The sequence below is a fragment of the Chroicocephalus ridibundus genome, chromosome 23 (assembly GCF_963924245.1).
Source record: "Chroicocephalus ridibundus chromosome 23, bChrRid1.1, whole genome shotgun sequence".
NCBI classification, from domain to species: domain Eukaryota; kingdom Metazoa; phylum Chordata; class Aves; order Charadriiformes; family Laridae; genus Chroicocephalus; species Chroicocephalus ridibundus.
In genome coordinates this window covers 659805-731040 of record NC_086306.1, presented here as the reverse complement: position 1 = coordinate 731040, position 71236 = coordinate 659805, and positions in this window count along the sequence as shown.

The window sequence follows — 71236 nt, the reverse complement described above, 5'->3', positions numbered from 1 at the left end:
ACTGAAAGAACCTCGCCAATTTCTTTTAGTTCTGCTACGTGGTTAGCCGCTGATGTTGTCAGAGATAATGACACCTTAGAAGAAGGTCCTGGCTAAAAGGGAATGTGGTAGGCATCAAGGCATCGCAAGCCTGCAATCGCCTCACATAGGCTTTTAGTAACTACTTGCATGGGGTCTGTCAAATGTCAGTGATGCTCTTTAAAGTGTGGACGCTCATTCAGCCACCAGTGGTCTCCAGAGCGAGGTTACAAAGATGCTTGTTCTTCCTCTAGGCGCTGGCTAGCACAAGCCATGCTGCCCGTGTAACAATGAAAGCAGCGGGAGCAAAGCGTGCATACAGGTGGGCTTCTCTCTAATTGTCCAAGGAGCTGCTGTTGCAGGTACTAAGGAACAGATGTATCTCATTCTCTTTCCAGTGCTCTCATGAGGAGGGGCGGGGGAAGAAGGAATTCCGTCCTTCCCTGGCACTGACAAAAAAAGGCCCAGACTATGAGAGAACAGAAACAGAGTCATTTTTATCCCAGACCTTTACCTAAAGCAATATCTTTCAAAAGAGGAAAAAAAAATCTTAAAAGTCATTTTACCTGAACAGCCAGCGCAGGGGAAACATTCTCTTTTTCTCATTTTCAGGATAAAATGATGTCTGTACACAGTCAAGCACGCCTTGCAAACCTCAGAGGTCACAGAACACGGGAACTGAGAGTTCTGTTTAGTTTAGGATGTTCAGTGTCTAACGGTACACAAAAGACATCTTGAACACGCTCCTGAAAACTTGAAGTAAAAACCCTTCCCTTAACTTCTCAACTGTTTTTAACCAGAAGAAGAGGAAAAAGGGAAGACTGTGTGGCTGCAGTCTTTCTCGCTTTAAGATGTGCCAAGCAGGAACGAGGATGCTGGACGTGCTACTCACAAACCAAGCCCACCTGCCTCGTAGCGCCTCAGTTAGTGACAGCCTCGGCTGCAGTCATCTCAGTATTGTGGAGTCTGGGATCCTGCCGGGCGCCCTGAAGGTTAGCACTGAGGCAAAGATTTCAGATTTTTGAAGAGCAAGGCTCAGTTTGCTGAGAGCCCAGATGGCAGGGATTCCACGGGAAGCTTCCCCGGAGGAGCAAGTGAGTGCTGGGAGTTTTTCAAGAATGCTCTCCTGGAAGCACAAAACCAGTTTATTCCCAAGAAAGGGAATTCCCTTCGTTGGGCAGCTGGCCTTGGGAACAACAATCCAGGCTGACGTAAACACAAACCCAGGGAGAGCTGGTATAGAAGCTATTACAGGCGCCTGAGCCCTACACATCAATGGGCCCTGACGATATCCACCCAAGGGTGTTAAGAGAGCTGGCTCCTTTTCAAACTGGCAACCTGTCTGTCCTGGTCCCGGTGGGGGAAGGGTTAATTTCCCCAGGACCTGGCAGGGACACAGGTATTCCATCCCCTGTGGGCCATGCCCTGGGAGCTGCCACTTTGCAGGGCTGGGGCTTCCCAGGTCCGGTCAGTGAGCGGTGCTATCGTAGTCATGTTTTGTATATTCCTCTCTCAGTATTCTTGTTGTTGTTTTCTTCTTTTCTTTGCTGTAATGTTAAACTGCCTTTATCTCAACGCGTGAGTTTTGCCTTTTTCTTCCAAGTCTTTCCCTCATTCCATGGCTGGGGGCTGCGTGATGATGGTCCCGTCCACCGTCTGGATGGCCGTCTCCGAGACCCCCAGCTCCACAAAGCACCGGTAATCCGGTCTCCAGTCCCTCAAAGCACCGAATAAATCTGTAAGTCTGAGCCACTGATGATCTTGATGGCGTCAACGCTGGGCTGCTTGCGGGTGCCGTAACGGAAAATGGTGCCGCAGGTCTTGTTCTTGCGGATGAGGCCTCTGGTGCCATTGTAAGTGCCGCAGCGGGGACATTTCCGGATGCCCCACAGCGTGGCCTTCCCCAGGTCTGACAGGAAGGAGGGGGCTTTGGTCCTCACCGATGCCGGTTCCATCCTCTGGGAAACCTGTAAGGGCAGAGAGAGGGGGGTGAGTTAACCGCCTGGGGAGGGACAGCGGGGACGCGGTGCTCGGCTGGTGACACCCATGGGTCCCTCTGCAGGTGGCCGACTGGCTGAAAGGACATGGGACGTAAAACTGGGTGGCCTGCCACCATTGCGGGGGGACACGCGGTGAGGGGACACACAGAGCAGCTCCTCGGAGGGACACCGGAGTGGAAACCACCATCTGAGGCAGCAACAATGGGAGAGAAAAGCTTGCGTGGATGGGACAGAAACTGAGCGATTTCCCCCTAGATCCACCTGGGTCGGGTTTTGGCAGCAGGTTGGCAGCCGAGGAGCACGAGCGACTCCCGGCGAGCAGCCCTGGTGCTGCTGGACCCACAATCCTGTCTGGATCATGGAATGAGAGAATCTTTTAGGTTGGAAAAGACCTTTCAGATCATCAAGTCCAACCATTAACTCAGCCCTGCCCAAAACACCACTAACCCACGTCCCTCAGCACCATGACTGCCCGCCTTTTAAATCCCTCCAGGGGTGGCGATTCCACCACTGCTCTGGGCAGCCTCTTCTGATGTTTGACAACCCTTGTGGTGCAGAAATTTTTCCTAATTCCCATCCTAAACCCGCCCTGGCGCAACTCGAGGCCATTTCCTCTTGTCCCATCGCCTGTTCCTTGGGAGAAGAGACCGACCCCCCCTGGCTACACTTGCTTTCAGGGAGTTGTGGAGAGTGAGAAGGTCTCCCCTCAGCCTCCTCTTCTCCAGGCTGAACACCCCCAGCTCCCTCAGCCACTCCTCACCAGACTTGTGCTCCAGACCCCTCACCAGCTCCGTTGCCCTTCTCTGGACACGCTCCGGTGCCTCAGCGTCCTTCTTGGAGTGAGGGGCCCCAAAATGAACACAATATTCGAGGTGGGGCGTCACTAGTGCTCAGTACAGGGGGACGGTCACTGCCCCAGTCCTGGCCACACCGTTCCTGACACAATCCATAAACATTTCTCCCCTGCCAACCGCATTTCCCCCTTCCCCTGCCCCACCCTGTCCTGGTGTGAGACACCAGGCGGGCTGGGAGGGCTGCCCGGCTCCCCTCGACCCCACGGCAGAGCCCTCCGCTCACCCCTGCCTCCTCACCACCACCAAAACCCCCCTTTTTGGGGCAAAACCAGGCACCGCGTGAAAAGCCACACGCAGCCGAGCCTTCGAGCCAGCATCCCACAGACGCAGAACGCGGGCAGAGGCAAAGGGCATTTATTGTCACCGCTGGAGCTGAGCGGTGGGCGTAAGGAGAGGCCGGGGACGCTGAAATGCAGCTCCCGGTGCCCCCGTGCTCACTGAATCCAGTCCCAGACCTCAGTGGGTATTTACACTGGATAAACTGGCGGTACTGGGAGCTCCCGGCCCAACTGCAAAGGACAGGGCACAGCTGAGGGGACGGTGGGTCTATGCCAGGTGGGACAATGCCCCGACACCCCCCTGGGTGAGCAGAAGGGCCCTCACCGAGGGGAGCGCAGGGGCAGGGACACCCCCATCCCAGCAGGGCCCGGGGACCAGCACAAGAACGAAGGGCCAGGTTGGGCCCTGCGTGAGGCAGGACCAGGATGGGGGCACGCTGCTGGGCCGGGCACTGGGAGCAGGGCCTCCTCTTGGCCACTGTCACCTCAGAACTGCGTCTGGGGCCTCCCCACGGCTACTGTCGCCTCAGGAGGGGGCCTCCACTCGGCTACTGTCGGCTCAGAGCAAGGGCTGGGGCCTCCGCTTGGCCACTCTCACCTCGGGTCGGGGCCTCTCCTCGATCTCCGTCGCCTCAGGAGGGTGCCTGGGGCTTCCCCATGGCTGCTGTCGCCTGAGGACAGAGCCTTCCCTCGGCTGCTCTTGCCTCAGAACAGGGGCTGGGGCCTCTCCATAACCACTGTCACCTCAGGAGAGGCCCCGGGGCCCCCCCATGGCCTCAGTCGCCTCAGAACAGGGCCTGGGACCTCACCTGGGCCCCGGTCCCCACACGACCACGCCCGGGTTCACCTCCGTAGCAGGCCCGAGCCCTCCCCCCGCTCCCCACCGTGCAGCCTCACCCACAGCCCCTCGCCCACCCCCGACCCCCGCGCTGACGTCACTAACGCGGCCTCACCGTGTCGTCGGCCCCTCACCCCCGCCACAACCACCATGTTCCTTCTTCCCCTTCCCGTTCCCAGTGCCGTTTTCCCGCCATCCCCCCCGCCCCTCTGATGTCACTGCCTGTCCCGCTCGCGTGCAGGGCCCTCCCTCCTCCCCCCTCGTTTTTCACCTGCACCGCGGTGAAACCAGGCTCAGAACCATCAAACCTCTGAGAATTTCCCCCACAGCGAAGGTGCCAGGAGGGAAGAGTGGGGCTTTCCAGAGACCGCGGGAAGAAGCCCCTCTTTTCCCTCCTGGCACTTTCAATGTGGGAGCAAGCGGCAGGTTTAAACGAGGCGTAAGCGCCACCAATGGTCACTCACCGAGACAAAGCACTGTGGTGCTGGCACGGGAGGCCGAGGTGGGGGTGATGACCTCTTGACGAGCCCCATGGGTGCCTCAGTGGCTCAGAATTTTGCAGGCTGGTCCCACCAGGGAGGCTGGGCTCCTCTGGCCAGTCGGCGGGTCCCGTGCCCAGCTCCTGCCTGCTGACACCATGGGCATCCTCGTCCCTGCCTGGCCCGGTATGAACTTCAGGCCAGAATTGCGGAAGTCCTGGCATTCATGCCGTTATGATCCGGACAACAGCACGACTGGTCTGTAGTTCTGGCTACACCTTTATTCTGCTGAAATCAGAATGGTCGACGCCTTCAGCTGTCAGTCGGGAGTCTTCTGATATCCCACATCCCTACTGCTGTCGGTAGCGGGGGAGACACGGGTCAGGTCGGGAAGACCAGGCGGATGTCCAGTCTTTCAGAGGCTGGCAGGGTGCTCGCTGGCGGGTGGGACAGTTTCCCAGGCACAGGTGATGGCTGCTGGGGTTGGGGCCGACTCTCAGGGGTGCTGGGATGGGTGGTGCGGCTGTCCGGGCATGAGGCGGAGCTGCTGGTGTTGGGCTGGGCTCCTGAAGCTGTGGAGAGGCGGCTGTGGAGAGAGGAGGCTGCTGAGGCTCTGAGGCGACTGTGGTGTCGGGTGGGAGCCTCTCTCGGTCAAGCCTGGGCAGCAGCAGGGACCCGCAGGGAGCCCGGAGCTCGCGCGACAGCGGATGAGGAGGCAAGGCCAGAGCCTGCAGCAGCAGCGGCAGGTTTAAATGAGGTGTAACTGCCACCAACGATCAGTCACCAAGAGAAAGAGCTGCGGTGCTGGAGCATCAGCAGCTGAGCCGGATGATCACGGTGAAAAGGCGCTTTTCCCAAGATTTTCTGAGGCTGGGACAAGCCTGGGCAGGAGCAGGGACCGCAAACAGCCCGGAGCTCACACGAGAGTGGCTGAGAAGGCAAGGCCAGAGGCTGCAGCAGCAGGGGAAGGTTTAAACGATACATAATGGCCACCAGCAGTCACTCACTGAGACAAAGAGCTGCGGTGCTGGCACGGGAGGCCGAGGTGGGGGTGATGACCTGTAACGAGCTCCATGGGTGCCTCAGTGGCTCAGAATTTTGTGGGCCAGTCCCACCAGGGAGGCTGGGTCTTGCTGGCCCGCCGGCAGGTCCCGCGCCCACCTCCTGCCTGCTGACACCGTGGGCATCCTTATCCCTGCCTGCCCCGATAGGAACTTCAGACCAGAATTGCAGAACTCCTGGCATTGCTGCCGTTATGACACAGACAAGAGCGCGACTGCTCTGTATGTATGGCTACACCTTTATTTTGAAATCAGAATGGTCGACCCCTTCAGCTGTCAGTCGGGAGCCTTTTGATATCCCAAATCCCTACCGCTGTCGGTAACGGGGGAGGCTCGGGTGGGGTCGGGAAGACCAGGCGGACGTCCAGTCTGTCAGGGGCCCGTTTCTGGGTGCTCGGTGGCAGGTGGGCCGCTTTCCCAGGCACAGGTGATGGCTGCTGGGGTTGGGGCCGACTCTCAGGGGTGCTGGGACGGGTGGTGCGGCTGTCCGGGCACGAGGGAGAGCTGCTGGGTTTGGGCTGGGCTCCTGAAGCTGCGGAGAGGAGGCTGTGGAGAGAGGAGGCTGCTGAGGCTCTGACACGGCTGTGGTGCCGGGCGGGTGTGAGGGTGCGGGACAGCGCCGGACGCCCCGGAGGGTGCGGGCATCTGGCTGCACGCGGGGAGCTCCGTGCAGGAAAACGGGGCTCCGCGCACCCCTGGGCTGGGGCTCCGCTCGCCTGCCCGTGGCTCGTCTCCTCTCCGCCCTGGCCATCCTGACCTGGCTGCTCTGCACGTGCCGGGAAGGAGATCCAGGGGACCAAAGCTGGGCACAGCAACGCAGGGCCGGGAGAGCCTCCTGCTCTCCTTTCTCAGCGTGCCTTGCAAGGACCAGCACTCGCCTCCCTTGCCCACCCCTCGCCAGACAAGGGGACAGCCTGGGCTCCCTCTTCACTGAGCTGCTCTCCATCCTCTCTTCCGAATACCTGTCTGCAGAGATACACACCCCTGCCCAGACAAAACCCCTGCCCTTGCTGAGAACACGCACGCTGGCAGCGCTGGGGTGCGGATGGGACAGCTCTTTCTCCGAAGACGGGACGATAGCTGGGAAGGTTCCTCACCACGGCCGGAGTTGCTGGGACACCTTGGCTGAGGTGAACATCTGGGATTTACGGCATCACCTGACGGACATTGGCCCGTACCTAACTCGGCACTCCAGAACACCCTACCTCTAAATGCTTCATGGCTAATAGCAGCCATCTAATACAGGAGCTTGGCACCTCCTCCCCCGCAACAACTTACTTTTTCGTCTCCCTCCACAAACAGATCGCAAAACACAGTCCCATTCCAAACAGCACGGAGCCTAAGATCACCACGGTGCCTTCTATCCAATACTTCTGGAAGTCTTTAGGATCCGCAGCATTTGTGTTTCTCTTGCCATCCACACCTGGAGGAACAATTCCGTACGTTAGTGTGTCCTGCGCGCCACTGGCAGTCTCACAGGAGGTCTGACGTGGCCAGCAAACGTTCTTTCACACTTTGTTAGCATCCCTGAAGGAGGGAACACCCTGGAGCTGCGTTGTCTCCTTGGTTTCGGTAGAAGCAGAGGCAACTCCCACAGCCGTCGCAAATCAGTGCACTCTGGAGCCTCTCTTTCTCCTCTCGCCCCCAGCTCTCCCGCCCCAGCCAAGCACCCACACCCCGAAGGGACGGAGTCAGGCCCTCTCGGGAGACACCCCAACCTCCCTCTCCCTCTTTGCCTTTTTTTCAGCGTGGGCACCGCTTGCATGCCCCGAGTTTTCAGGACTTGTCTCCCCGCTGTTGTGCCTAGGGGGACTCACGGCGAGCTCTGGGGTGCAGCTATTGCGGGAGGTACATTCCATTAAGAGCCGCATTTCCCATCATCTGCTGAGGCTGGCTCAGATGGCCTCCTTCCCAAAATGGCAAAGTTCTGAACCTCGGGTGAACTGGGTGTGGTGGGCGGTGAGCATCCCCCCGCATCCAGAGAGGGTTAGGCGCACACTGCTGGCCATAACCTCCACAGCCCAGAGGTGACAGTCATCCTCAGAGAGCCCTTCCTGGCTTCTTTTCCATAGTTTGGCTGCTGACACGATGTGCGGCAGCGGGCACCAGGGGAAGAGCCTGCAGACACCCAGGGATTTTGATTCAGGACGCTGGATGACCGAGGGACGGCAATTACCTGGCACGCCTGCTGATTGAATTGCCCTCATTGATTCATCAGAGACTGGCACTGCCTGACTGCCTCCTTCCTGAAGCGCCTTCTTGTCCACAGGCCCCCAGTCCCTCACTTTCAAAAGAAAGCAGGTCAGTTGAATGAGATAGAAGTAACCGCTCCTCATGGGCAACATGGTGTCTTCAGGAGGCGATACTTCCCAAAATACATGAGTATCGCTTAGACACAAAGCCTGGAAATTTGGGCGGGCACCTAGTCACTAGTCCAAACAACGTGTCCTTCATGGAGAAAAATCTAAACGCGAGACCCTCTTTGGTTTCCCAGTGCACACAAGAGCCCACAGTCCCCCAAAAGAAGTGGAAAAACACCCAAGTTACCTAAAACACAACCACCAAGAGACAGCTAAACCACCCGAGGCTGAGTTCACAGCCCTTCATTTGAGCTGCCTTCAAGTTAGGTGTCCGGCCTCAAGCTGGGTGTCCAGCTTTCACCTGTCCCTGAGCCCGAGGTGTCCCCGAGAGTCCTCAGACATCAAGGAGGACAACGGGGCTGGACCAGGCTGTGAAGCTGGGGCTGCTCCGGCCCTGGCCAACTCTGCCGGTCCCAGCAGCCCCAAGCTGCCTGCGCATCCTCTCTGCCACCCAGGGCCACTCTCCTCTCTGTTGACTTGCAGAGAGGGCGCTGGCCCTCTCACGGCTTCTCTGGGATCAGCTCCTCGGCAAGTTCCTCACACACTCAAGACGCGAGCACCGCCAGTTCCTGCCAGCTGGACACCGCCGTCTGCCCAGAGCAGCTCTGAGGAGTAACGCTCTAACTGGGGCAGCAGCTGTCCCTGGCACTCAGCTTGGACCACACCTGGCAGCAGAGACTCTGGACCGTCTCTGTCTGCAGCTCGCCAGCGCCTGCAAGGCGTGAAATTGAGTGTCACCGCAGGGAGGCTCTGCTCCATCCCTTCCTGCTGTCTAGGCTACGGCTTGTCCACACAGGCAGCTAAAACCTCAGCTTCCCGAGCCTTGTGCTTAAGAGTGAGATATGCCCACCATGTGCCGCTTTGTCCAATTCCTTCAGGAGTTCCTTTAGGACTTCTGATGACCGCTGGGAAGATTTTCTCTTTTCAGCTTTGGACTTTCCTCTCTGAGGACCTCCATCCACGTCTGTAAACAAACACACCAGAGCAGCTCCCGTGAGATATTTCAATAGAGTTCTTCCCACCTGAACGGCAGCGAATGCAGTTCAAACACGGGATTGACCCATGGCACGCGTCTCTCCCTTCCACGCAGCAGCATCGTGCACAGCCACTGGGCACCTGGACCAGGCCCCTCTGAAACAAAGCACGCACCGAGCTGTCGGGAGACGGGACTCCCTGGAGCTCACACCAGCTCTAAACTCAAGCCCAACAAGCCCGCTGGCTTTGCAGCAGGCGCTGGAAGCAGCGCAGGATCGGAGAGGCTGGGAAGGAACGCTGTGCAAGGCCGAGTGCCCCAGCGCACATCACTGAGCCTGACCCATTCCCCCTCAGCTCTTCTGCATGTCTGAGTATCAGGCAACAAGATATTAAGTCAGACTTCGTATCAACAGACTATGAAAACCTAAATGCTCACTCATTCAAGCGACACACCTGTGGGATCGCCCTGAGGCTCCCGGACAAGATCTGGCAGAGAAGTCGGGTGGCCGTCGGCTGCAGGCACAGCTGTAATCAAGCACGTTTGCATGAGATGTGGTGATCTACTGCTTTCTCAGTGACCTGCAGTGACTGGAGGGGTCAGGTACTGTCGTGGGACCCAGACGTGGCTGGAGATTTCCGAAGCTGCAGAGGGGCCTGGGTGACCCGTTCGCTGGCACCTGGCAGCTCTCAGGATACTGTTTCCAGGCCAAGTGCACGTCCATCCTCAAGGACCGGATGGAGAAACATATGGCCCCTCGGGGATTCCTTCCCAGGAAGGAATTCCAGGATTCCTTCCTTTCTCACCCTGTGGCACCGCTCCTGGCCCCACTGTTCGCCTGGAAAATGCCCCCACAGCAACCACGGGCCCCTCCACCTCCCCGTAAGGCATCTGCCTCCTGACACCCGCAGACCTGGCCCACGGCTCACCCAGCCCCGCTGCCCTCCCAGCCCTGCCCCACCACGACCCCAGCCCCGCTGCCACCCCGACGTGCCCTGGGTGCTGTACCACGCTGCCAGGGCTGGGGGACGGCTTGCCTGCCTACCTAATCCCGGCATTCTGCACGGTGCAGCCCGGGTGTCATGGGCTTGCAGCAGCACCAGGAGGAGGACAAGGAGGTGGGCGGGGGTTATGACCCCCTGCACCTGCACCATGCCGCTGCTACTGCTGCTGCCGCCGGCACTGCCGCTGCTGCTGGCACTGCCACTGATGGCAATACTGCCGCTGACGACGTTGGCACTGCTACCGCTACCGCTGCTGGCAACGCCACTGCTACGACCGCTGCTGGCACTGCTGCCGCTGCTGGCACTGCCGCTGCTGGCACTGCCGGAGCGCTGCCCGTGGCACAGCACTGCACGTGAGGGCGTGGCACAGCTCTGTGACCTCACAGCCCGGCTGCCCCACCGCAGCCACGGCCCTGGGGCACCGCCCCCAGCGGGACCGGCTGTGACACCTGCAGAGTCCCAGCGCGGCAAAACTGGCCAACCCAGGCTCGTCCCCACGCCGTTACCTGGAAAACACTGCTTTTTGGCTTGGAAGCGATTCTGGACAAAACACTCCCACAGCAGACAGACTTGGCTGCTTTGTCAAATGGGCCACAAGACAGAAAACAAAACTTCTCTAAAGAAAAGCCCGGCTTTACTCAGCATGTAAGCCTTTCGCCCGCGGGCTCTGGGGCAGTTCCCTCTCGTGCACAGCAAAATACGTGCGAAAGCTGCATCCCCGTCAAGTAGAGGCCCTGCCAATGAATTACTGAGCCTGTGAACTACTGCACTTCAGTCACAGCTGCTCAGCAGAGTTGTGAGAAGACTGCCTTTGTGCTCTGGCCTTTGCGCCACCTGACGTGCTCGGAGAAGATCCTCGCCAGTCAGACGCCACGTCGGCCTTAATGGGATCCACTGTGCTCAGCCAGAACGAGTTAGACCTTTTCCAAAGGTCTTCCTCCCATTGGTTGACACTCTGCAAAGCTTCACCGATTACTCTTTACACCGCCATACTGTTGACCTTGCTTTTAATTCTTCCTCATCTATTGAGCACCCCGCTCCTTCGAAAATGCCCTTTTCCAAGAGAACCATGAAATCAGTATTTCAGCATTTTGAAAAAGAAAGGAACACCTGTTGTGTCGACAGTACAGAAATATTGCGTGGATCGATTTCAAAATACCTTTCCCTGTCTTTGAGGTGAGGAGGATGCTTAGGGAGAGTTAGATATCCTTTTTGCTTTCTGGATTAAGAAATCGAGTCAAACAAGGCCTGTCTTCTGCAGTGTTGCTTCAGGAACCTACCGGTGAAAGAGACTGAAAGCTTGGAGTCGCCGGTGAGACTCTGATGAGAGAGAGTTGCCTAAATACAGGACTTAAAACTGAGTGCTTGAAATACCAGTGCCTCTTTTTTTGCTTTTGCTCATGAGTCAAACGGAGCATCTCTGACCTCACAGGTACACCAGTTCTCCGCATTCCCATGGGCTCTATCGAAACGTGTCTGGAAGAGCAGTGTGGGGTCAGTTCTGCTCTCCCGGCCGCGTGGATGCCAGACATGTCCATGCGCGGGGTGTGCTCAGATGCGCAGCTCCCGCCGTGCCCCAGCGGCCAGACCCTGCTCGACTTCTCTCCTCCGACACCTCCAACATCACCAGCTCCACAGCCAGCGCGTCCGCTCCTAAGGCTGGGCTCGGCAGGCCTGTGGACTTGTCCACAAAGTCTACCAGGGAAAACCTGGAAACCTTACCTAACTTTGGAGTGTTACACCGAGTCAGAAGACGCACTGGGAAGGGATGAGGATGCAAAGGCTAAAACCTTCACACTCCTTATTAGTAACGTGAAATAAAGAAAAGGGCACAACTGAAAGAACCTCGCCAATTTCTTTTACTTCTGCTACGTGGTTAGCCGCTGATGTTGTCAGAGATAATGACACCTTGGAAGAGTCAAAAGAAGGTCCTGGCTAAAAGGGAATGTGGTAGGCATCAAGGCATCGCAAGCCTGCAATCGCCTCACATAGGCTTTTAGTAACTACTTGCACGGGGTCTGTCAAATGTCAGTGATGCTCTTTAAAGTGTGGACGCTCATTCAGCCACCAGCGGTCTCCAGAGCGAGGTTACAAAGATGCTTGTTCTTCCTCTAGGTGCTGGCTAGCACAAGCCATGCTGCCCGTGTAACAATGAAAGCAGCGGGAGCAAAGCGTGCATACAGGTGGGCTTCTCTCTAATTGTCCAAGGAGCTGCTGTTGCAGGTACTAAGGAACAGATGTATCTCATTCTCTTTCCAGTGCTCTCATGAGGAGGGGCGGGGGAAGAAGGAATTCCATCCTTCCCTGACACTGACAAAAAAAGGCCCAGACTATGAGAGAACAGAAATAGAGTCATTTTTATCCCAGACCTTTACCTAAAGCAATATCTTTCAAAAGAGGAAACAAAAAATCTTAAAAGTCATTTTACCTGAACAGCCAGCGCAGGGGAAACATTCTCTTTTTCTCATTTTCAGGATAAAATGATGTCTGTACACAGTCAAGCACGCCTTGCAAACCTCAGAGGTCACCGAACACGGGAACTGACAGTTCCGTTTAGTTTACAGTATGCAAAAGACATCTTGAACATGCTCCTGAAAACTTGAAGTAAAAACCCTTCCCTTAACTTCTCAACTGTTTTTAACCAGAAGAAGAGGAAAAAGGGAAGACTGTGTGGCTGCAGTCTTTCTCGCTTTAAGATGCGCCAAGCAGGAACGAGGATGCTGGACGTGCTACTCACAAACCAAGCCCACCTGCCTCGTAGCGCCTCAGTTAGTGACAGCCTCGGCTGCAGTCATCTCAATATTGTGGAGTCTGGGATCCTGCCGGGCGCCCTGAAGGTTAGCACTGAGGCAAAGATTTCAGATTTTTGAAGAGCAAGGCTCAGTTTGCTGAGAGCTCAGGTGGCAGGGATTCCACGGGAAGCTTCCCCGGAGGAGCAAGTGAGTGCTGGGAGTTTTTCAAGAATGCTCTCCTGGAAGCACAAAACCAGTTTATTCCCAAGAAAGGGAATTCCCTTCGTTGGGCGGCTGGCCTTGGGAACAACAATCCAGGCTGACGTAAATACAAACCCAGGAAGAGTTGGTATAGAAGCTATTACAGGCGCCTGAGCCCTACACATCAATGGGCCCTGACGATATCCACCCGAGGGTGTTAAGAGAGCTGGCTCCTTTTCAAACTGGCAACCTGCTGTCCTGGTGCCGGTCGGGGAAGGGTTAATTTCCCCAGGACCTGGCAGGGACACAGGTATTCCATCCCCTGTGGGCCATGCCCTGGGAGCTGCCCCTTCGCAGGGCTGGGGCTTCCCAGGTCCGGTCAGTGAGCGGTGCTATCGTAACCATGTTTTGTATATTCCTCTCTCAGTATTCTTCTTGTTGTTTTCTTCTTTTCTTTGCTGTAATGTTAAACTGCCTTTACCTCAACGCGTGAGTTTTGCCTTTTTCTTCCATGTCTTTCCCTCATTCCATGGCTGGGGGCTGCGTGATGATGGTCCCGTCCACCGTCTGGATGGCCGTCTCCGAGACCCCCAGCTCCACAAAGCACCGGTAATCCGGTCTCCGGTCCCTCAAAGCACCGAATAAATCTGTAAGTCTGAGCCACTGATGATCTTGATGGCGTCAACGCTGGGCTGCTTGCGGGTGCCGTAACGGAAAATGGTGCCGCAGGTCTTGTTCTTGCGGATGAGGCCTCTGGTGCCATTGTAAGTGCCGCAGCGGGGACATTTCCGGATGCCCCACAGCGTGGCCTTCCCCAGGTCTGACAGGAAGGAGGGGGCTTTGGTCCTCACCGATGCCGGTTCCATCCTCTGGGAAACCTGTAAGGGCAGAGAGAGGGGGGTGAGTTAACCGCCTGGGGAGGGACAGCGGGGACGCGGTGCTCGGCTGGTGACACCCATGGGTCCCTCTGCAGGTGGCCGACTGGCTGAAAGGACATGGGACGTAAAGCTGGGTGGCCTGCCACCATTGCGGGGGGACACGCGGTGAGGGGACACACAGAGCAGCTCCTCGGAGGGACACCGGAGTGGAAACCACCATCTGAGGCAGCAACAATGGGAGAGAAAAGCTTGCGTGGATGGGACAGAAACTGAGCGATTTCCCCCTAGATCCACCTGGGTCGGGTTTTGGCAGCAGGTTGGCAGCCGAGGAGCACGAGCGACTCCCGGCGAGCAGCCCTGGTGCTGCTGGACCCACAATCCTGTCTGGATCATGGAATGAGAGAATCTTTTAGGTTGGAAAAGACCTTTCAGATCATCAAGTCCAACCATTAACTCAGCCCTGCCCAAAACACCACTAACCCACGTCCCTCAGCACCATGACTGCCCGCCTTTTAAATCCCTCCAGGGGTGGCGATTCCACCACTGCTCTGGGCAGCCTCTTCTGATGTTTGACAACCCTTGTGGTGCAGAAATTTTTCCTAATTCCCATCCTAAACCCGCCCTGGCGCAACTCGAGGCCATTTCCTCTTGTCCCATCGCCTGTTCCTTGGGAGAAGAGACCGACCCCCCCTGGCTACACTTGCTTTCAGGGAGTTGTGGAGAGTGAGAAGGTCTCCCCTCAGCCTCCTCTTCTCCAGGCTGAACACCCCCAGCTCCCTCAGCCACTCCTCACCAGACTTGTGCTCCAGACCCCTCACCAGCTCCGTTGCCCTTCTCTGGACACGCTCCGGTGCCTCAGCGTCCTTCTTGGAGTGAGGGGCCCCAAAATGAACACAATATTCGAGGTGGGGGCGTCACTAGTGCTCAGTACAGGGGGACGGTCACTGCCCCAGTCCTGGCCACACCGTTCCTGACACAATCCATAAACATTTCTCCCCTGCCAACCGCATTTCCCCCTTCCCCTGCCCCACCCTGTCCTGGTGTGAGACACCAGGCGGGCTGGGAGGGCTGCCCGGCTCCCCTCGACCCCACGGCAGAGCCCTCCGCTCACCCCTGCCTCCTCACCACCACCAAAACCCCCCTTTTTGGGGCAAAACCAGGCACCGCGTGAAAAGCCACACGCAGCCAAGCCTTCGAGCCAGCATCCCACAGACGCAGAACGCGGGCAGAGGCAAAGGGCATTTATTGTCACCGCTGGAGCTGAGCGGTGGGCGTAAGGAGAGGCCGGGGACGCTGAAATGCAGCTCCCGGTGCCCCCGTGCTCACTGAATCCAGTCCCAGACCTCAGTGGGTATTTACACTGGATAAACTGGCGGTACTGGGAGCTCCCGGCCCAACTGCAAAGGACAGGGCACAGCTGAGGGGACGGTGGGTCTATGCCAGGTGGGACAATGCCCCGACACCCCCCTGGGTGAGCAGAAGGGCCCTCACCGAGGGGAGCGCAGGGGCAGGGACACGCCCATCCCAGCAGGGCCCGGGGACCAGCACAAGAACGAAGGGCCAGGTTGGGCCCTGCGTGAGGCAGGACCAGGATGGGGGCACGCTGCTGGGCCGGGCACTGGGAGCAGGGCCTCCTCTTGGCCACTGTCACCTCAGAACTGCGTCTGGGGCCTCCCCACGGCTACTGTCGCCTCAGGAGGGGGCCTCCACTCGGCTACTGTCGGCTCAGAGCAAGGGCTGGGGCCTCCGCTTGGCCACTCTCACCTCGGGTCGGGGCCTCTCCTCGATCTCCGTCGCCTCAGGAGGGTGCCTGGGGCTTCCCCATGGCTGCTGTCGCCTGAGGACAGAGCCTTCCCTCAGCTGCTCTTGCCTCAGAACAGGGGCTGGGGCCTCTCCATAACCACTGTCACCTCAGGAGAGGCCCCGGGGCCCCCCCATGGCCTCAGTCGCCTCAGAACAGGGCCTGGGACCTCACCTGGGCCCCGGTCCCCACACGACCACGCCCGGGTTCACCTCCGTAGCAGGCCCGAGCCCTCCCCCCGCTCCCCACCGTGCAGCCTCACCCACAGCCCCTCGCCCACCCCCGACCCCCGCGCTGACGTCACTAACGCGGCCTCACCGTGTCGTCGGCCCCTCACCCCCGCCACAACCACCATGTCCCTTCTTCCCCTTCCCGTTCCCAGTGCCGTTTTCCCGCCATCCCCCCCGCCCCTCTGATGTCACTGCCTGTCCCGCTCGCGTGCAGGGCCCTCCCTCCTCCCCCCTCGTTTTTCACCTGCACCGCGGTGAAACCAGGCTCAGAACCATCAAACCTCTGAGAATTTCCCCCACAGCGAAGGTGCCAGGAGGGAAGAGTGGGGCTTTCCAGAGACCGCGGGAAGAAGCCCCTCTTTTCCCTCCTGGCACTTTCAATGTGGGAGCAAGCGGCAGGTTTAAACGAGGCGTAAGCGCCACCAATGGTCACTCACCGAGACAAAGCACTGTGGTGCTGGCACGGGAGGCCGAGGTGGGGGTGATGACCTCTTGACGAGCCCCATGGGTGCCTCAGTGGCTCAGAATTTTGCGGGCTGGTCCCACCAGGGAGGCTGGGCTCCTCTGGCCAGTCGGCGGGTCCCGTGCCCAGCTCCTGCCTGCTGACACCATGGGCATCCTCGTCCCTGCCTGGCCCGGTATGAACTTCAGGCCAGAATTGCGGAAGTCCTGGCATTCATGCCGTTATGATCCGGACAACAGCACGACTGGTCTGTAGTTCTGGCTACACCTTTATTCTGCTGAAATCAGAATGGTCGACGCCTTCAGCTGTCAGTCGGGAGTCTTCTGATATCCCACATCCCTACTGCTGTCGGTAGCGGGGGAGACACGGGTCAGGTCGGGAAGACCAGGCGGATGTCCAGTCTTTCAGAGGCTGGCAGGGTGCTCGCTGGCGGGTGGGACAGTTTCCCAGGCACAGGTGATGGCTGCTGGGGTTTGGGCCGACTCTCAGGGGTGCTGGGATGGGTGGTGCGGCTGTCCGGGCATGAGGCGGAGCTGCTGGTGTTGGGCTGGGCTCCTGAAGCTGTGGAGAGGCGGCTGTGGAGAGAGGAGGCTGCTGAGGCTCTGAGGCGACTGTGGTGTCGGGTGGGAGCCTCTCTCGGTCAAGCCTGGGCAGCAGCAGGGACCCGCAGGGAGCCCGGAGCTCGCGCGACAGCGGATGAGGAGGCAAGGCCAGAGCCTGCAGCAGCAGCGGCAGGTTTAAATGAGGTGTAACTGCCACCAACGATCAGTCACCAAGAGAAAGAGCTGCGGTGCTGGAGCATCAGCAGCTGAGCCGGATGATCACGGTGAAAAGGCGCTTTTCCCAAGATTTTCTGAGGCTGGGACAAGCCTGGGCAGGAGCAGGGACCGCAAACAGCCCGGAGCTCACACGAGAGTGGCTGAGAAGGCAAGGCCAGAGGCTGCAGCAGCAGGGGAAGGTTTAAACGATACATAATGGCCACCAGCAGTCACTCACTGAGACAAAGAGCTGCGGTGCTGGCACGGGAGGCCGAGGTGGGGGTGATGACCTGTAACGAGCTCCATGGGTGCCTCAGTGGCTCAGAATTTTGTGGGCCAGTCCCACCAGGGAGGCTGGGTCTTGCTGGCCCGCCGGCAGGTCCCGCGCCCACCTCCTGCCTGCTGACACCGTGGGCATCCTTATCCCTGCCTGCCCCGATAGGAACTTCAGACCAGAATTGCAGAACTCCTGGCATTGCTGCCGTTATGACACAGACAAGAGCGCGACTGCTCTGTATGTATGGCTACACCTTTATTTTGAAATCAGAATGGTCGACCCCTTCAGCTGTCAGTCGGGAGCCTTTTGATATCCCAAATCCCTACCGCTGTCGGTAACGGGGGAGGCTCGGGTGGGGTCGGGAAGACCAGGCGGACGTCCAGTCTGTCAGGGGCCCGTTTCTGGGTGCTCGGTGGCAGGTGGGCCGCTTTCCCAGGCACAGGTGATGGCTGCTGGGGTTGGGGCCGACTCTCAGGGGTGCTGGGACGGGTGGTGCGGCTGTCCGGGCACGAGGGAGAGCTGCTGGGTTTGGGCTGGGCTCCTGAAGCTGCGGAGAGGAGGCTGTGGAGAGAGGAGGCTGCTGAGGCTCTGACACGGCTGTGGTGCCGGGCGGGTGTGAGGGTGCGGGACAGCGCCGGACGCCCCGGAGGGTGCGGGCATCTGGCTGCACGCGGGGAGCTCCGTGCAGGAAAACGGGGCTCCGCGCACCCCTGGGCTGGGGCTCCGCTCGCCTGCCCGTGGCTCGTCTCCTCTCCGCCCTGGCCATCCTGACCTGGCTGCTCTGCACGTGCCGGGAAGGAGATCCAGGGGACCAAAGCTGGGCACAGCAACGCAGGGCCGGGAGAGCCTCCTGCTCTCCTTTCTCAGCGTGCCTTGCAAGGACCAGCACTCGCCTCCCTTGCCCACCCCTCGCCAGACAAGGGGACAGCCTGGGCTCCCTCTTCACTGAGCTGCTCTCCATCCTCTCTTCCGAATACCTGTCTGCAGAGATACACACCCCTGCCCAGACAAAACCCCTGCCCTTGCTGAGAACACGCACGCTGGCAGCGCTGGGGTGCGGATGGGACAGCTCTTTCTCCGAAGACGGGACGATAGCTGGGAAGGTTCCTCACCACGGCCGGAGTTGCTGGGACACCTTGGCTGAGGTGAACATCTGGGATTTACGGCATCACCTGACGGACATTGGCCCGTACCTAACTCGGCACTCCAGAACACCCTACCTCTAAATGCTTCATGGCTAATAGCAGCCTTCTAATACAGGAGCTTGGCACCTCCTCCCCCGCAACAACTTACTTTTTCGTCTCCCTCCACAAACAGATCGCAAAACACAGTCCCATCCCAAACAGCACGGAGCCTAAGATCACCACGGTGCCTTCTATCCAATACTTCTGGAAGTCTTTAGGATCCGCAGCATTTGTGTTTCTCTTGCCATCCACACCTGGAGGAACAATTCCGTACGTTAGTGTGTCCTGCGCGCCACTGGCAGTCTCACAGGAGGTCTGACGTGGCCAGCAAACGTTCTTTCACACTTTGTTAGCATCCCTGAAGGAGGGAACACCCTGGAGCTGCGTTGTCTCCTTGGTTTCGGTAGAAGCAGAGGCAACTCCCACAGCCGTCGCAAATCAGTGCACTCTGGAGCCTCTCTTTCTCCTCTCGCCCCCAGCTCTCCCGCCCCAGCCAAGCACCCACACCCCGAAGGGACGGAGTCAGGCCCTCTCGGGAGACACCCCAACCTCCCTCTCCCTCTTTGCCTTTTTTTCAGCGTGGGCACCGCTTGCATGCCCTGAGTTTTCAGGACTTGTCTCCCCGCTGTTGTGCCTAGGGGGACTCACGGCGAGCTCTGGGGTGCAGCTATTGCGGGAGGTACATTCCATTAAGAGCCGCATTTCCCATCATCTGCTGAGGCTGGCTCAGATGGCCTCCTTCCCAAAATGGCAAAGTTCTGAACCTCGGGTGAACTGGGTGTGGTGGGCGGTGAGCATCCCCCCGCATCCAGAGAGGGTTAGGCGCACACTGCTGGCCATAACCTCCACAGCCCAGAGGTGACAGTCATCCTCAGAGAGCCCTTCCTGGCTTCTTTTCCATAGTTTGGCTGCTGACACGATGTGCGGCAGCGGGCACCAGGGGAAGAGCCTGCAGACACCCAGGGATTTTGATTCAGGACGCTGGATGACCGAGGGACGGCAATTACCTGGCACGCCTGCTGATTGAATTGCCCTCATTGATTCATCAGAGACTGGCACTGCCTGACTGCCTCCTTCCTGAAGCGCCTTCTTGTCCACAGGCCCCCAGTCCCTCACTTTCAAAAGAAAGCAGGTCAGTTGAATGAGATAGAAGTAACCGCTCCTCATGGGCAACATGGTGTCTTCAGGAGGCGATACTTCCCAAAATACATGAGTATCGCTTAGACACAAAGCCTGGAAATTTGGGCGGGCACCTAGTCACTAGTCCAAACAACGTGTCCTTCATGGAGAAAAATCTAAACGCGAGACCCTCTTTGGTTTCCCAGTGCACACAAGAGCCCACAGTCCCCCAAAAGAAGTGGAAAAACACCCAAGTTACCTAAAACACAACCACCAAGAGACAGCTAAACCACCCGAGGCTGAGTTCACAGCCCTTCATTTGAGCTGCCTTCAAGTTAGGTGTCCGGCCTCAAGCTGGGTGTCCAGCTTTCACCTGTCCCTGAGCCCGAGGTGTCCCCGAGAGTCCTCAGACATCAAGGAGGACAACGGGGCTGGACCAGGCTGTGAAGCTGGGGCTGCTCCGGCCCTGGCCAACTCTGCCGGTCCCAGCAGCCCCAAGCTGCCTGCGCATCCTCTCTGCCACCCAGGGCCACTCTCCTCTCTGTTGACTTGCAGAGAGGGCGCTGGCCCTCTCACGGCTTCTCTGGGATCAGCTCCTCGGCAAGTTCCTCACACACTCAAGACGCGAGCACCGCCAGTTCCTGCCAGCTGGACACCACCGTCTGCCCAGAGCAGCTCTGAGGAGTAACGCTCTAACTGGGGCAGCAGCTGTCCCTGGCACTCAGCTTGGACCACACCTGGCAGCAGAGACTCTGGACCGTCTCTGTCTGCAGCTCGCCAGCGCCTGCAAGGCGTGAAATTGAGTGTCACCGCAGGGAGGCTCTGCTCCATCCCTTCCTGCTGTCTAGGCTACGGCTTGTCCACACAGGCAGCTAAAACCTCAGCTTCCCGAGCCTTGTGCTTAAGAGTGAGATATGCCCACCATGTGCCGCTTTGTCCAATTCCTTCAGGAGTTCCTTTAGGACTTCTGATGACCGCTGGGAAGATTTTCTCTTTTCAGCTTTGGACTTTCCTCTCTGAGGACCTCCATCCACGTCTGTAAACAAACACACCAGAGCAGCTCCCGTGAGATATTTCAATAGAGTTCTTCCCACCTGAACGGCAGCGAATGCAGTTCAAACACGGGATTGACCCATGGCACGCGTCTCTCCCTTCCACGCAGGAGCATTGTGCACAGCCACTGGGCACCTGGACCAGGCCCCTCTGAAACAAAGCACGCACCGAGCTGTCGGGAGACGGGACTCCCTGGAGCTCACACCAGCTCTAAACTCAAGCCCAACAAGCCCGCTGGCTTTGCAGCAGGCGCTGGAAGCAGCGCAGGATCGGAGAGGCTGGGAAGGAACGCTGTGCAAGGCCGAGTGCCCCAGCGCACATCACTGAGCCTGACCCATTCCCCCTCAGCTCTTCTGCATGTCTGAGTATCAGGCAACAAGATATTAAGTCAGACTTCGTATCAACAGACTATGAAAACCTAAATGCTCACTCATTCAAGCGACACACCTGTGGGATCGCCCTGAGGCTCCCGGACAAGATCTGGCAGAGAAGTCGGGTGGCCGTCGGCTGCAGGCACAGCTGTAATCAAGCACGTTTGCATGAGATGTGGTGATCTACTGCTTTCTCAGTGACCTGCAGTGACTGGAGGGGTCAGGTACTGTCGTGGGACCCAGACGTGGCTGGAGATTTCCGAAGCTGCAGAGGGGCCTGGGTGACCCGTTCGCTGGCACCTGGCAGCTCTCAGGATACTGTTTCCAGGCCAAGTGCACGTCCATCCTCAAGGACCGGATGGAGAAACATATGGCCCCTCGGGGATTCCTTCCCAGGAAGGAATTCCAGGATTCCTTCCTTTCTCACCCTGTGGCACCGCTCCTGGCCCCACTGTTCGCCTGGAAAATGCCCCCACAGCAACCACGGGCCCCTCCACCTCCCCGTAAGGCATCTGCCTCCTGACACCCGCAGACCTGGCCCACGGCTCACCCAGCCCCGCTGCCCTCCCAGCCCTGCCCCACCACGACCCCAGCCCCGCTGCCACCCTGACGTGCCCTGGGTGCTGTACCACGCTGCCAGGGCTGGGGGACGGCTTGCCCGCCTACCTAATCCCGGCATTCTGCACGGTGCAGCCCGGGTGTCATGGGCTTGCAGCAGCACCAGGAGGAGGACAAGGAGGTGGGCGGGGGTTATGACCCCCTGCACCTGCACCATGCCGCTGCTACTGCTGCTGCCGCCGGCACTGCCACTGCTGCTGGCACTGCCACTGATGGCAATACTGCCGCTGACGACGTTGGCACTGCTACCGCTACCGCTGCTGGCAACGCCACTGCTACGACCGCTGCTGGCACTGCTGCCGCTGCTGGCACTGCCGCTGCTGGCACTGCCGGAGCGCTGCCCGTGGCACAGCACTGCACGTGAGGGCGTGGCACAGCTCTGTGACCTCACAGCCCGGCTGCCCCACCGCAGCCACGGCCCTGGGGCACCGCCCCCAGCGGGACCGGCTGTGACACCTGCAGAGTCCCAGCGCGGCAAAACTGGCCAACCCAGGCTCGTCCCCACGCCGTTACCTGGAAAACACTGCTTTTTGGCTTGGAAGCGATTCTGGACAAAACACTCCCACAGCAGACAGACTTGGCTGCTTTGTCAAATGGGCCACAAGACAGAAAACAAAACTTCTCTAAAGAAAAGCCCGGCTTTACTCAGCATGTAAGCCTTTCGCCCGCGGGCTCTGGGGCAGTTCCCTCTCGTGCACAGCAAAATACGTGCGAAAGCTGCATCCCCGTCAAGTAGAGGCCCTGCCAATGAATTACTGAGCCTGTGAACTACTGCACTTCAGTCACAGCTGCTCAGCAGAGTTGTGAGAAGACTGCCTTTGTGCTCTGGCCTTTGCGCCACCTGACGTGCTCGGAGAAGATCCTCGCCAGTCAGACGCCACGTCGGCCTTAATGGGATCCACTGTGCTCAGCCAGAACGAGTTAGACCTTTTCCAAAGGTCTTCCTCCCATTGGTTGACACTCTGCAAAGCTTCACCGATTTCTCTTTACACCGCCATACTGTTGACCTTGCTTTTAATTCTTCCTCATCTATTGAGCACCCCGCTCCTTCGAAAATGCCCTTTTCCAAGAGAACCATGAAATCAGTATTTCAGCATTTTGAAAAAGAAAGGAACACCTGTTGTGTCGACAGTACAGAAATATTGCGTGGATCGATTTCAAAATACCTTTCCCTGTCTTTGAGGTGAGGAGGATGCTTAGGGAGAGTTAGATATCCTTTTTGCTTTCTGGATTAAGAAATCGAGTCAAACAAGGCCTGTCTTCTGCAGTGTTGCTTCAGGAACCTACCGGTGAAAGAGACTGAAAGCTTGGAGTCGCCGGTGAGACTCTGATGAGAGAGAGTTGCCTAAATACAGGACTTAAAACTGAGTGCTTGAAATACCAGTGCCTCTTTTTTTGCTTTTGCTCATGAGTCAAACGGAGCATCTCTGACCTCACAGGTACACCAGTTCTCCGCATTCCCATGGGCTCTATCGAAACGTGTCTGGAAGAGCAGTGTGGGGTCAGTTCTGCTCTCCCGGCCGCGTGGATGCCAGACATGTCCATGCGCGGGGTGTGCTCAGATGCGCAGCTCCCGCCGTGCCCCAGCGGCCAGACCCTGCTCGACTTCTCTCCTCCGACACCTCCAACATCACCAGCTCCACGGCCAGCGCGTCCGCTCCTAAGGCTGGGCTCGGCAGGCCTGTGGACTTGTCCACAAAGTCTTCCAGGGAAAACCTGGAAACCTTACCTAACTTTGGAGTGTTACACCGAGTCAGAAGACGCACTGGGAAGGGATGAGGATGCAAAGGCTAAAACCTTCACACTCCTTATTAGTAACGTGAAATAAAGAAAAGGGCACAACTGAAAGAACCTCGCCAATTTCTTTTACTTCTGCTACGTGGTTAGCCGCTGATGTTGTCAGAGATAATGACACCTTGGAAGAGTCAAAAGAAGGTCCTGGCTAAAAGGGAATGTGGTAGGCATCAAGGCATCGCAAGCCTGCAATCGCCTCACATAGGCTTTTAGTAACTACTTGCACGGGGTCTGTCAAATGTCAGTGATGCTCTTTAAAGTGTGGACGCTCATTCAGCCACCAGCGGTCTCCAGAGCGAGGTTACAAAGATGCTTGTTCTTCCTCTAGGTGCTGGCTAGCACAAGCCATGCTGCCCGGGTAACAATGAAAGCAGCGGGTGCAAAGCGTGCATACAGGTGGGCTTCTCTCTAATTGTCCAAGGAGCTGCTGTTGCAGGTACTAAGGAACAGATGTATCTCATTCTCTTTCCAGTGCTCTCATGAGGAGGGGCGGGGGAAGAAGGAATTCCATCCTTCCCTGACACTGACAAAAAAAGGCCCAGACTATGAGAGAACAGAAATAGAGTCATTTTTATCCCAGACCTTTACCTAAAGCAATATCTTTCAAAAGAGGAAACAAAAAATCTTAAAAGTCATTTTACCTGAACAGCCAGCGCAGGGGAAACATTCTCTTTTTCTCATTTTCAGGATAAAATGATGTCTGTACACAGTCAAGCACGCCTTGCAAACCTCAGAGGTCACCGAACACGGGAACTGACAGTTCCGTTTAGTTTACAGTATGCAAAAGACATCTTGAACATGCTCCTGAAAACTTGAAGTAAAAACCCTTCCCTTAACTTCTCAACTGTTTTTAACCAGAAGAAGAGGAAAAAGGGAAGACTGTGTGGCTGCAGTCTTTCTCGCTTTAAGATGCGCCAAGCAGGAACGAGGATGCTGGACGTGCTACTCACAAACCAAGCCCACCTGCCTCATAGCGCCTCAGTTAGTGACAGCCTCGGCTGCAGTCATCTCAATATTGTGGAGTCTGGGATCCTGCCGGGTGCCCTGAAGGTTAGCACTGAGGCAAAGATTTCAGATTTTTGAAGAGCAAGGCTCAGTTTGCTGAGAGCTCAGGTGGCAGGGATTCCACGGGAAGCTTCCCCGGAGGAGCAAGTGAGTGCTGGGAGTTTTTCAAGAATGCTCTCCTGGAAGCACAAAACCAGTTTATTCCCAAGAAAGGGAATTCCCTTCGTTGGGCGGCTGGCCTTGGGAACAACAATCCAGGCTGACGTAAATACAAACCCAGGAAGAGTTGGTATAGAAGCTATTACAGGCGCCTGAGCCCTACACATCAATGGGCCCTGACGATATCCACCCGAGGGTGTTAAGAGAGCTGGCTCCTTTTCAAACTGGCAACCTGCTGTCCTGGTGCCGGTCGGGGAAGGGTTAATTTCCCCAGGACCTGGCAGGGACACAGGTATTCCATCCCCTGTGGGCCATGCCCTGGGAGCTGCCCCTTCGCAGGGCTGGGGCTTCCCAGGTCCGGTCAGTGAGCGGTGCTATCGTAACCATGTTTTGTATATTCCTCTCTCAGTATTCTTCTTGTTGTTTTCTTCTTTTCTTTGCTGTAATGTTAAACTGCCTTTTGCTCAACGCGTGAGTTTTGCCTTTTTCTTCCATGTCTTTCCCTCATTCCATGGCTGGGGGCTGCGTGATGATGGTCCCGTCCACCGTCTGGATGGCCGTCTCCGAGACCCCCAGCTCCACAAAGCACCGGTAATCCGGTCCCCGGTCCCTCTGCTGCACTGAATAAACCAGTAAGTCCAAGCCACTAACGATCTTGACGGCGTCAACGCTGGGCTGCTTGCGGGTGCCGTAGCGGAAGATGGTGCCGCAGGTCTTGTTCTTGCGGATGAGGCCTCTGGTGCCATTGTAAGTGCCGCAGCGGGGACATTTCCGGATGCCCCGCAGCGTGGCCTTCCCCAGGTCCGACAGGAAGGAGGGGACTTTGGTCCTCACCGATGCCAGTTCCATCCTCTGGGAAACCTGTAAGGGCAGAGAGAGGGGGGTGACTTAACCGCCTGGGGAGGGACAGCGGGGATGCGGTGCTCGTCTGGTGACACCCACAGGATACGCAGGTGGCAGTGGCCGTCCTCAGTCCCCAGCAGCCACAGAGATGGAGGGGACAAAGAGAGAGAGGGGGAAGCGACTGGCTGAAAGGACATGGGACATAAAGCTGGGTGGCCTGACACCATTGCGGGGGGACACGCGGCAAGGGGACACACAGAGCAGCTCCTCGGAGGGACACCGGAGTGGAAACCACCATCTGAGGCAGCAACAATGGGAGAGAAAAGCTTGCGTGGACGGGACAGACACCGAGCGATTTCCCCCTAGATCCACCTGGGTCGGGTTTTGGCAGCAGGTTGGCAGCTGAGGAGCACGAGCGGCATCTATTGTCACCGCTGGAGCTGAGCGGTGGGTGTGAGGAGAGGCCGGGGACGCTGAAATGCAGCTCCCGGTGCCCCCGTGCTCACTGAATCCAGTCCCAGACCTCAGTGGGTATTTACACTGGATAAACTGGCAGCACTGGGAGCTCCCAGCCCAACTGCAAAGGACAGGGCACAGCTCAGGGAACGGTGGGTCTATGCCAGGTGGGACAATGCCCCGACACCCCCCTGGGTGAGCAGAACGGCCCTCACCAAGGGGAGCGCAGGGGCAGGGACACCCCCATCCCAGCAGGGCCCGGGGGCCAGCGCAGGAATGAAGGGCCAGGCTGGGCCCTGGGTGATGTGGGACCAGGATGGGGGCACCATGCTGGGCTGGGCACTGGGGAGCAGGGCCTCCCCTTGGCCACTGTCACCTCAGAAATGGGTCTGGGGCCTCCCCACGGCTACCATCGCCTCAGGAGGGGGCCTCCACTCGGCTACTGTCGGCTCAGAGCAAGGGCTGGGGCCTCCCCTTGGCCACTCTCACCTCGGGTCGGGGCCTCTCCTCGATCTCCGTCGCCTCAGGAGGGTGCCTGGGGCCTCACCCACAGCCCCTCGCCCACCCCCGACCCCCGCGCTGACGTCACTAACGCGGCCTCACCCTGTCGTCGGCCCCTCACCCCAGCCACCGTGTCGCTTCTTCCCCTTCCCGTTCCCGTTCCCAGTGCCGTTTTCCCGCCATCCCCCCCCGCCCCTCTGATGTCACTACCTGTCCCGCTCGCGCGCGGGGCCCTCCCTCCTCCCCCTCTCTTTTTTAACCTGCGCTGCGGCGCGTGAGCCCGGCCCCGGCCACCGCGAGGGACTCGGCTGTGGCGCCACGCCCCTTCGCTCCTATTGGTCGGCCAGTATCACGTGGGGTGGCGCGGGAGCTCCTGGCAAGGCGCCAGGGCCGACAACCCGGGCCTGTTCTCACCCCGCGGGCGAAGGAGCCAGGAGGGAAAAGTGTTGCTTCTTCTCACCCTCTCTGGGGACAGCTTTCCTTGCCCCAGTAACCTCTGTGCTAACGCTCTCCCCAGAACCGGGCTCAAAACCATCAAACCTCTGAGAATTTCTCACACAGCAACAGTGCCAGGAGGGCAGAGTGGGGCTTTCCAGAGACAGTGGGAAGAAGCCTCTCTTTTCTTTATGGGATTTCCATTCTTTATGGAAATTTTTGAGGCTGGACCTGGGGCGAGTGAGAAAGGGTGGTTTTGAGGTTGAAGGCGCCAGGAAAGTCCAGAGCCAAAAGGTCTGACTTTTGGCAGACCAACGGGATGTCTGGAAGTTTGCCTGCTGCTGCCTGTGTGGTCCACATGCCAACCAAGGGTACCCCAAATTTACTGTGGCAGGATGACTGTGCTAAGTCAAGCGCTGCCCACGCAACAGGGGCAGGAAAATCTCACCCAGCAACTGCATCAAACAGCGACTGGCCGAGCCAAGACGACCTGCACGCTGATTGATCGAACTGCGAGCCGACAGGGACTATAAACTAGTGCCAAGCCAGACCACAACTGGGACCCTCACCACCATCACTTGAGACCTACGGATCAACGGGAAGCCATTGAACTCCAAAGGACCGATGAGTTGCCATCGGGCCTGTGGTGGTGACTAGACTCTTGCTGTGCTCCGTAATACTGCTCCTCTCTTTTCTGCCTTTTCTCTACTTCCTCCTTCGCTCTAGTGCTCATCTTAGTGACTAATGATGGGGAATAACAATAAAACTGCAGTGAGCGGCATCTGACCTTGTTTGTGTCTCAAACTCACGCTCAGAATCAGTACAAACCCCTCCTGGACCCAACGTAGTTGGACCGGGATGTAAGAGGGTGATGACCTGTTGACAAGCCCCATGGCTGCCTCACTGGCTCAGAATTTATCGGGCCGGTCCCACCAGGGAGGCTGGGATCCCACAGCCCGTCGTCTGGTCCCGTGCCCAGCTCCCTGCCTGCTGACACCGTGGGCATCCTCATCCCTGCCTGCCCCGATATGAAGTTTGGCCCAGAATTGCTGAATTCCTGGCATTGCTGCCGTTACAACCTGGATGTTGTGGTTTAGCCTCAGACGGCAACAAAGAACCACGTGCCGCTCGCTCGGGCCTTCGTAATACAGGAAGAATCAGAAGAAAAAGGTTGAGACAAAGGCAGTTTAACAGAACAGCAAAGGGAACAAGCAAAGCAATGACAATAACACGGATAGAGGAACATACAAACACGATTACGGAACTGCCGCTCCCCGCCGCTCACCGACCTGACCCGGGACGCCCCAGCCTGCTCCCAGCGGCGACTTCCTGCCCCCTCCCCCGGCAGCTCAGGGTGGGCATGGCTCACATGGCATGGAATACCAGGAAAAATTAACCCTATCCCCGCCGGAACCAGGACATTATCCACCCCTTAGTCCATACCATCTATGCCACGCCCAGATCTTACAGGTTCCAATGAATTGCCACCACTTTCCCCTGTCATATATATATACATATATATTCATGCAGATATAATGCCCTTAGTTTATGGGCCATCCCTCCAAAGTGTCCGTTGAGTTCTTGTAATCCATGGCTTTGGGATCCATCTGTTAGAACAGTCTCTCAGGGCAGGTGAGATGCTGTGTGGTGCTGGTCTGTTGCATGCTGTATTTTTTGGAGCTTGTGGCGGGTGCACCCGGTGTGGCTCATGCACACAGTCCGTGGGCTGAAGATGTAGATCTTGAGGAAGTTGCTGGGCGCCAGCTGCTGAGATCAGTTCTTATCCCATCACCCCCGTGCCTTACTCGTAGTACAACTGATAGCAATTATAGCAATGAGGACATACAGTGACAGTGTTAGTTAGTCATGAACAACACACAATTTGATTCATTGGCTATTCTCACCCAAAATCAGATCCCCATGAGGTACACATCGGACTTCCCCATCCTTCCGCATCACCCACCAAGTGCACGCAGGTCCTTGGGCAAAAGCAATCCCACGGATGGGTTTGCCTTTGCCTAAGGCAGGACTAACCCAGATTGTCTTCCCTAGCATATTCTTCATGTGCACTACGGGGACTTTATCCCCTTCTACAGTACGTGGAAGTTTTGATTGGGCAGGGCCAGCCCGATTGGTAGATCCCCTGGTGTTAACTAGCCAGGTAGCTTTTGCTAGATGTGTATCCCAGTGTTTTAAAGTCCCACCACCCATTGCTCTCAGTGTAGTTTTTAACAGTCCATTGTATCGTTCTATCTTCCCAGAGGCTGGTGCGTGACAGGGGATGTGATACACCCACTCGATACCATGCTCTTTGGCCCAGGTGTCTATGAGGCTGTTTCGGAAATGAGTCCCATTGTCCGACTCAATTCTCTCTGGGGTACCATGTTGCCACAGGACTTGCTTTTCAAGGCCCAGGATAGTGTTCCGGGCAGTGGCATGGGGCACAGGGTATGTTTCCAGCCATCCGGTGGTTGCTTCCACCATTGTGAGCACATAGCGCTTGCCTTGACGGCTTTGTGGCAGTGTGATATAATCAATCTGCCAGGCCTCCCCATATTTGTATTTCAGCCATCGCGCTCCATACCAAAGAGGCTTTAAACGCTTGGCTTGCTTGATTGCAGCGCATGTCTCACATTCATGGATGACCTGTGCAATAGTGTCCATGGTCAAGTCCACCCCTCGGTCACGAGCCCATCTATATGTCGCATCTCTTCCTTGATGGCCTGAGGAGTCATGGGCCCACTGAGCTATGAATGGTTCACCCTTATGTTGCCAGTCCAGATCCACCTGAGCCACTTCAATCCTAGCAGCCCGATCCACCTGCTGCTTGTTCTGATGTTCCTCCGTGGCCCGATTCTTTGGTACATGGGCATCTACATGGCGTACTTTCATAACCAGATTCTCTATCCGGGCAGCAATGTCTTTCCATAGTTCAGCAGCCCAGATGGGTTTGCCTCTGCGCCGCCAGTTGCCCTGCTTCCACTGCTGTAACCACCCCCACAGAGCATTTGCCACCATCCATGAGTCAGTGTAGAGATAAAGTACTGGCCATTTTTCTCGCTCAGCAATGTCCAAAGCCAGCTGAATGGCTTTCACCTCTGCAAACTGGCTCGATTCACCCTGTCCCTCACTGGCTTCTGCAACCCGTCGTGTAGGACTCCACACAGCAGCCTTCCAGTTTCGATGCCTTCCCACAATCCGGCAGGACCCATCAGTGAACAGGGCATATTTCTTCTCATTTTCTGGCAGTTTATTATATGGTGGGGCCTCTTCCGCACGCATCACCTCCTCCTCTGGTGACATTCCGAAATCCTTGCCTTCTGGCCAGTCCACGATCACTTCCAGAATTCCTGGGCGAACTGGGGTTTCCCATTCGAGTTCGCTGCGTGATCCGTGCAATCCACTTACTCCATGTAGCATCAGTTGCATGATGTGTGGTGGGGACCCTTTCTTTGAACATCCAGCCCAGCACCGGCAGTCGAGGTGCTGAGAGGAGCTGTGCTTCTGTACCAACTACTTCCGAAGCAGCTCGAACCCCTTCATATGCTGCCAATATCTCTTTTTCTGTTGGAGTGTAGCGGGCTTCGGATCCTCTGGATCCCCGACTCCAAAACCCCAGGGGTCGACCTCGGGTCTCCCCTGGTGCTTTCTGCCAGAGGCTCCAGGTAGGGCCGTTCTCCCCGGCTGCGGTGTAGAGCACATTTTTAACATCTTGTCCTGCCCGGACTGGCCCCAGGGCCACTGCATGGACTATTTCCTGTTTGATTTGTTCAAAAGCTTGTCCTTGCTCAGGACCCCATTTAAAATCATTCTTCTTCCGGGTTACTTGATACAGAGGGCTCACAGTGAGACTGTAATCTGGGATATGCATTCTCCAAAAACCCACAATGCCTAAGAAAGCTTGTGTTTCCTTTTCACTAGTTGGTGGAGACATAGCTGCTATTTTGTTGATCACATCCATTGGAATCTGACGGCGTCCATCTTGCCATTTTATTCCTAAAAAATGGATCTCCTGCGCAGGTCCCTTGACCTTACTTCGTTTTATGGCAAAACCAGCTTTCAGAAGGATTTGGACTATTTTACTCCCTTTCTCAAAAACTTCTTCTGCTGTGTTTCCCCATACAATGATGTCATCAATGTACCGCAGATGTTCTGGAGCTTCACCCTGTTCCAGTGCAGTCTGGGCCAGTCCATGGCAAATGGCGGGGCTGTGTTTCCACCCCTGGGGCAGTCGATTCCAGGTGTACTGGACGCCCCTCCAAGTGAAAGCAAACTGTGGCCTGCACTCTGCTGCCAAAGGGATTGAGAAGAATGCATTAGCGATATCAATTGTGGCATACCACTTGGCTGCCTTGGACTCCAGTTCGTACTGGAGTTCTAGCATGTCCGGCACGGCAGCGCTCAGCGGTGGCGTGACTTCATTCAGGCCACGGTAGTCTACAGTTAGCCTCCACTCTCCATTAGATTTTCACCCAGCCATATGGGACTGTTAAAGGGTGAGCGAGTCTTGCTGATCACCCCTTGCACCTCTAGTTGACGAATCAGCTTATGGATGGGAATCAGAGAGTCTCGGTTAGTGCGATATTGCCGCCGATGCACCGTTGTGGTAGCAATCGGCACCTGCTGTTCTTCGACCCTCAACAACCCCACAACAGAAGGGTCCTCTGAGAGACCAGGCAAGGTAGACAACTGTTTAACTTCCTCCGTCTCCAAGGCAGCTATGCCAAAAGCCCAACGGTACCCTTTTGGGTCCTTAAAATACCCTCTCCTGAGGTAATCTATGCCAAGGATGCATGGAGCCTCTGGGCCAGTCACAATCATAGAATCATAGAATCATAGAATTGTTGAGGTTGGAAGGGACCTTAAGATCATCGAGTCCAACCTTTAGCCTACCCTGACAAGAGCCACTTCTAAACCATGTCCCTAAGTGCCCCATCTACCTTTTTTTTAAACACCTCCAGGGATGGTGAATCCACCACCTCCCTGGGCAGCCTATTCCAATGTTTAATAACCCTTTCAGTGAAAAAATGTCTCCTAATATCTAATCTAAACCTCCCCTGACGTAACTTGAACCCGTTTCCCCTCGTCCTATCACTTGTCACCAGGGAGAAGAGGTCAGCCCCCATCTCTCTACAACCTCCTTTCAGGCAGTTGTAGAGGGTGATAAGGTCTCCCCTCAGCCTCCTCTTCTCCAGGCTAAACAACCCCAGCTCCCTCAGTCGTTCTTCATAAGGTTTGTCCTCCAGACCCCTCACCAGCTTTGTAGCCCTTCTCTGGACACGCTCCAACACCTCAATGTCCCTCTTGTAGCGAGGGGCCCAAAACTGAACGCAGTACTCGAGGTGGGGCCTCACCAGTGCCGAGTACAGGGGGATGATCACTTCCCTAGTCCGGCTCACCACACTATTCCTGATACAGGCTAGGATGCTGTTGGCCTTCTTGGCCACCTGGGCACACTGCTGGCTCGTATTCAGCCGGCTATCAACCAACACCTCCAGGTCCTTTTCTGTCGAGCTGCTTTCAAGCCACTCTGCCCCAATCCTGTAGCGCTGCATGGGGTTGTTGTGTCCCAAGTGCAGGACCCGGCATTTGGCCTTGTTGAACCTCATACCATTGGTCTCAGCCCATCGGTCCAGCCTGTCCAGATCCCTCTGCAGAGCCAACCTACCCTCAAGCAGATCAACACGCCCGCCCAGTTTAGTGTCATCTGCGAACTTACTGAGGGTGCATTCGATCCCTTCATCCAGATCACTGATAAAGATATTAAAGAGAACCGGCCCCAGCACCGAGCCCTGGGGGACACCACTTGTGACCGGACACCAACTGGATTTAACTCCATTTACCACCACTCTCTGGGCACGGCCATCCAGCCAGTTTTTTACCCAGCGAAGAGTACACCTGTCCAGGCCACGAGCAGCCAGTTTCTCCAGGAGAATGCTGTGGGAAACAGTGTCAAAAGCTTTGCAAAAATCCAAGTAGATAACATCCACAGCTTTTCCCTCATCCACTAAGTGGGTCACCTTATCATAGAAGGATATTAGGTTTGATAGGCATGACCTGCCCTTCACAAACCCATGCTGACTGGGCCTGATCACCCTGTTCTCCTGCATGTGCCGTGTAATGGCACTGAGGATGATCTGTTCCATGACCTTCCCAGGCACCGAGGTCAGACTGACTGGCCTGTAGTTCCCCGGATCCTCCTTCCGGCCCTTCTTGTGGATGGGTGTCACATTTGCTAACCTCCAGTCAGCTGGGACCTCCCCGGTTGTCCAGGACTGCTCATAAATGATACCAAGTGGCCTTGCGAGCACCTCCGCCAGCTCTTTCAATACCCTTGGGTGGATCCCATCCGGCCCCATAGATTTGTGCACCTCCAGGTGCTGAAGCAGGTCCCTCACCATTTCCCTTTGGATTACGGGGGCTTCATTCTGCTCCCCATCCCTGTCTTCTAGTTCAGGGGTCTGGGTGCTCAGGGAACAACTGGTCCTACTGCTGAAGACTGAGGCAAAGACTTCATTAAGTACCTCAGCCTTTTCCTCATCCTTGGTCACTATGTTGCCGGCCCTATCTACTAGAGGACAGAGATAATCCTTAGTCCTCTTCCTATTGCTAATATATTTATAGAAGCTTTTTTTGTTGTCCTTGACAACAGAAGCCAGGTTTAGCTCCAGCTGGGCTTTGGCCCTCCTGATTTTTTCCCTACATAGCTTAACTACCTCTTTGTAGTCGTCTTGAGTGGCCTGCCCTTCCTTCCAGAGGCCACAGATCCTCTTTTTTTCCCTAAGTTGCAACACTAGCTCCCTGTTTAGCCAGGCCGGCCTTTTTCCCCGACGGCTTGTCTTCTGGCACATGGGGACAGCCTGCTCCTGCGCCTTTAAGACTTCCTTCTTGAAAATCATCCAGGCTTCCTGGGCTCCTTTGCCCTGGAGGACTGCCTCCCAGGGGACTTTGTCAACCAGGCTCCTGAAAAGCCCAAAGTCCGCCCTCCGGAAGTCCAAGGTAGCAGTTCTGCTGACCCCTCTCCTTGCTTCTCGCAGAATTGAAAACTCTATCATTTCATGGTCACTGTTCCCAAGACAGCCTCCAACCTTCACATCCCCCACAAGACCTTCCCTATTTACAAACAACAGATCCAGCAGGGCACCTTCCCTAGTTGGCTCTCTCACTAGCTGTGTCAGGAAGTTATCCCCAGCACATTCCAGGAACCTTCTAGACTGTTCCCTCCCTGCTGTATTGTATTCCCAGCAGATGTCCGGCAAATTGAAGTCCCCCACGAGGACAAGAGCTCGCGATCTTGAGACTTCTCCCAGCCGTTTATAGAATATTTCATCTGCCTCCTCATCCTGATTGGGCGGTCTATAACAGACTCCTCCTACGATATCTGCCTTGTTAGCCCTGCCCCATAAACACTCAGTCTCATTATCACCATCATTAAGTTCAAAGCATTCATAACACTCCTTAACATACAGGGCCACACTCCCGCCTCTCCTTGCTTGCCTATCCTTCCTGAAGAGCCTATAGGCATCCATGGCAGCACTATAGCTATGTGAGTCATCCCACCACGTTTCTGTGATGGCGACTACATCATAATTATCCTGCTGCACAATGGCTTCCAGCTCCTCCTGTTTGTTACCCATGCTACGTGCATTAGTGTATAAGCACTTCAGCTGGGCTATAGGTCCTCTCCGTGGTCACGCAGGTAGAACCACAGGGTGCCTCGTGGTGTGTACCCTCTGTACTCTCTCTCTTGAGTGGGGAAATGCCTGCTTCTAATAGCTGAGACGCTGGCCCGTGCAGGTGGGGAGTAGGAGATATTCTCTTCAAGTTGCTGGACCTTCCGCGACAGCTTCTCCACAGCTGAGACAAGGGGGGAAGAGAGACTTTCTTCATATCGCCAGAGCCGGCCAGCCACCTCATCCACCATTGGTCCCTCTTCACCTTTCCGGCCCTCCCTCCTCCCCCCCTCTTTTTTAACCTGCGCTGCGGCGCGTGAGCCCGGCCCCGGCCACCGCGAGGGACTCGGCTGTGGCGCCACGCCCCTTCGCTCCTATTGGTCGGCCAGTATCACGTGGGGTGGCGCGCGAGCTCCTGGCAAGGCGCCAGGGCCGACAACCCGGGCCTGTTCTCACCCCGCGGGCGAAGGAGCCAGGAGGGAAAAGTGTTGCTTCTTCTCACCCTCTCTGGGGACAGCTTTCCTTGCCCCAGTAACCTCTGTGCTAACGCTCTCCCCAGAACCGGGCTCAAAACCATCAAACCTCTGAGAATTTCTCACACAGCGACGGTGCCAGGAGGGCAGAGTGGGGCTTTCCAGAGACAGTGGGAAGAAGCCTCTCTTTTCTTTATGGGATTTCCATTCTTTATGGAAATTTTTGAGGCTGGACCTGGGGCGAGTGAGAAAGGGTGGTTTTGAGGTTGAAGGCGCCAGGAAAGTCCAGAGCCAAAAGGTCTGACTTTTGGCAGACCAACGGGATGTCTGGAAGTTTGCCTGCTGCTGCCTGTGTGGTCCACATGCCAACCAAGGGTACCCCAAATTTACTGTGGCAGGATGACTGTGCTAAGTCAAGCGCTGCCCACGCAACAGGGGCAGGAAAATCTCACCCAGCAACCGCATCAAACAGCGACTGGCCGAGCCAAGACGACCTGCACGCTGATTGATCGAACTGCGAGCCGACAGGGACTATAAACTAGTGCCAAGCCAGACCACAACTGGGACCCTCACCACCATCACTTGAGACCTACGGATCAACGGGAAGCCATTGAACTCCAAAGGACCGATGAGTTGCCATCGGGCCTGTGGTGGTGACTAGACTCTTGCTGTGCTCCGTAATACTGCTCCTCTCTTTTCTGCCTTTTCTCTACTTCCTCCTTGGCTCTAGTGCTCATCTTAGTGACTAATGATGGGGAATAACAATAAAACTGCAGTGAGCGGCATCTGACCTTGTTTGTGTCTCAAACTCACGCTCAGAATCAGTACAAACCCCTCCTGGACCCAACGTAGTTGGACCGGGATGTAAGAGGGTGATGACCTGTTGACAAGCCCCATGGCTGCCTCACTGGCTCAGAATTTATCGGGCCGGTCCCACCAGGGAGGCTGGGATCCCACAGCCCGTCGTCTGGTCCCGTGCCCAGCTCCCTGCCTGCTGACACCGTGGGCATCCTCATCCCTGCCTGCCCCGATATGAAGTTTGGCCCAGAATTGCTGAATTCCTGGCATTGCTGCCGTTACAACCTGGATGTCGTGGTTTAGCCTCAGACGGCAACAAAGAACCACGTGCCGCTCGCTCGGGCCTTCGTAATACAGGAAGAATCAGAAGAAAAAGGTTGAGACAAAGGCAGTTTAACAGAACAGCAAAGGGAACAAGCAAAGCAATGACAATAACACGGATAGAGGAACATACAAACACGATTACGGAACTGCCGCTCCCCGCCGCTCACCGACCTGACCCGGGACGCCCCAGCCTGCTCCCAGCGGCGACTTCCTGCCCCCTCCCCCGGCAGCTCAGGGTGGGCATGGCTCACATGGCATGGAATACCAGGAAAAATTAACCCTATCCCCGCCGGAACCAGGACATTATCCACCCCTTAGTCCATACCATCTATGCCACGCCCAGATCTTACAGGTTCCAATGAATTGCCACCACTTTCCCCTGTCATATATATATACATATATATTCATGCAGATATAATGCCCTTAGTTTATGGGCCATCCCTCCAAAGTGTCCGTTGAGTTCTTGTAATCCATGGCTTTGGGATCCATCTGTTAGAACAGTCTCTCAGGGCAGGTGAGATGCTGTGTGGTGCTGGTCTGTTGCATGCTGTATTTTTTGGAGCTTGTGGCGGGTGCACCCGGTGTGGCTCATGCACACAGTCCGTGGGCTGAAGATGTAGATCTTGAGGAAGTTGCTGGGCGCCAGCTGCTGAGGCCAGTTCTTATCCCATCACCCCCGTGCCTTACTCGTAGTACAACTGATAGCAATTATAGCAATGAGGACATACAGTGACAGTGTTAGTTAGTCATGAACAACACACAATTTGATTCATTGGCTATTCTCACCCAAAATCAGATCCCCATGAGGTACACATCGGACTTCCCCATCCTTCCGCATCACCCACCAAGTGCACGCAGGTCCTTGGGCAAAAGCAATCCCACGGATGGGTTTGCCTTTGCCTGAGGCAGGACTAACCCAGACTGTCTTCCCTAGCATATTCTTCATGTGCACTACGGGGACTTTATCCCCTTCTACAGTACGTGGAAGTTTTGATTGGGCAGGGCCAGCCCGATTGGTAGATCCCCTGGTGTTAACTAGCCAGGTAGCTTTTGCTAGATGTGTATCCCAGTGTTTTAAAGTCCCACCACCCATTGCTCTCAGTGTAGTTTTTAACAGTCCATTGTATCGTTCTATCTTCCCAGAGGCTGGTGCGTGACAGGGGATGTGATACACCCACTCGATACCATGCTCTTTGGCCCAGGTGTCTATGAGGCTGTTTCGGAAATGAGTCCCGTTGTCCGACTCAATTCTCTCTGGGGTACCATGTTGCCACAGGACTTGCTTTTCAAGGCCCAGGATAGTGTTCCGGGCAGTGGCATGGGGCACAGGGTATGTTTCCAGCCATCCGGTGGTTGCTTCCACCATTGTGAGCACATAGCGCTTGCCTTGACGGCTTTGTGGCAGTGTGATATAATCAATCTGCCAGGCCTCCCCATATTTGTATTTCAGCCATCGCCCTCCATACCAAAGAGGCTTTAAACGCTTGGCTTGCTTGATTGCAGCGCATGTCTCACATTCATGGATGACCTGTGCAATAGTGTCCATGGTCAAGTCCACCCCTCGGTCACGAGCCCATCTATATGTCGCATCTCTTCCTTGATGGCCTGAGGAGTCATGGGCCCACTGAGCTATGAATGGTTCACCCTTATGTTGCCAGTCCAGATCCACCTGAGCCACTTCAATCCTAGCAGCCCGATCCGGCTGGACCCATCAGTGAACAGGGCATATTTCTTCTCATTTTCTGGCAGTTTATTATATGGTGGGGCCTCTTCCGCACGCATCACCTCCTCCTCTGGTGACATTCCGAAATCCTTGCCTTCTGGCCAGTCCACGATCACTTCCAGAATTCCTGGGCGAACTGGGGTTTCCCATTCGAGTTCGCTGCGTGATCCGTGCAATCCACTTACTCCATGTAGCATCAGTTGCATGATGTGTGGTGGGGACCCTTTCTTTGAACATCCAGCCCAGCACCGGCAGTCGAGGTGCTGAGAGGAGCTGTGCTTCTGTACCAACCACTTCTGAAGCAGCTCGAACCCCTTCATATGCTGCCAATATCTCTTTTTCTGTTGGAGTGTAGCGGGCTTCGGATCCTCTGGATCCCCGACTCCAAAACCCCAGGGGTCGACCTCGAGCCTCCCCTGGTGCTTTCTGCCAGAGGCTCCAGGTAGGGCCGTTCTCCCCGGCTGCGGTGTAGAGCACATTTTTAACATCTTGTCCTGCCCGGACTGGCCCCAGGGCCACTGCATGGACTATTTCCTGTTTGATTTGTTCAAAAGCTTGTCCTTGCTCAGGACCCCATTTAAAATCATTCTTCTTCCGGGTTACTTGATACAGAGGGCTTACAGTGAGACTGTAATCTGGGATATGCATTCTCCAAAAACCCACAATGCCTAAGAAAGCTTGTGTTTCCTTTTTACTAGTTGGTGGAGACATAGCTGCTATTTTGTTGATCACATCCATTGGAATCTGACGGCGTCCATCTTGCCATTTTATTCCTAAAAAATGGATCTCCTGCGCAGGTCCCTTGACCTTACTTCGTTTTATGGCAAAACCAGCTTTCAGAAGGATTTGGACTATTTTACTCCCTTTCTCAAAAACTTCTTCTGCTGTGTTTCCCCATACAATGATGTCATCAATGTACCGCAGAAGTTCTGGAGCTTCACCCTGTTCCAGTGCAGTCTGGGCCAGTCCATGGCAAATGGCGGGGCTGTGTTTCCACCCCTGGGGCACTCGATTCCAGGTGTACTGGACGCCCCTCCAAGTGAAAGCAAACTGTGGCCTGCACTCTGCTGCCAAAGGGATTGAGAAGAATGCATTAGCGATATCAATTGTGGCATACCACTTGGCTGCCTTGGACTCCAGTTCGTACTGGAGTTCTAGCATGTCTGGCACGGCAGCGCTCAGCGGTGGCGTGACTTCATTCAGGCCACGGTAGTCTACAGTTAGCCTCCACTCTCCATTAGATTTTCGCACCAGCCATATGGGACTGTTAAAGGGTGAGCGAGTCTTGCTGATCACCCCTTGCACCTCTAGTTGACAAATCAGCTTATGGATGGGAATCAGAGAGTCTCGGTTAGTGCGATATTGCCGCCGATGCACCGTTGTGGTAGCAATCGGCACCTGCTGTTCTTCGACCCTCAACAACCCCACAACAGAAGGGTCCTCTGAGAGACCAGGCAAGGTAGACAACTGTTTAACTTCCTCCGTCTCCAAGGCAGCTATGCCAAAAGCCCAACGGTACCCTTTTGGGTCCTTAAAATACCCTCTCCTGAGGTAATCTATGCCAAGGATGCATGGAGCCTCTGGGCCAGTCACAATGGGATACTTTTGCCACTCATTCCCAGTTAGGCTCACTTCTGCCTCCAGTACAGTCAACTCTTGGGATCCCCCTGTCACCCCAGAAATACAAATGGGTTCTGCCCCTCTATAGCTTGATGGTATTAAAGTACACTGCGCACCCGTGTCCACTAGAGCCTTATACTCCTGTGGGTCTGATGTGCCAGGCCATCGAATCCACACCGTCCAATAAACCCGGTTGTCCCTTTCCTCCACCTGGCCGGAGGCAGGGTCCCCCTAATACTGGTCATAGTATCCATTACTCACTTCTTGCAGAAATGACTTGGAAGTTCCTTCAAGAGGATCAGAAGCAAGATCAGGCCTTCTGCTCTGTCTGGGGCACGGCCCACTGGAAACTGAGGCAGCACTTTTCCTGGAGGGATCCCCTTTTGTGGTTGTCCTTCCTTGCAACTCCTGTGCCCGTGTCCGCAGGATCGAAGTAGGTTGTCCATCCCAGTTCCTCATGTCCTCTCCGTGGTCACGCAGGTAGAACCACAGGGTGCCTCGTGGTGTGTACCCTCTGTACTCTCTCTCTTGAGTGGGGAAATGCCTGCTTCTAATAGCTGAGACGCTGGCCCGTGCAGGTGGGGAGTAGGAGATATTCTCTTCAAGTTGCTGGACCTTCCGCGACAGTTTCTCCACAGCTGAGACAAGGGGGGAAGAGAGACTTTCTTCATATCGCCGGAGCCAGCCAGCCACCTCATCCACCATTGGTCCCTCTTCACCTTTCCGTTCCATTACTGCCAGTGAGTTGGCATATGACGATGGTGCGCTCCGTACAAACTTCCGTCACATGGGCCTTGTGCATTGCACCTCATCAGGGTCTGTGGGTAAGTCTGCGTCGTCCCAGTCATAATAAATCATCTCCCGCACGGCTAATTCTCTCAGGTACTGGATACCTCTTTCCATGGTAGTCCACTTGCTTGGTTGACATACAACATCCTCACTGAAGGGGCACCTCTCCCTCACGCCTGACAGGAGTCGTTTCCAGAGGCTGAGGGCTTGGGTCTTCTTCCCAATTGCCTTGTCAATGCCGCCTTCCCTAGACAGGGATCCCAGCTGCCTGGCTTCTCTACCCTCTAATTCCAGGCTACTGGCCCCATTATCCCAGCACCGGAGCAGCCAGGTGACAATGTGCTTGCCTGAAAGTCGGCTGAAATCTTTTCGCATATCCCGCAGCTCACTCAAGGATAGGGATCGAGTAATTATCTCTGGTTCTGCCTCTTCCTCCTGCTCTCGTGATGACCCTGGTCGATCATCATCTCTTACTAAGCGAACTGATTTCTTCGTGTACCTCTTCTTCTGTATGGGGGCAACTGATACTGGCACGGGTTGGTTCCCTGGTTCAGTGGCAGTGGCTGCCACAGGGGTTGGAGTAGCCACAGTGTCCGTTGCAGGGGTTGCGGTAGCCGCAGTGGCTGCTGGTCTGGTCTCCATCTCTTCCCCCTGAGGGTGCTGCATAATACTGAGCAGTGCCTGATAGATACTGGCCAGGGCCCAGCACAGTGCGGTGAGTTGTGCCTCTCTAGAATAGCCACAGCATTTTCCCTTCAAATATTCTACCACTTTATCAGGGTCCTGTAATTGTTCAGGGGTGAATTCCCAGACCATTGGAGGTGAGAAGTTCTCTAGGTACCTGCCCATGTTCTCCCACAGGCCGTGCCACCCCTGACTGTCCAGCCTCGGAGCAGATCTCCGGGTGGTAGTCTTAAATAGCTGTTTAACCTTAAACGGGACCTGGAACACATTCAGCAGACATAACAATAGGACCAGGCTGGTTTGAGTATCCCAAGGATATTCAAAATTCTCAAAAGCTGCCATACCTGACCCGAAGGAGAAAAGGGAGGCAAAAGACCTGGGGAAAGTGTCCCCCCTGTTTCCCCCACAGACTGGGTGTAATTATTAATCAATTCTGAGAGACGGTGCCCAAGGTACGGACAGGACAGCAACACCACATAAAAGCCCCAAAGTAACTGTCTAACAAGTGATGTTATCATCTCATAAGCCGATATTGCACAGGACAACAAAATGATAATCCTCATCCCTCTCCCAGAAGTAACAAAAAGCATCGGAAGGAGTACATAAGCCATATAGGAATTCACATAACACAGCCATGAGAACAAACCAAGCAACATGGTGACCAGCGACTATTTGCCTAATACAATAAACGCATACAAGAAATTCGTTTTTTCAAGCTCTAGTTGAATTCTGTCGTTATCTCAACCCTTCGAGCCCCACGTTGGGCACCAAAAAGGACTGTCCTGGTTTAGCCTCAGACGGCAACAAAGAACCACGTGCCGCTCACTCGGGCCTTCCCAATACAGGAAGAATCAGAAGAAAAAGGCAAGACTCTTGGGTTGAGACAAAGGCAGTTTAACAGAACAGCAAAGGGAACAAGAAAACAACAATAACACGGACAGAGGCATATACAAACACGATTACAGAACCGCCGCTCCCCGCCGTTTACCAACCGGACCCGGGACGCCCCAGCCCACTCCAAGCGGTGACTTCCTGCCCCCTCCCCCGGCAGCTCACAGCTCAGGGTGGGCATGGCTCACATGGCATGGAATACCAGGAAAAATTAACCCTATCCCCGCTGGAACCAGGACACTGGACAATGGCACGACTGGTCTGTATTTATGGCTACGCCTTTATTCTGCTGAACTCAGAATGGTCGACCCCTGCAGCTGTCAGTCCGGAGTGTTGTGGCAGCCCAAACCCGTACCACTGTCGAGGCCACCTGGCACCCTTGCAGGACGACGAGGACGATGGTCTTGGGGGGCAGGCGGGTAGTTTCAGTTCCTGCAGGGGCTGGAGGGCGCTGGCCTGGTCCCGAAGGGTTGTCTGGCCGAGCAGGGCAGTGGGGGAGGCGGGCGTTGGGTTGGAAAGGCCGGGCGGCTGTCCAGGCTGTCGCAAGCCGGTTCCCGGGTGCTCCTTGGCAGGCGGGACAGTTTCCCAGGCACAGATGATGGCTGCTGTGGTTGGGGCCGGCTCCCAGAGGTGCTGGGATGGGTGGTGCTGTTGTCCGGGTCCTAGTAGTAGCTGCTGGGGTTGGGCTGGGCTTGTGAAGCTGCAGAGAGGCGCCTGTGGAGAGAGGAGGCTGCTGAGGCCCTGAATACTCCAGAACACCCTACCTCTAAATGCTTCATGGCTAATAGCAGCCATCTAATACAGGAGCTTGGCACCTCCCCCAACGACAACTTACTTTTTCCTCTCCCTCCACAGACAGATCGCACAACACAGTCCCATCCCAAACAGCATGGAGCCTAGGATCGCCATGGCGCCTTCTATGCAATACTTTTGGAAGTCTTTAGGATCCGCAGCATTTGTGTTTCTCTTGCCATCCACACCTGGAGGAACAATTCCGTACGTTAGTGTGTCCTGCACGCTACTGGCAGTCTCACAGGAGGTCTGACATTGCCAGCAAACGTTCTTTCGCACTTTGTTAGCATCCCTGAGGGAGGGAACACCCTGGGGCTGCGTTGTCTCCTTGGTTTCAGTGAAAGCAAAGGAAACCCCCACAGCCGTCGCAAATCAGTGCACTCTGGAGCCTCTCTTTCTCCTCTCGCCCCCAGCTCTCCCGCCCCAGCCAAGCACCCACACCCCGAAGGGACGGAGTCAGGCCCTCTCGGGAGACACCCCAACCTCCCTCTCCCTCTTTGCCTTTTTTTCAGCGTGGGCACCGCTTGCATGCCCCGAGTTTTCAGGACTTGTCTCCCACTTCTGGCCCCCTGCAAGACTGCTCAGTACCTGTGTTCTTTGGAAGAACATCATCCATCCCAGCGTGGCGGGCTTCCCCGGGGTTGGACAGCACTGCCAAAAATCCCAGAAAGGTAAAGCCTCAGCATGGCCCAGGCACAGAGGGTGCAGAAGGACGGTGCAGGTTCCCTCTAAGCCGTACCCCATCTCTCAGTGCAGCCCTTTGGACCTCAGGTCACAGGAGGGATCCCCCGCTGTTGTGCCTCGGGGGACTCACGGCGAGCTCTGGGGTGCAGCTATTGCGGGAGGTACGTTCCATTAAGAGCTGCATTTCCCATCATCTGCTGAGGCTGGCTCAGATGGCCTCCTTCCCAAAATGGCAAAGTTCTGAACCTCGGGTGAACTGGGTGTGGTGGGCGGTGAGCATCCCCCCGCATCCAGAGAGGGTTAGGCGCACACTGCTGGCCATAACCTCCACAGCCCAGAGGTGACAGTCATCCTCAGAGAGCCCTTCCTGGCTTCTTTTCCATAGTTTGGCTGCTGACACGATGCGCGGCAGCGGGCACCAGGGGAAGAGCCTGCAGACACCCAGGGATTTTGATTCAGGACGCTGGATGACCGAGGGACGGCAATTACCTGGCACGCCTGCTGATTGAATTGCCCTCGCTGCTTCATCAGAGACTGGCACTGCCCGACTGCCTCCTTCCTGAAGCGCCTCCTTCTCCACAGGCCCCCAGTCCCTCACTTTCAAAAGAAAGCAGGCCAGTTGAATGAGATAGAAGTAACCGCTCCTCATGGGCAACATGGTATCTTCAGGAGGCGATACTTCCCAAAATACATGAGTATCGCTTAGACACAAAGCCTGGGAATTTGGGGGTGCACCTCGTCACTAGTCCAAACAACATGTCCTTCATGGAGAAAAATTCAAGTGCGAGACACTTTTCGGGTACCAGTGCACACAAGAGCCCACAGTCCCCCAAAAGAACCAGAAAAACGCACCCAAGTTACCTAAAACACAACCAGCAAGAGACAGCTAAACCACCCGTGGCTGAATTCACAGCCCTTCATTTGAGTGGCCTTCAAGTTAGGTGTCCGGCCTCAAGCCGGGTGTCCAGCTTTCACCTGTCCCTGAGCCCGAGGTGTCCCCGAGAGTCCTCAGACATCAAGGAGAACAACGGGGCTGGACCAGGCTGTGAATCTGGGGCTGCTCCGGCCCTGGCCGAGTCTGCTGGTCCCAGCGGCCCCAAGCTGCCTGCGCATCCTCTCTGCCACCCAGGGCCACTCTCCTCTCTGTTGACTTGCAGAGAGGGCGCTGGCCCTCTCACGGCTTCTCTGGGATCAGCTCCTCGGCAAGTTCCTCACGCGCTCAAGACGCGAGCACCGCCAGTTCCTGCCAGCTGGACACCGCCGTCTGCCCAGAGCAGCTCTGAGGAGTAACGCTCTAACTGGGGCAGCAGCTGTCCCTGGCACTCAGCTTGGACCACACCTGGCAGCAGAGACTCTGGACCGTCTCTGTCTGCAGCTCGCCAGCGCCTGCAAGGCGTGAAATTGAGTGTCACCGCAGGGAGGCTCTGCTCCATCCCTTCCTGCTGTCTAGGCTACGGCTTGTCCATACAGCCAGCTAAAACCTCGGCTTCCCGAGCCTTGTGCTTAAGAGTGAGATATGCCCACCATGTGCCGCTTTGTCCAATTCCTTCAGGAGTTCCTTTAGGACTTCTGATGACCGCTGGGAAGATTTTCTCTTTTCAGCTTTAGACTTTGCTCTTTGAGGACCTTAACGGAAAGTAGAAAGTTGAATTTCTCACAAATCAAGTACTGAAAGCGAGTGCTTTGTCAGGGAAGTCAGTCAAAACTTCCCTGCGACTCATTTTGGATGTCGTCTCCAAACACATAGAGGAACAGGAAGTTATTGGAAGTGGTCAGCATGGATTTCCCAAGGGCAAATCATGCCTGACCAATCTGATAGCTTTCTAAGATGTTATAACGGGTTGGCTGGATGAGGGGAGAGCCGTAGATGTCATCTACCTTGACCTTAGCAAGGCTTTTGACACTGTCTCCCATAACATCCTCATTAGGAAGCTGAGGAAGTATGGGCTAGACGAGGTGACAGTGAGGTGGATCGAGAGCTGGCTGAGTGACAGAACTCAGAGGGTTGTGATCAGCGGCACAGAGTCCAGTTGGAGGCCTGTAACCAGTGGTGTCCCTCAGTGGTCAATACTTGGACCAATTTTGTTCAATATATTCATTAATGACCTAGATGAGGGGACAGAGTGTATCCTCAGCAAGTTTGCTGATGATACCAAGCTGGGAGGGGTGGCCGACACTCCAGAGGGCCGTGCTGCCATCCAGCGTGACCTGGACAGGCTGGAGAGCTGAGCAGAGAAGAACCTAATGAGGTTCAACAAAAGCAAGTGTAGGGTCCTGCACCTGGGAAGGAAGAATGCCAAACACCAGTATATGTTAGGGGCGGACATGCTGGGAAGCAGCTCTGAGGAGAAGGACCTGGGGGTCCTGGTAGACAGCAAATTATCCATGAGCCAGCAGTGTGCCCTTGTCACCAAGAAGGCCAATGGCATCCTGGGCTGCATAGGTAAGACTGTGGCCAGTAGGTCGAGGGAGGTCATTCTTCCCCTCTACTCTGCACTGGTGAGGCCACAACTGGAGTACTGTGTCCAGTTTTGGGCTCCCCAGTTCAAGAGGGACAGGGAACTACCGGAGCGAGTCCAGCGTAGGGCAACCAAGATGATTATGGGACTGGAGCATCTCCCTTATGAGGAAAGGCTGAAAGAGCTGGGACTCTTTAGCCTGGAGAAGAGAAGGTTGAGGGGGGACCTGATTAATGTTTACAAGTACCTAAAGGGTGGGTTTAAGGAGGACGGAGCCAGGCTCTTTTCAATGGTTCCCAGTGACAGGACAAGGGGCAATGGGCACAAGCTAGAACATAGGAAGTTCCGTTCAAATACACGGAAAAACTTCTTTACAGTGAGGGTGACAGAGCACTGGAACAGGCTGCCCAGGGAGGTTGTGGAGTCCCCTTCTCGGGAGATTTTCAAGACCCGCCTGGATGCAGTCCTGAGGGATGTGCTTTAGGCAATCCTGCTCTAGCAGGGGAGTTGGACTAGATGATCTCTAGAGGTCCCTTCCAACTCTGAAGATTCCATGATTCCGTGATTCCTCCCCCCTGCAATGCCAGGTGAGCTGGAAAAGTCCCCTCTGTACCCATATCTGCAACCAAACACCCACGGGAAGCTGCCAGCATCCCTTGGCACACACTCCATCATAGCAGAACACGTTAAGGGGATCACGCAATGACAGGGCACACACCATGCAGTTCTATATTCTCACACCCGCAACAGATGCCTCGCTCTCATTTGGGCTTTCAGCTGGCAGCTCTCAAACAACGTAAAAAGCCATGACGTACCCATGCCATCTCCCTGAGCGTCAGCCCTGGAACCCAGCCGGGAAGCTGGATATCCATCGCCTCCAGCCATGTCTGTAAACAAACACACCAGAGCAGCTCCCGTGAGGTATTTCAATAGAGTTCTTCCCACCTGAACGGCAGCGAATGCAGTTCAAACACGGGATTGACCCTTGGCATGCGTCTCACCCTTCCACGCAGGAGCATCGCGCACAGCCACTGGGGCACCTGGACCAGGCCCCTCTGAAACAAAGCACGCACCGAGCTGTTGCGAGACGGGACTCCCTGGAGCTCACACCAGCTCTAAACTCAAGCCCAATAAGCCCGCTGGCTTTGCAGCAGGCGCTGGAAGCAGCGCAGGGTCGGAGAGGCTTGGAAGGAACGCTGTGCAAGGCCGAGTGCCCCAGGGCACGTCACTGAGCCTGACCCATTCCCCCTCGGCTCTTCTGCATGTCTGAGCATCGGCCAACAAGATATTAAGTCAGACTTCGTATCAACAGACTATGAAAACCTAAATGCTCACTCATTCAAGCGACAGACCTGTGGGATCGCCCTGAGGCTCCCGGACAAGATCCGGCAGAGAAGTCGGGTGGCCGTCGGCTGCAGGCACAGCTGTAATCAAGTACATGAGATGTGGTGATCTACGGCTTTCATAGATACGGCTTTCTCAGTGACCTGCAGTGACTGGATGGGGTCAAGTACTGTCGTGGGACCCAGACGTGGCTGGAGATTTCCGAAGCTGCAGAGGGGCCTGGATGACCCGTTCGCTGGCACCTGGCAGCTCTCAGGATACTGTTTCCAGGCCAAGTGCACATCCATCCTCAAGGACCGGATGGAGAAACATATGGCCCCTCGGGAATTCCTTCCCAGGAGATGTCTACCATGCACAGAAGCAGCCCACAGGAAAGCACCGGAGGGAAACACTGACAATTCACACCTCCCGTGGAGAAGAGTCCTCCCCACCTCCCACGGCTCTTCTCTGTGGAGAAGAGCCACCTCCCCGTGAGGCATCAGCCTCCTGACACCCACAGAGCTGGCCACGGCTCGCCCGGCACCGCTGCCCTCCCAGCCCTGCCCCACCACGACCCCAGCCCCGCTGCCACCCCAACGTGCGCTGGGTGCTGCGCCACGCTGCCAGGGCTGGGGGACGGCTTGCCCGCCTACCTAATCCCGGCACTCTCCACGGAGCAGCCCAGGCATCATGGGCTTCCAGAAGCACCAGGAGGAGGATAAGGAGGCAGGCGGGGGTCATGACCCCCTGCACCTGCACCATGCCCCTGCTGCTGTTGGCACTGCCGCTGCTGCTACCACTACTGGCACTGCCACTGCTGCTACTGCTGCTGACACTGCTGCCGCTGCTGCCACTGCTGCCGCTGCTGCCACCACTACTGGCACTGCCACTGCTGCTACTGCTGCTGCCACTGCTGCCGCTGCTGCCACTGCTGGCACTGCCGCTGCCGCTGCTGGCACTGCTGCAGCTGGCACAGCCGCAGCACTGCCCGCGGCACAGTACTGCACGTGAGGGTGTGGCACAGCGGGGCTCTGTGACCTCACAGCCCCGCTGCCCCACCGCAGCCACGGCCCTGGGGCACCGCCCCCAGCGGGACCGGCTGTGACACCTGCAGAGTCCCAGCGCGGCAAAACTGGCCAACCCAGGCTCGTCCCCACGCCGTTACCTGGAAAACACTGCTTTTTGGCTTGGAAGCGATTCTGGACGAAACACTCCCACAGCAGACAGACTTGGCTGCTTTGTCAAATGGGCCACAAGACAGAAAACAAAACTTCTCTAAAGAAAAGCCCGGCTTTACTCAGCATGTAAGCCTTTCGCCCGCGGGCTCTGGGGCAGTTCCCTCTCGTGCACAGCAAAATACGTGCGAAAGCTGCATCCCCGTCACGTAGAGGCACTGCCAATGAATTACTGAGCCTGCGAAGTACTGCACTTCAGTCACAGCTGCTCAGCAGAGTTGTGAGAAGACTGCCTTTGTGCTCTGGCCTTTGCGCCACCTGACGTGCTCGGAGAAGATCCTCGCCAGTCAGACGCCACGTCGGCCTTAATGGGATCCACTGTGTTCAGCCAGAACGAGTTAGACCTTTTCCAAAGGTCTTCCTCCCGTCGGCTGACACCTTCAAAATACCTTTCCCTGTCTTTGAGGTGAGGAGGATGCTTAGGGAGAGTTAGATATCCTTTTTGCTTTCTGGATTAAGAAATCGAGTCAAACAAGGCCTGTCTTCTCCAGTGTTGCTTCAGGAACCTACCGGTGAAAGAGACTGAAAGCTTGGAGTCGCCGGTGAGACTCTGATGAGAGAGAGTTGCCTAAATACAGGACTTAAAACTGAGTGCTTGAAATACCAGTGCCTCTTTTTTTGCTTTTGCTCATGAGTCAAATGGAGCATCTCTGACCCCACAGGTACACCAGTTCTCCGCATTCCCATGGGCTCTATCGAAACGTGTCTGGAAGAGCAGTGCGGGGTCAGTTCTGCTCTCCCGGCCGCGTGGATGCCAGATATGTCCATGCGCTGGGTGTGCTCAGATGCGCAGCTCCCGCCGTGCCCCAGCGACCAGACCCTGCTCGACTTCTCTCCTCCGACACCTCCAACATCACCAGCTCCACGGCCAGCGCGTCCGCTCCTAAGGCTGGGCTCGGCAGGCCTGTCGACTTGTCCACAAAGTCTTCCAGGGAAAACCTGGAAACCTTACCTAACTTTGGAGTGTTACACCGAGTCAGAAGACGCACTGGGAAGCGATGAGGATGCAAAGGCTAAAACCTTCACGCTCCTTATTAGTAACATGAAATAAAGAAAAGGGCACAACTGAAAGAACCTCGCCAATTTCTTTTAGTTCTGCTACGTGGTTAGCCGCTGATGTTGTCAGAGATAATGACACCTTAGAAGAAGGTCCTGGCTAAAAGGGAATGTGGTAGGCATCAAGGCATCGCAAGCCTGCAATCGCCTCACATAGGCTTTTAGTAACTACTTGCATGGGGTCTGTCAAATGTCAGTGATGCTCTTTAAAGTGTGGACGCTCATTCAGCCACCAGCGGTCTCCAGAGCGAGGTTACAAAGATGCTTGTTCTTCCTCTAGGCGCTGGCTAGCACAAGCCATGCTGCCCGTGTAACAATGAAAGCAGCGGGTGCAAAGCGTGCATACAGGTGGGCTTCTCTCTAATTGTCCAAGGAGCTGCTGTTGCAGGTACTAAGGAACAGATGTATCTCATTCTCTTTCCAGTGCTCTCATGAGGAGGGGCGGGGGAAGAAGGAATTCCGTCCTTCCCTGACACTGACAAAAAAAGGCCCAGACTATGAGAGAACAGAAACAGAGTCATTTTTATCCCAGACCTTTACCTAAAGCAATATCTTTCAAAAGAGGAAAAAAAAATCTTAAAAGTCATTTTACCTGAACAGCCAGCGCAGGGGAAACATTCTCTTTTTCTCATTTTCAGGATAAAATGATGTCTGTACACAGTCAAGCACGCCTTGCAAACCTCAGAGGTCACAGAACACGGGAACTGAGAGTTCTGTTTAGTTTAGGATGTTCAGTGTCTAACGGTACACAAAAGACATCTTGAACACGCTCCTGAAAACTTGAAGTAAAAAACTTTCCTTTAACTTCTCAACTGTTTTTAACCAGAAGAAGAGGAAAAAGGGAAGACTGTGTGGCTGCAGTCTTTCTCGCTTTAAGATGTGCCAAGCAGGAACGAGGATGCTGGACGTGCTACTCACAAACCAAGCCCACCTGCCTCGTAGCGCCTCAGTTAGTGACAGCCTCGGCTGCAGTCATCTCAGTATTGTGGAGTCTGGGATCCTGCCGGGCGCCCTGAAGGTTAGCACTGAGGCAAAGATTTCAGATTTTTGAAGAGCAAGGCTCAGTTTGCTGAGAGCCCAGATGGCAGGGATTCCACGGGAAGCTTCCCCGGAGGAGCAAGTGAGTGCTGGGAGTTTTTCAAGAATGCTCTCCTGGAAGCACAAAACCAGTTTATTCCCAAGAAAGGGAATTCCCTTCGTTGGGCAGCTGGCCTTGGGAACAACAATCCAGGCTGACGTAAACACAAACCCAGGGAGAGCTGGTATAGAAGCTATTACAGGAGCCTGAGCCCTACACATCAATGGGCCCTGACGATATCCACCCGAGGGTGTTAAGAGAGCTGGCTCCTTTTCAAACTGGCAACCTGCTGTCCTGCTGCCGGTGGGGGAAGGGTTAATTTCCCCAGGACCTGGCAGGGACACAGGTATTCCATCCCCTGTGGGCCATGCCCTGGGAGCTGCCACTTTGCAGGGCTGGGGCTTCCCAGGTCCGGTCAGTGAGCGGTGCTATCGTAGTCATGTTTTGTATATTCCTCTCTCAGTATTCTTCTTGTTGTTTTCTTCTTTTCTTTGCTGTAATGTTAAACTGCCTTTATCTCAACGCGTGAGTTTTGCCTTTTTCTTCCAAGTCTTTCCCTCATTCCATGGCTGGGGGCTGCGTGATGATGGTCCCGTCCACCGTCTGGATGGCCGTCTCCGAGACCCCCAGCTCCACAAAGCACCAGTAATCCGGTCCCCAGTCCCTCTGCCGCACCGAATAAATCTGTAAGTCTGAGCCACTGACGATCTTGACGGCGTCAACGCTGGGCTGCTTGCGGGTGCCGTAGCGGAAGATGGTGCCGCAGGTCTTGTTCTTGCGGATGAGGCCTCTGGTGCCATTGTAAGTGCCGCAGCGGGGACATTTCCGGATGCCCCACAGCGTGGCCTTCCCCAGGTCCAACAGGAAGGAGGGGACTTTGGTCCTCACCGATGCCGGTTCCATCCTCTGGGAAACCTGTAAGGGCAGAGAGAGGGGGGTGAGTTAACCGCCTGGGGAGGGACAGCGGGGACGCGGTGCTCGGCTGGTGACACCCATGGGTCCCTCTGCAGGTGGCAGTGGCCATCCTCAGTCCCCAGCAGCCACAGAGATGGAGGGGACAAAGAGAGAGAGGGGGAAGCGACTGGCTGAAAGGACATGGGACGTAAAGCTGGGTGGCCTGCCACCATTGCGGGGGGACACGCGGTGAGGGGACACACAGAGCAGCTCCTCGGAGGGACACCGGAGTGGAAACCACCATCTGAGGCAGCAACAATGGGAGAGGAAAGCTTGAATGGACGGGACAGAAACCGAGCGATTTCCCCCTAGATCCACCTGGGTCGGGTTTTGGCAGCAGGTTGGCAGCCGAGGAGCACGAGCGACTCCCGGCGAGCAGCCCTGGTGCTGCTGGACCCACAATCCTGTCTGGATCATGGAATGAGAGAATCGTTTAGGTTGGAAAAGACCTTTCAGATCATCAAGTCCAACCATTAACTCAGCCCTGCCCAAAACACCACTAACCCACGTCCCTCAGCACCACGTCTGCCCGCCTTTTAAATCCCTCCAGGGGTGGCGATTCCACCACTGCCCTGGGCAGCCTCTTACGATGTTTGACAACCCTTGTGGTGCAGAAATTTTTCCTAATTCCCATCCTAAACCCGCCCTGGCACAACTCGAGGCCATTTCCTCTTGTCCCATCGCCTGTTCCTTGGGAGAAGAGACTGACCCCCCCCGGCTACACCTTCCTTTCAGGGAGTTGTGGAGAGTGAGAAGGTCTCCCCTCAGCCTCCTCTTCTCCAGGTTGAACACCCCCAGCTCCCTCAGCCACTCCTCACCAGACTCGTGCTCCAGACCCCTCACCAGCTCCGTTGCCCTTCTCTGGACACGCTCCGGTGCCTCAATGTCCTTCTTGGAGTGAGGGGCCCCAAAATGAACACAATATTCGAGGTGGGGCCTCACCAGTGCCCAGTACAGGGGGACGGTCACTGCCCCAGTCCTGGCCACACCGTTCCTGACACAATCCATAAACATTTCTCCCCTGCCAACCGCATTTCCCCCTTCCCCTGCCCCACCCTGTCCTGGTGTGAGACACCAGGCGGGCTGGGAGGGCTGCCCGGCTCCCCTCGACCCCACGGCAGAGCCCTCCGCTCACCCCTGCCTCCTCACCACCACCAAAACCCCCCTTTTTGGGGCAAAACCAGGCACCGCGTGAAAAGCCACACGCAGCCGAGCCTTCGAGCCAGCGTCCCACAGACGCAGAACGCGGGCAGAGGCAAAGGGCATTTATTGTCACCGCTGGAGCTGAGCGGTGGGTGTGAGGAGAGGCCGGGGACGCTGAAATGCAGCTCCCGGTGCCCCTGTGCTTACTGAAGCTAGTCCCAGACCTCAGTGGGTATTTACACTGGATAAATTGGCGGTACTGGGAGCTCCCGGCCCAACTGCAAAGGACAGGGCACAGCTGAGGGGACGGTGGGTCTGTGCCAGGTGGGACAATGCCCCGACACCCCCCTGGGTGAGCAGAAGGGCCCTCACCGAGGGGAGCGCAGGGGCAGGGACACCCCCATCCCAGCAGGGCCCGGGGACCAGCACAAGAACGAAGGGCCAGGTTGGGCCCTGCGTGAGGCAGGACCAGGATGGGGGCACGCTGCTGGGCCGGGCACTGGGAGCAGGGCCTCCTCTTGGCCACTGTCACCTCAGAAATGGGTCTGGGGCCTCCCCACGGCTACTGTCGCCTCAGGAGGGGGCCTCCACTCAGCTACCGTCGGGTCAGGGCAAGGGCTGGGGCCTCCGCTTGGCCACTCTCACCTCGGGTCGGGGCCTCTCCTCGATCTCCGTCGCCTCAGGAGGGTGCCTGGGGCTTCCCCATGGCTGCTGTCGCCTGAGGACAGAGCCTTCCCTCGGCTGCTCTTGCCTCAGAACAGGGGCTGGGGCCTCTCCATAACCACTGTCACCTCAGGAGAGGCCCCGGGGCCCCCCCATGGCCTCAGTCGCCTCAGAACAGGGCCTGGGACCTCACCTGGGCCCCGGTCCCCACACGACCACGCCCGGGTTCACCTCCGTAGCAGGCCCGAGCCCTCCCCCCGCTCCCCACCGTGCAGCCTCACCCACAGCCCCTCGCCCACCCCCGACCCCCGCGCTGACGTCACTAACGCGGCCTCACCGTGTCGTCGGCCCCTCACCCCCGCCACAACCACCATGTCCCTTCTTCCCCTTCCCGTTCCCAGTGCCGTTTTCCCGCCATCCCCCCCGCCCCTCTGATGTCACTGCCTGTCCCGCTCGCGTGCAGGGCCCTCCCTCCTCGCCCCTCGTTTTTCACCTGCACCGCGGTGAAACCAGGCTCAGAACCATCAAACCTCTGAGAATTTCCCCCACAGCGAAGGTGCCAGGAGGGAAGAGTGGGGCTTTCCAGAGACCGCGGGAAGAAGCCCCTCTTTTCCCTCCTGGCACTTTCAATGTGGGAGCAAGCGGCAGGTTTAAACGAGGCGTAAGCGCCACCAATGGTCACTCACCGAGACAAAGCGCTGTGGTGCTGGCACGGGAGGCCGAGGTGGGGGTGATGACCTCTTGACGAGCCCCATGGGTGCCTCAGTGGCTCAGAATTTTGCGGGCTGGTCCCACCAGGGAGGCTGGGCTCCTCTGGCCAGTCGGCGGGTCCCGTGCCCAGCTCCTGCCTGCTGACACCATGGGCATCCTCGTCCCTGCCTGGCCCGGTATGAACTTCAGGCCAGAATTGCGGAAGTCCTGGCATTCATGCCGTTATGATCCGGACAACAGCACGACTGGTCTGTAGTTCTGGCTACACCTTTATTCTGCTGAAATCAGAATGGTCGACGCCTTCAGCTGTCAGTCGGGAGTCTTCTGATATCCCACATCCCTACTGCTGTCGGTAGTGGGGGAGACACGGGTCAGGTCGGGAAGACCAGGCGGATGTCCAGTCTTTCAGAGGCTGGCAGGGTGCTCGCTGGCGGGTGGGACAGTTTCCCAGGCACAGGTGATGGCTGCTGGGGTTTGGGCCGACTCTCAGAGGTGCTGGGATGGGTGGTCCGGCTGTCCGGGCATGAGGCGGAGCTGCTGGTGTTGGGCTGGGCTCCTGAAGCTGTGGAGAGGCGGCTGTGGAGAGAGGAGGCTGCTGAGGCTCTGAGGCGACTGTGGTGTCGGGTGGGAGCCTCTCTCGGTCAAGCCTGGGCAGCAGCAGGGACCCGCAGGGAGCCCGGAGCTCGCGCGACAGCGGATGAGGAGGCAAGGCCAGAGCCTGCAGCAGCAGCGGCAGGTTTAAATGAGGTGTAACTGCCACCAACGATCAGTCACCAAGAGAAAGAGCTGCGGTGCTGGAGCATCAGCAGCTGAGCCGGATGATCACGGTGAAAAGGCGCTTTTCCCAAGATTTTCTGAGGCTGGGACAAGCCTGGGCAGGAGCAGGGACCGCAAACAGCCCGGAGCTCACACGAGAGTGGCTGAGAAGGCAAGGCCAGAGGCTGCAGCAGCAGGGGCAGGTTTAAACGATACATAATGGCCACCAGCAGTCACTCACTGAGACAAAGAGCTGCGGTGCTGGCACGGGAGGCCGAGGTGGGGGTGATGACCTGTAACGAGCTCCATGGGTGCCTCAGTGGCTCAGAATTTTGTGGGCCAGTCCCACCAGGGAGGCTGGGTCTTGCTGGCCCGCCGGCGGGTCCCGCGCCTACCTCCTGCCTGCTGACACCGTGGGCATCCTTATCCCTGCCTGCCCCGATAGGAACTTCAGACCAGAATTGCAGAACTCCTGGCATTGCTGCCGTTATGACACAGACAAGAGCGCGACTGCTCTGTATGTATGGCTACACCTTTATTTTGAAATCAGAATGGTCGACCCCTTCAGCTGTCAGTCGGGAGCCTTTTGATATCCCAAATCCCTACCGCTGTCGGTAACGGGGGAGGCTCGGGTGGGGTCGGGAAGACCAGGCGGACGTCCAGTCTGTCAGGGGCCCGTTTCTGGGTGCTCGGTGGCAGGTGGGGCCGGTTTCCCAGGCACAGGTGATGGCTGCTGGGGTTGGGGCCGACTCTCAGGGGTGCTGGGACGGGTGGTGCGGCTGTCCGGGCACGAGGGAGAGCTGCTGGTGTTGGGCTGGGCTCCTGAAGCTGCGGAGAGGAGGCTGTGGAGAGAGGAGGCTGCTGAGGCTCTGACACGGCTGTGGTGCCGGGCGGGTGTGAGGGTGCGGGACAGCGCCGGACGCCCCGGAGGGTGCGGGCATCTGGCTGCACGCGGGGAGCTCCGTGCAGGAAAACGGGGCTCCGCGCACCCCTGGGCTGGGGCTCCGCTCGCCTGCCCGTGGCTCGTCTCCTCTCCGCCCTGGCCATCCTGACCTGGCTGCTCTGCACGTGCCGGGAAGGAGATCCAGGGGACCAAAGCTGGGCACAGCAACGCAGGGCCGGGAGAGCCTCCTGCTCTCCTTTCTCAGCGTGCCTTGCAAGGGCCAGCACTCGCCTCCCTTGCCCACCCCTCGCCAGACAAGGGGACAGCCTGGGCTCCCTCTTCACTGAGCTGCTCTCCATCCTCTCTTCCGAATACCTGTCTGCAGAGATACACACCCCTGCCCAGACAAAACCCCTGCCCTTGCTGAGAACACGCACGCTGGCAGCGCTGGGGTGCGGATGGGACAGCTCTTTCTCCGAAGACGGGACGATAGCTGGGAAGGTTCCTCACCACGGCCGGAGTTGCTGGGACACCTTGGCTGAGGTGAACATCTGGGATTTACGGCATCACCTGACGGACATTGGCCTGTACCTAACTCGGCACTCCAGAACACCCTACCTCTAAATGCTTCATGGCTAATAGCAGCCTTCTAATACAGGAGCTTGGCACCTCCTCCCCCGCAACAACTTACTTTTTCGTCTCCCTCCACAAACAGATCGCAAAACACAGTCCCATCCCAAACAGCACGGAGCCTAAGATCACCACGGTGCCTTCTATCCAATACTTCTGGAAGTCTTTAGGATCCGCAGCATTTGTGTTTCTCTTGCCATCCACACCTGGAGGAACAATTCCGTACGTTAGTGTGTCCTGCGCGCCACTGGCAGTCTCACAGGAGGTCTGACATTGCCAGCGAACGTTCTTTCGCACTTTGTTAGCATCCCTGAAGGAGGGAACAGCCTGGGGCTGCGTTGTCTCCTTGGTTTCAGTGAAAGCAAAGGAAACCCCCACAGCCGTCGCAAATCAGTGCACTCTGGAGCCTCTCTTTCTCCTCTCGCCCCCAGCTCTCCCGCCCCAGCCAAGCACCCACACCCCGAAGGGACGGAGTCAGGCCCTCTCGGGAGACACCCCAACCTCCCTCTCCCTCTTTGCCTTTTTTTCAGCGTGGGCACCGCTTGCATGCCCCGAGTTTTCAGGACTTGTCTCCCCGCTGTTGTGCCTAGGGGGACTCACGGCGAGCTCTGGGGTGCAGCTATTGCGGGAGGTACATTCCATTAAGAGCCTCATTTCCCATCATCTGCTGAGGCTGGCTCAGATGGCCTCCTTCCCAAAATGGCAAAGTTCTGAACCTCGGGTGAACTGGGTGTGGTGGGCGGTGAGCATCCCCCCGCATCCAGAGAGGGTTAGGCGCACACTGCTGGCCATAACCTCCACAGCCCAGAGGTGACAGTCATCCTCAGAGAGCCCTTCCTGGCTTCTTTTCCATAGTTTGGCTGCTGACACGATGTGCGGCAGCGGGCACCAGGGGAAGAGCCTGCAGACACCCAGGGATTTTGATTCAGGACGCTGGATGACCGAGGGACGGCAATTACCTGGCACGCCTGCTGATTGAATTGCCCTCATTGATTCATCAGAGACTGGCACTGCCTGACTGCCTCCTTCCTGAAGCGCCTCCTTCTCCACAGGCCCCCAGTCCCTCACTTTCAAAAGAAAGCAGGTCAGTTGAATGAGATAGAAGTAACCGCTCCTCATGGGCAACATGGTGTCTTCAGGAGGCGATACTTCCCAAAATACATGAGTATCGCTTAGACACAAAGCCTGGAAATTTGGGCGGGCACCTAGTCACTAGTCCAAACAACGTGTCCTTCATGGAGAAAAATCTAAACGCGAGACCCTCTTTGGTTTCCCAGTGCACACAAGAGCCCACAGTCCCCCAAAAGAAGCGGAAAAACACCCAAGTTACCTAAAACACAACCACCAAGAGACAGCTAAACCACCCGAGGCTGAGTTCACAGCCCTTCATTTGAGCTGCCTTCAAGTTAGGTGTCCGGCCTCAAGCTGGGTGTCCAGCTTTCACCTGTCCCTGAGCCCGAGGTGTCCCCGAGAGTCCTCAGACATCAAGGAGGACAACGGGGCTGGACCAGGCTGTGAAGCTGGGGCTGCTCCGGCCCTGGCCAACTCTGCTGGTCCCAGCAGCCCCAAGCTGCCTGCGCATCCTCTCTGCCACCCAGGGCCACTCTCCTCTCTGTTGACTTGCAGAGAGGGCGCTGGCCCTCTCACGGCTTCTCTGGGATCAGCTCCTCGGCAAGTTCCTCACACACTCAAGACGCGAGCACCGCCAGTTCCTGCCAGCTGGACACCACCGTCTGCCCAGAGCAGCTCTGAGGAGTAACGCTCTAACTGGGGCAGCAGCTGTCCCTGGCACTCAGCTTGGACCACACCTGGCAGCAGAGACTCTGGACCGTCTCTGTCTGCAGCTCGCCAGCGCCTGCAAGGCGTGAAATTGAGTGTCACCGCAGGGAGGCTCTGCTCCATCCCTTCCTGCTGTCTAGGCTACGGCTTGTCCACACAGGCAGCTAAAACCTCAGCTTCCCGAGCCTTGTGCTTAAGAGTGAGATATGCCCACCATGTGCCGCTTTGTCCAATTCCTTCAGGAGTTCCTTTAGGACTTCTGATGACCGCTGGGAAGATTTTCTCTTTTCAGCTTTGGACTTTCCTCTCTGAGGACCTCCATCCACGTCTGTAAACAAACACACCAGAGCAGCTCCCGTGAGATATTTCAATAGAGTTCTTCCCACGGCAGCGAATGCAGTTCAAACACGGGATTGACCCATGGCACGCGTCTCTCCCTTCCACGCAGGAGCATTGTGCACAGCCACTGGGCACCTGGACCAGGCCCCTCTGAAACAAAGCACGCACTGAGCTGTCGGGAGACGGGACTCCCTGGAGCTCACACCAGCTCTAAACTCAAGCCCAACAAGCCCGCTGGCTTTGCAGCAGGCGCTGGAAGCAGCGCAGGATCGGAGAGGCTGGGAAGGAACGCTGTGCAAGGCCGAGTGCCCCAGCGCACATCACTGAGCCTGACCCATTCCCCCTCAGCTCTTCTGCATGTCTGAGTATCAGGCAACAAGATATTAAGTCAGACTTCGTATCAACAGACTATGAAAACCTAAATGCTCACTCATTCAAGCGACACACCTGTGGGATCGCCCTGAGGCTCCCGGACAAGATCTGGCAGAGAAGTCGGGTGGCCGTCGGCTGCAGGCACAGCTGTAATCAAGCACGTTTGCATGAGATGTGGTGATCTACTGCTTTCTCAGTGACCTGCAGTGACTGGAGGGGTCAGGTACTGTCGTGGGACCCAGACGTGGCTGGAGATTTCCGAAGCTGCAGAGGGGCCTGGGTGACCCGTTCGCTGGCACCTGGCAGCTCTCAGGATACTGTTTCCAGGCCAAGTGCACGTCCATCCTCAAGGACCGGATGGAGAAACATATGGCCCCTCGGGGATTCCTTCCCAGGAAGGAATTCCAGGATTCCTTCCTTTCTCACCCTGTGGCACCGCTCCTGGCCCCACTGTTCGCCTGGAAAATGCCCCCACAGCAACCACGGGCCCCTCCACCTCCCCGTAAGGCATCTGCCTCCTGACACCCGCAGACCTGGCCCACGGCTCACCCAGCCCCGCTGCCCTCCCAGCCCTGCCCCACCACGACCCCAGCCCCGCTGCCACCCCGACGTGCCCTGGGTGCTGTGCCACGCTGCCAGGGCTGGGGGACGGCTTGCCTGCCTACCTAATCCCGGCATTCTGCACGGAGCAGCCCGGGTGTCATGGGCTTGCAGCAGCACCAGGAGGAGGACAAGGAGGTGGGCGGGGGTTATGACCCCCTGCACCTGCACCATGCCGCTGCTACTGCTGCTGCCGCCGGCACTGCCGCTGCTGCTGGCACTGCCACTGATGGCAATACTGCCGCTGACGACGTTGGCACTGCTACCGCTACCGCTGCTGGCAACGCCACTGCTACGACCGCTGCTGGCACTGCTGCCGCTGCTGGCACTGCCGCTGCTGGCACTGCCGGAGCGCTGCCCGTGGCACAGCACTGCACGTGAGGGCGTGGCACAGCTCTGTGACCTCACAGCCCGGCTGCCCCACCGCAGCCACGGCCCTGGGGCACCGCCCCCAGCGGGACCGGCTGTGACACCTGCAGGGTCCCAGCGCGGCAAAACTGGCCAACCCAGGCTCGTCCCCACGCCGTTACCTGGAAAACACTGCTTTTTGGCTTGGAAGCGATTCTGGACAAAACACTCCCACAGCAGACAGACTTGGCTGCTTTGTCAAATGGGCCACAAGACAGAAAACAAAACTTCTCTAAAGAAAAGCCCGGCTTTACTCAGCATGTAAGCCTTTCGCCCGCGGGCTCTGGGGCAGTTCCCTCTCGTGCACAGCAAAATACGTGCGAAAGCTGCATCCCCGTCAAGTAGAGGCCCTGCCAATGAATTACTGAGCCTGTGAACTACTGCACTTCAGTCACAGCTGCTCAGCAGAGTTGTGAGAAGACTGCCTTTGTGCTCTGGCCTTTGCGCCACCTGACGTGCTCGGAGAAGATCCTCACCAGTCAGACGCCACGTCGGCCTTAATGGGATCCACTGTGCTCAGCCAGAACGAGTTAGACCTTTTCCAAAGGTCTTCCTCCCATTGGTTGACACTCTGCAAAGCTTCACCGATTTCTCTTTACACCGCCATACTGTTGACCTTGCTTTTAATTCTTCCTCATCTATTGAGCACCCCGCTCCTTCGAAAATGCCCTTTTCCAAGAGAACCATGAAATCAGTATTTCAGCATTTTGAAAAAGAAAGGAACACCTGTTGTGTCGACAGTACAGAAATATTGCGTGGATCGATTTCAAAATACCTTTCCCTGTCTTTGAGGTGAGGAGGATGCTTAGGGAGAGTTAGATATCCTTTTTGCTTTCTGGATTAAGAAATCGAGTCAAACAAGGCCTGTCTTCTGCAGTGTTGCTTCAGGAACCTACCGGTGAAAGAGACTGAAAGCTTGGAGTCGCCGGTGAGACTCTGATGAGAGAGAGTTGCCTAAATACAGGACTTAAAACTGAGTGCTTGAAATACCAGTGCCTCTTTTTTTGCTTTTGCTCATGAGTCAAACGGAGCATCTCTGACCTCACAGGTACACCAGTTCTCCGCATTCCCATGGGCTCTATCGAAACGTGTCTGGAAGAGCAGTGTGGGGTCAGTTCTGCTCTCCCGGCCGCGTGGATGCCAGACATGTCCATGCGCGGGGTGTGCTCAGATGCGCAGCTCCCGCCGTGCCCCAGCGGCCAGACCCTGCTCGACTTCTCTCCTCCGACACCTCCAACATCACCAGCTCCACGGCCAGCGCGTCCGCTCCTAAGGCTGGGCTCGGCAGGCCTGTGGACTTGTCCACAAAGTCTTCCAGGGAAAACCTGGAAACCTTACCTAACTTTGGAGTGTTACACCGAGTCAGAAGACGCACTGGGAAGGGATGAGGATGCAAAGGCTAAAACCTTCACACTCCTTATTAGTAACGTGAAATAAAGAAAAGGGCACAACTGAAAGAACCTCGCCAATTTCTTTTACTTCTGCTACGTGGTTAGCCGCTGATGTTGTCAGAGATAATGACACCTTGGAAGAGTCAAAAGAAGGTCCTGGCTAAAAGGGAATGTGGTAGGCATCAAGGCATCGCAAGCCTGCAATCGCCTCACATAGGCTTTTAGTAACTACTTGCACGGGGTCTGTCAAATGTCAGTGATGCTCTTTAAAGTGTGGACGCTCATTCAGCCACCAGCGGTCTCCAGAGCGAGGTTACAAAGATGCTTGTTCTTCCTCTAGGTGCTGGCTAGCACAAGCCATGCTGCCCGGGTAACAATGAAAGCAGCGGGTGCAAAGCGTGCATACAGGTGGGCTTCTCTCTAATTGTCCAAGGAGCTGCTGTTGCAGGTACTAAGGAACAGATGTATCTCATTCTCTTTCCAGTGCTCTCATGAGGAGGGGCGGGGGAAGAAGGAATTCCATCCTTCCCTGACACTGACAAAAAAAGGCCCAGACTATGAGAGAACAGAAATAGAGTCATTTTTATCCCAGACCTTTACCTAAAGCAATATCTTTCAAAAGAGGAAACAAAAAATCTTAAAAGTCATTTTACCTGAACAGCCAGCGCAGGGGAAACATTCTCTTTTTCTCATTTTCAGGATAAAATGATGTCTGTACACAGTCAAGCACGCCTTGCAAACCTCAGAGGTCACCGAACACGGGAACTGACAGTTCCGTTTAGTTTACAGTATGCAAAAGACATCTTGAACATGCTCCTGAAAACTTGAAGTAAAAACCCTTCCCTTAACTTCTCAACTGTTTTTAACCAGAAGAAGATGAAAAAGGGAAGACTGTGTGGCTGCAGTCTTTCTCGCTTTAAGATGCGCCAAGCAGGAACGAGGATGCTGGACGTGCTACTCACAAACCAAGCCCACCTGCCTCGTAGCGCCTCAGTTAGTGACAGCCTCGGCTGCAGTCATCTCAATATTGTGGAGTCTGGGATCCTGCCGGGCGCCCTGAAGGTTAGCACTGAGGCAAAGATTTCAGATTTTTGAAGAGCAAGGCTCAGTTTGCTGAGAGCTCAGGTGGCAGGGATTCCACGGGAAGCTTCCCCGGAGGAGCAAGTGAGTGCTGGGAGTTTTTCAAGAATGCTCTCCTGGAAGCACAAAACCAGTTTATTCCCAAGAAAGGGAATTCCCTTCGTTGGGCGGCTGGCCTTGGGAACAACAATCCAGGCTGACGTAAATACAAACCCAGGAAGAGTTGGTATAGAAGCTATTACAGGCGCCTGAGCCCTACACATCAATGGGCCCTGACGATATCCACCCGAGGGTGTTAAGAGAGCTGGCTCCTTTTCAAACTGGCAACCTGCTGTCCTGGTGCCGGTCGGGGAAGGGTTAATTTCCCCAGGACCTGGCAGGGACACAGGTATTCCATCCCCTGTGGGCCATGCCCTGGGAGCTGCCCCTTCGCAGGGCTGGGGCTTCCCAGGTCCGGTCAGTGAGCGGTGCTATCGTAACCGTGTTTTGTATATTCCTCTCTCAGTATTCTTCTTGTTGTTTTCTTCTTTTCTTTGCTGTAATGTTAAACTGCCTTTACCTCAACGCGTGAGTTTTGCCTTTTTCTTCCATGTCTTTCCCTCATTCCATGGCTGGGGGCTGCGTGATGATGGTCCCGTCCACCGTCTGGATGGCCGTCTCCGAGACCCCCAGCTCCACAAAGCACCGGTAATCCGGTCCCCGGTCCCTCTGCTGCACTGAATAAACCAGTAAGTCCAAGCCACTAACGATCTTGACGGCGTCAACGCTGGGCTGCTTGCGGGTGCCGTAGCGGAAGATGGTGCCGCAGGTCTTGTTCTTGCGGATGAGGCCTCTGGTGCCATTGTAAGTGCCGCAGCGGGGACATTTCCGGATGCCCCGCAGCGTGGCCTTCCCCAGGTCCGACAGGAAGGAGGGGACTTTGGTCCTCACCGATGCCGGTTCCATCCTCTGGGAAACCTGTAAGGGCAGAGAGAGGGGGGTGACTTAACCGCCTGGGGAGGGACAGCGGGGATGTGGTGCTCGTCTGGTGACACCCACAGGATACGCAGGTGGCAGTGGCCGTCCTCAGTCCCCAGCAGCCACAGAGATGGAGGGGACAAAGAGAGAGAGGGGGAAGCGACTGGCTGAAAGGACGTGGGACATAAAGCTGGGTGGCCTGACACCATTGCGGGGGGACACGCGGCAAGGGGACACACAGAGCAGCTCCTCGGAGGGACACCGGAGTGGAAACCACCATCTGAGGCAGCAACAATGGGAGAGAAAAGCTTGCGTGGACGGGACAGACACCGAGCGATTTCCCCCTAGATCCACCTGGGTCGGGTTTTGGCAGCAGGTTGGCAGCTGAGGAGCACGAGCGGCATCTATTGTCACCGCTGGAGCTGAGCGGTGGGTGTGAGGAGAGGCCGGGGACGCTGAAATGCAGCTCCCGGTGCCCCCGTGCTCACTGAATCCAGTCCCAGACCTCAGTGGGTATTTACACTGGATAAACTGGCAGCACTGGGAGCTCCCAGCCCAACTGCAAAGGACAGGGCACAGCTCAGGGAACGGTGGGTCTGTGCCAGGTGGGAAAATGCCCCGACACCCCCCTGAGGGAGCAGAACGGCCCTCAGCGAGGGAAGCGCAGGGGCAGGGACACCCCCATCCCAGCAGGGCCCGGGGGCCAGCGCAGGAATGAAGGGCCAGGCTGGGCCCTGGGTGATGTGGGACCAGGATGGGGGCACCATGCTGGGCTGGGCACTGGGGAGCAGGGCCTCCCCTTGGCCACTGTCACCTCAGAAATGGGTCTGGGGCCTCCCCACGGCTACCATCGCCTCAGGAGGGGGCCTCCACTCGGCTACTGTCGGCTCAGAGCAAGGGCTGGGGCCTCCCCTTGGCCACTCTCACCTCGGGTCGGGGCCTCTCCTCGATCTCCGTCGCCTCAGGAGGGTGCCTGGGGCCTCACCCACAGCCCCTCGCCCACCCCCGACCCCCGCGCTGACGTCACTAACGCGGCCTCACCCTGTTGTCGGCCCCTCACCCCAGCCACCGTGTCGCTTCTTCCCCTTCCCGTTCCCGTTCCCTGTGCCGTTTTCCCGCCATCCTCCCCGCCCCTCTGATGTCACTGCCTGTCCCGCTCGCGCGCGGGGCCCTCCCTCCTCCCCCTCTCTTTTTTAACCTGCTCTGCGGCGCGTGAGCCCGGCCCTGGCCACCGCGAGGGACTCGGCTGTGGCGCCACGCCCCTTCGCTCCTATTGGTCGGCCAGTATCACGTGGGGTGGCGCGGGAGCTCCTGGCAAGGCGCCAGGGCCGACAACCCGGGCCTGTTCTCACCCCGCGGGCGAAGGAGCCAGGAGGGAAAAGTGTTGCTTCTTCTCACCCTCTCTGGGGACAGCTTTCCTTGCCCCAGTAACCTCTGTGCTAACGCTCTCCCCAGAACCGGGCTCAAAACCATCAAACCTCTGAGAATTTCTCACACAGCAACAGTGCCAGGAGGGCAGAGTGGGGCTTTCCAGAGACAGTGGGAAGAAGCCTCTCTTTTCTTTATGGGATTTCCATTCTTTATGGAAATTTTTGAGGCTGGACCTGGGGCGAGTGAGAAAGGGTGGTTTTGAGGTTGAAGGCGCCAGGAAAGTCCAGAGCCAAAAGGTCTGACTTTTGGCAGACCAACGGGATGTCTGGAAGTTTGCCTGCTGCTGCCAGTGTGGTGTATGTGCCAACCAAGGGTACCCCAAATTTACTGTGGCTGGATGACTGTGCTAAGTCAAGCGCTGCCCACGCAACAGGGGCAGGAAAATCTCACCCAGCAACTGCATCAAACAGCGACTGGCCGAGCCAAGACGACCTGCACGCTGATTGATCGAACTGCGAGCCGACAGGGACTATAAACTAGTGCCAAGCCAGACCACAACTGGGACCCTCACCACCATCACTTGAGACCTACGGATCAACGGGAAGCCATTGAACTCCAAAGGACCGATGAGTTGCCATCGGGCCTGTGGTGGTGACTAGACTCTTGCTGTGCTCCGTAATACTGCTCCTCTCTTTTCTGCCTTTTCTCTACTTCCTCCTTCGCTCTAGTGCTCATCTTAGTGACTAATGATGGGGAATAACAATAAAACTGCAGTGAGCAGCATCTGACCTTGTTTGTGTCTCAAACTCACGCTCAGAATCAGTACAAACCCCTCCTGGACCCAACGTAGTTGGACCGGGATGTAAGAGGGTGATGACCTGTTGACAAGCCCCATGGCTGCCTCACTGGCTCAGAATTTATCGGGCCGGTCCCACCAGGGAGGCTGGGATCCCACAGCCCGTCGTCTGGTCCCGTGCCCAGCTCCCTGCCTGCTGACACCGTGGGCATCCTCATCCCTGCCTGCCCCGATATGAAGTTTGGCCCAGAATTGCTGAATTCCTGGCATTGCTGCCGTTACAACCTGGATGTCGTGGTTTAGCCTCAGACGGCAACAAAGAACCACGTGCCGCTCGCTCGGGCCTTCGTAATACAGGAAGAATCAGAAGAAAAAGGTTGAGACAAAGGCAGTTTAACAGAACAGCAAAGGGAACAAGCAAAGCAATGACAATAACACGGATAGAGGAACATACAAACACGATTACGGAACTGCCGCTCCCCGCCGCTCACTGACCTGACCCGGGACGCCCCAGCCTGCTCCCAGCGGCGACTTCCTGCCCCCTCCCCCGGCAGCTCAGGGTGGGCATGGCTCACATGGCATGGAATACCAGGAAAAATTAACCCTATCCCCGCCGGAACCAGGACATTATCCACCCCTTAGTCCATACCATCTATGCCACGCCCAGATCTTACAGGTTCCAATGAATTGCCACCACTTTCCCCTGTCATATATATATACATATATATTCATGCAGATATAATGCCCTTAGTTTATGGGCCATCCCTCCAAAGTGTCCGTTGAGTTCTTGTAATCCATGGCTTTGGGATCCATCTGTTAGAACAGTCTCTCAGGGCAGGTGAGATGCTGTGTGGTGCTGGTCTGTTGCATGCTGTATTTTTTGGAGCTTGTGACGGGTGCACCCGGTGTGGCTCATGCACACAGTCCGTGGGCTGAAGATGTAGATCTTGAGGAAGTTGCTGGGCGCCAGCTGCTGAGGCCAGTTCTTATCCCATCACCCCCGTGCCTTACTCGTAGTACAACTGATAGCAATTATAGCAATGAGGACATACAGTGACAGTGTTAGTTAGTCATGAACAACACACAATTTGATTCATTGGCTATTCTCACCCAAAATCAGATCCCCATGAGGTACACATCGGACTTCCCCATCCTTCCGCATCACCCACCAAGTGCATGCAGGTCCTTGGGCAAAAGCAATCCCACGGATGGGTTTGCCTTTGCCTAAGGCAGGACTAACCCAGACTGTCTTCCCTAGCATATTCTTCATGTGCACTACGGGGACTTTATCCCCTTCTACGGTACGTGGAAGTTTTGATTGGGCAGGGCCAGCCCGATTGGTAGATCCCCTGGTGTTAACTAGCCAGGTAGCTTTTGCTAAATGAGTATCCCAGTGTTTGAAAGTCCCACCACCCATTGCTCTCAGTGTAGTTTTTAACAGTCCATTGTATCGTTCTATCTTCCCAGAGGCTGGTGCGTGACAGGGGATGTGATACACCCACTCGATACCATGCTCTTTGGCCCAGGTGTCTATGAGGCTGTTTCGGAAATGAGTCCCGTTGTCCGACTCAATTCTCTCTGGGGTACCATGTTGCCACAGGACTTGCTTTTCAAGGCGCAGGATAGTGTTCCGGGCAGTGGCATGGGGCACAGGGTATGTTTCCAGCCATCCGGTGGTTGCTTCCACCATTGTGAGCACATAGCACTTGCCTTGACGGCTTTGTGGCAGTGTGATATAATCAATCTGCCAGGCCTCCCCATATTTGTATTTCAGCCATCGCCCTCCATACCAAAGAGGCTTTAAACGCTTGGCTTGCTTGATTGCAGCGCATGTCTCACATTCATGGATGACCTGTGCAATAGTGTCCATGGTCAAGTCCACCCCTCGGTCATGAGCCCATCTATATGTCGCATCTCTCCCTTGATGGCCTGAGGAGTCATGGGCCCACTGAGCTATGAATAGTTCACCCTTATGTTGCCAGTCCAGATCCACCTGAGCCACTTCAATCCTAGCAGCCCGATCCACCTGCTGCTTGTTCTGATGTTCCTCCGTGGCCCGATTCTTTGGTACATGGGCATCTACATGGCGTACTTTCACAACCAGATTCTCTATCCGGGCAGCAATGTCTTTCCATAGTTCAGCAGCCCAGATAGGTTTGCCTCTGCGCTGCCAATTTCCCTGCTTCCACTGCTGTAACCACCCCCACAGAGCATTTGCCACCATCCATGAGTCAGTGTAGAGATAAAGTACTGGCCATTTTTCTCGCTCAGCAATGTCCAAAGCCAGCTGAATGGCTTTCACCTCTGCAAACTGGCTCGATTCACCCTGTCCCTCACTGGCTTCTGCAACTTGTCGTGTAGGACTCCACACAGCAGCCTTCCACTTTCGATGCCTTCCCACAATCCGGCAGGACCCATCAGTGAACAGGGCATATTTCTTCTCATTTTCTGGCAGTTTATTATATGGTGGGGCCTCTTCCGCATGCGTCACCTCCTCCCCTGGTGACATTCCGAAATCCTTGCCTTCTGGCCAGTCCACGATCACTTCCAGAATTCCTGGGCGAACTGGGGTTTCCCATTCGAGTTCGCTGCGTGATCCGTGCAATCCACTTACTCCATGTAGCATCAGTTGCATGATGTGTGGTGGGGACCCTTTCTTTGAACATCCAGCCCAGCACCGGCAGTCGAGGTGCTGAGAGGAGCTGTGCTTCTGTACCAACCACTTCCGAAGCAGCTCAAACCCCTTCATATGCTGCCAATATCTCTTTTTCTGTTGGAGTGTAGCGGGCTTCGGATCCTCTGGATCCCCGACTCCAAAACCCCAGGGGTCAACCTCGGGTCTCCCCTGGTGCTTTCTGCCAGAGGCTCCAGGTAGGGCCGTTCTCCCCGGCTGCGGTGTAGAGCACATTTTTAACATCTTGTCCTGCCCGGACTGGCCCCAGGGCCACTGCATGGACTATTTCCTGTTTGATTTGTTCAAAAGCTTGTCCTTGCTCAGGACCCCATTTAAAATCATTCTTCTTCCGGGTTACTTGATACAGAGGGCTCACAGTGAGACTGTAATCTGGGATATGCATTCTCCAAAAACCCACAATGCCTAAGAAAGCTTGTGTTTCCTTTTTACTAGTTGGTGGAGACATAGCTGCTATTTTGTTGATCACATCCATTGGAATCTGACGGCGTCCATCTTGCCATTTTATTCCTAAAAAATGGATCTCCTGCGCAGGTCCCTTGACCTTACTTCGTTTTATGGCAAAACCAGCTTTCAGAAGGATTTGGACTATTTTACTCCCTTTCTCAAAAACTTCTTCTGCTGTGTTTCCCCATACAATGATGTCATCAATGTACCGCAGATGTTCTGGAGCTTCACCCTGTTCCAGTGCAGTCTGGGCCAGTCCATGGCAAATGGCGGGGCTGTGTTTCCACCCCTGGGGCAGTCGATTCCAGGTGTACTGGACGCCCCTCCAAGTGAAAGCAAACTGTGGCCTGCACTCTGCTGCCAAAGGGATTGAGAAGAATGCATTAGCGATATCAATTGTGGCATACCACTTGGCTGCCTTGGACTCCAGTTCGTACTGGAGTTCTAGCATGTCCGGCACGGCAGCGCTCAGCGGTGGCGTGACTTCATTCAGGCCACGGTAGTCTACAGTTAGCCTCCACTCTCCATTAGATTTTCACCCAGCCATATGGGACTGTTAAAGGGTGAGCGAGTCTTGCTGATCACCCCTTGCACCTCTAGTTGACGAATCAGCTTATGGATGGGAATCAGAGAGTCTTGGTTAGTGCGATATTGCCGCCGATGCACCGTTGTGGTAGCAATCGGCACCTGCTGTTCTTCGACCCTCAACAACCCCACAACAGAAGGGTCCTCTGAGAGACCAGGCAAGGTAGACAACTGTTTAACTTCCTCCGTCTCCAAGGCAGCTATGCCAAAAGCCCAACGGTACCCTTTTGGGTCCTTAAAATACCCTCTCCTGAGGTAATCTATGCCAAGGATGCATGGAGCCTCTGGGCCAGTCACAATCATAGAATCATAGAATCATAGAATTGTTGAGGTTGGAAGGGACCTTAAGATCATCGAGTCCAACCTTTAGCCTACCCTGACAAGAGCCACTTCTAAACCATGTCCCTAAGTGCCCCATCTACCTTTTTTTTAAACACCTCCAGGGATGGTGAATCCACCACCTCCCTGGGCAGCCTATTCCAATGTTTAATAACCCTTTCAGTGAAAAAATGTCTCCTAATATCTAATCTAAACCTCCCCTGACGTAACTTGAACCCGTTTCCCCTCGTCCTATCACTTGTCACCAGGGAGAAGAGGTCAGCCCCCATCTCTCTACAACCTCCTTTCAGGTAGTTGTAGAGGGTGATAAGGTCTCCCCTCAGCCTCCTCTTCTCCAGGCTAAACAACCCCAGCTCCCTCAGTCGTTCTTCATAAGGTTTGTCCTCCAGACCCCTCACCAGCTTTGTAGCCCTTCTCTGGACACGCTCCAACACCTCAATGTCCCTCTTGTAGCGAGGGGCCCAAAACTGAACGCAGTACTCGAGGTGGGGCCTCACCAGTGCCGAGTACAGGGGGATGATCACTTCCCTAGTCCGGCTCACCACACTATTCCTGATACAGGCTAGGATGCTGTTGGCCTTCTTGGCCACCTGGGCACACTGCTGGCTCATATTCAGCCGGCTATCAACCAACACCTCCAGGTCCTTTTCTGTCGAGCTGCTTTCAAGCCACTCTGCCCCAATCCTGTAGCGCTGCATGGGGTTGTTGTGTCCCAAGTGCAGGACCCAGCATTTGGCCTTGTTGAACCTCATACCATTGGTCTCAGCCCATCGGTCCAGCCTGTCCAGATCCCTCTGCAGAGCCAACCTACCCTCAAGCAGATCAACACGCCCGCCCAGTTTAGTGTCATCTGCGAACTTACTGAGGGTGCATTCGATCCCTTCATCCAGATCATTGATAAAGATATTAAAGAGAACCGGCCCCAGCACCGAGCCCTGGGGGACACCACTTGTGACCGGACACCAACTGGATTTAACTCCATTTACCACCACTCTCTGGGCATGGCCATCCAGCCAGTTTTTTACCCAGCGAAGAGTACACCTGTCCAGGCCACGAGCAGCCAGTTTCTCCAGGAGAATGCTGTGGGAAACAGTGTCAAAAGCTTTGCAAAAATCCAAGTAGATAACATCCACAGCTTTTCCCTCATCCACTAAGTGGGTCACCTTATCAAAGAAGGATATTAGGTTTGATAGGCATGACCTGCCCTTCACAAACCCATGCTGACTGGGCCTGATCACCCTGTTCTCCTGCATGTGCCGTGTAATGGCACTGAGGATGATCTGTTCCATGACCTTCCCAGGCACCGAGGTCAGACTGACCGGCCTGTAGTTCCCCGGATCCTCCTTCCGGCCCTTCTTGTGGATGGGTGTCACATTTGCTAACCTCCAGTCAGCTGGGACCTCCCCGGTTGTCCAGGACTGCTCATAAATGATACCAAGTGGCCTTGCGAGCACCTCCGCCAGCTCTTTCAATACCCTTGGGTGGATCCCATCCGGCCCCATAGATTTGTGCACCTCCAGGTGCTGAAGCAGGTCCCTCACCATTTCCCTTTGGATTACGGGGGCTTCATTCTGCTCCCCATCCCTGTCTTCTAGTTCAGGGGTCTGGGTGCTCAGGGAACAACTGGTCCTACTGCTGAAGACTGAGGCAAAGACTTCATTAAGTACCTCAGCCTTTTCCTCATCCTTGGTCACTATGTTGCCGGCCCTATCTACTAGAGGACAGAGATAATCCTTAGTCCTCTTCCTATTGCTAATATATTTATAGAAGCTTTTTTTGTTGTCCTTGACAACAGAAGCCAGGTTTAGCTCCAGCTGGGCTTTGGCCCTCCTGATTTTTTCCCTACATAGCTTAACTACCTCTTTGTAGTCGTCTTGAGTGGCCTGCCCTTCCTTCCAGAGGCCATAGATCCTCTTTTTTTCCCTAAGTTGCAACACTAGCTCCCTGTTTAGCCAGGCCGGCCTTTTTCCCCGACGGCTTGTCTTCTGGCACATG